Raw genomic sequence first — 62,712 nt, 5'->3', positions numbered from 1 at the left:
AAGCTGGAAAGTACACTGAACAAAAATATAAACGCAACATGTAAAGTGTTGGTCCCATGTTTCGTGAGCTGAAATAAAAAATCACCAAAATGCACCAAAAGCTTATTTCTCAAACTTTTTTGCAGAAATGTGTTTATATCCCTGTTAGTGATCATTTCTTGTTTACCAAGATAATGCATCCACCTGACAGGTGTGGCATATCACGAAGCTGATTAAACAGCATGATCGTTACATGGAGGGGAACTCATTGAGGGGCCTGGCTCCCCAGTGGATGGGCCTTGCTGCCAAGTGGGTGGGCCTATGCCCTCCCAGGCCCATCCATGGCTGCACCCCTGCCCAGTTAGGTGAAATCCATAGATTAGGGCCTAATGAATTTATTTCAATTGACTGATTTCCTTTTATGAACTGTAACTCAGTAAAATCTTTGAAATTGTTGCATGTTGTGTTTATATTTTATTCCAGTATAGATATTTTGTGCCAATTGGGGTATTATGAAAAGCTATATACCAAAGCAGGACATGCAAACCCAATAATCTAAAAATAAACGAAATACTGAACAACAATTTGCTTTTCCACGCACGCAGAGTTGTATGACATGTATGGCCTATGCCAAGTTTATAAATCTCAATATTTTTGTACATGTGCAAACTTTTCAGAAATGGTGCATGCAGAAATGTTGTATGAGATTATAACTCCACCTGAAAAACGCCCATCATTCACCTTTTATGGTGACAATGAGGCCCTTATTTTCTGTTTTCTTTTAAAGTATTGGAATTAGGCCAATTCAGTAGGCCTATCTAAAGGACAAAGCAATGGCGTACTTGACCAAATGTTTTCAGAGATGTTGGCAGAATTTTTCATGGAAGATTCTTTGTCCATAAAATGAAGTGGGCCGAGAACAAACCACTCTTCATATTATTTAAGATAGAATTGAAATATTATTTAGAAATTATGTAGAAACAAAAATCAATATGCACCATAAAACATTTTGACAAATTGGTAGTATGTAATACCTTGTCTGTTAGGTTTAGGTACTTTTCTTTCTATCTTTTTGTTTTTGTATTTGTTTTTTTGTTCATAATAATACATTTTAAAAAGTCTAAATCATTTTGTCAGAATGTTTCCTTTTGCACTGACATTTGTTGTTGCATATCTGAAGTTCCTGAAAGACAAAAACAATTGCAAATTGTTGTGGACCTGTAAGCAGATAGTTTGAATTCAATAATGTTTTGCATTTACCTAAATATAGGCTACTACACTGCCTGAGAATTATGAAACAATGTCTACTCAGGGAAAAAATAAGAAAACTAGGCTACAGTAGGCCAATTTACAGTGGTAGCCTACACACTTCATTGCACTTCATCCATCTGTTAACCTGTTCAATTCTACTGTATGTTATAACAGTGTTCCTTTTTGGAAATAGATGCCCATTTTTATTTTATTTTAGAGTGTAAAGATAAAACAAATCAAATGTTTCACTCTTCTCACTAATGACAAATTATTACATCTTGTTATTATATTTAGCTACCTGTTTTGTTATGAATAAGAGTGTCATCATATTTTCCTGCATAAGGTTAGTCTACTTTTGCCTTCTTGCCATGCAAATGTTATTCTAGGTTGAAGATTGAAATGGGGCAATGATTTAAGTAGGTGGTCAATGTCATGGGATCTCCATCATGGATTCAGCCCATACAGGCCAAGGGTTGTGTAAATAGCTTTGAGTGCCAATGTACTTTTGCAATTTAATAAACTACATTTCGACCACATATCTCATTGTGCTCTATTAATTTCCCCATTCCAATACAACCACGAAAATCTTAACCCTAAGCCAACTTTACCCAGTGCAATGCAATGCATTTGATTCTATTCACAGCACATGTTCTTCTATCTGTGCACTAGGCCTATCTCTAATTCCTCCAACCACGGGCCTACCCCTGCTCCATCTAACTACTGTGCCACGTTCATCACCTCTAACTCCAACCAACTATAATTACTCCATCCAACTATATTTACTTCTACCAATTTACAGAATGATCTACATTCAACAAGTGAAATGTACTCCAGTTACTGCATCCAATGAGTGAAACACTAAGCTCTCTTGTTGACAGCTCACATTGGTGTGCATCTCTGCTCTTCTTCTGCCAGCAGCAGGAAGTTAGCTTGGCATGTCAACATCTTTGTCAGCTTAGTAGAGATGACCTCTGGATGTGTAAGCTTCCATATGTGGCAATGATAGGAAAACTGTTATATTATACCTTGCATGCACTTACAATAAATGCTCTCCAATAGAAAGCATTGCCAATAACGACCCAATTGAATAGTATGTTTACCATTATTCCTATGTAAGAGTAAACAGAAATATACTCGATTTTGTGAGTTAAATCAGTCCCTTTCTATCAATTTGGCACTCTCCCTCCTCTCTATCATCCTATCTCTCTCCCACTCTGGTGGTCCAGGCATACAGGCAGCTCTCATTGTAAGTGTGGGACTCTTGGCACAGGTTGTGCTGAATCATGTGGATATCGAACAATGACCGGCTGGATGAAATTGACAAGTAATGAAATAACTTTGAGGGGGAGTGAGAAGGGGGGCCAGGCAGAGCAGTGACCCCACAGTCCGGTCTGCTCAGCCTATTGCATGCTGATCTGGATGGTGGCTTGGACACAGAGGAGTGTTGGCAGAGTTTCCACCCCTGAGCGCGCCGTATATATTGAGCCCAGCATGCCATCCCAAACACACTGGCACAGACAGGTACTGGTAAGAGATTCACAACCGTCGCTCTCCACATTATTTGATTTTATTACTATTTTTATCCAACTTTGTCTACTTCTTTAAAATCAAACATCACTTTGAAGTTAATTTATTTAACATGTTGGGGTAATATACTTCTTTGTCATTCACCATACATTAAACTATTTAACTTACAACAAATAGATTAACATGAGGACCGCTGTCAATTTCACATTTTGCTCAAATATTTTTTAAGGAGGGAAAGAGGTGGGGACTTTTGTTTACATACATGAGAGAACCAGTTTTGTGCAGAATTTAACAGCAGATTTTCTGGCACTATTGTTTCATTACTTTTTCCAATATCCTATCAAACTGTAAACTACCCATTGGAATATAAAAATGTTCAATGAGTCTACTGGACCCTAAAAATATATGTTATGTGCTCCATAATTTCTCCTTTATCCCTGTACAGCTTCATCATCCTGTTCACTATGGCCACAGACCACCAGAACCCTGCATCCAAGCAGCAGCAGCCAGGCACCAGTGCTTTCAAGGTGAGGGGGAGAGGGGTGGGGGGGGGGGGGGTTAGAGGGCGAGGGGGCAAGAGGATGGAAGGGCAGGCTAGAGGACGGGCAGGGTAGAGGAGGGCAGGCTAGAGGAAGGGCAGGGCAGAGGACGGGCAGGGCAGAGGAAGGGCAGGGCAGAGGAAGGGCAGGGTAGAGGAGGGCAGGCTAGAGGACGGGCAGGGCAGAGGAAGGGCAGGGCAGAGGAAGGGCAGGGTAGAGGAAGGGCAGGGTAGAGGAGGGCAGGCTAGAGGACGGGCAGGGCAGAGGAAGGGCAGGGCAGAGGAAGGGCAGGGTAGAGGAAGGGCAGGGTAGAGGAGGGCAGGGCAGAGGAGGGCAGGGTAGAGGAAGGGCAGGGTAGAGGAGGGCAGGGTAGAGGAAGGGCAGGGCAGAGGAAGGGCAGGGTAGAGGAGGGCAGGGTAGAGGAGGGCAGGGTAGAGGAAGGGCAGGGTAGAGGAGGGCAGGGCAGAGGAGGGCAGGGTAGAGGAAGGGCAGGGTAGAGGAGGGCAGGCTAGAGGACGGGCAGGGCAGAGGAAGGGCAGGGCAGAGGAGGGCAGGGCAGAGGAGGGCAGGGTAGAGGAAGGGCAGGGTAGAGGAGGGCAGGCTAGAGGACGGGCAGGGCAGAGGAAGGGCAGGGCAGAGGAAGGGCAGGGTAGAGGAAGGGCAGGGTAGAGGAGGGCAGGGCAGAGGAGGGCAGGGCAGATGAGGGCAGGGTAGAGGAAGGGCAGGGTAGAGGAGGGCAGGGTAGAGGAAGGGCAGGGTAGAGGAGGGCAGGCTAGAGGACGGGCAGGGCAGAGGAAGGGCAGGGCAGAGGAAGGGCAGGGTAGAGGAAGGGCAGGGTAGAGGAGGGCAGGGCAGAGGAGGGCAGGGCAGATGAGGGCAGGGTAGAGGAAGGGCAGGGCAGAGGAAGGGCAGGGTAGAGGAAGGGCAGGGTAGAGGAGGGCAGGCTAGAGGAAGGGCAGGGCAGAGGAAGGGCAGGGCAGAGGAAGGGCAGGGTAGAGGAGGGCAGGGTAGAGGAGGGCAGGGCAGGGCAGAGGAGGGCAGGGCAGAGGAAGGGCAGGGTAGAGGAGGGCAGGGTAGAGGAGGGCAGGCTAGAGGAAGGGCAGGCAGAGGAAGGGCAGGGCAGAGGAGGGCAGGGTAGAGGAGGGCAGGGCAGAGGAGGGCAGGGCAGATGAGGGCAGGGCAGAGGAGGGCAGGGTAGAGGAGGGCAGGGCAGATGAGGGCAGGGCAGAGGAGGGCAGGGCAGATGAGGGCAGGGCAGAGGAGGGCAGGGCAGATGAGGGCAGGGCAGATGAGGGCAGGGTAGAGGAGGGCAGGGCAGATGAGGGCAGGGCAGAGGAATGGCAGGGCAGAGCAGAGGAATGGCAGGGCAGAGCAGAGGAATGGCAGGGCAGAGGAAGGGCAGGGCAGAGGAAGGGCAGGGTAGAGGAGGGCAGGGCAGAGGAGGGGCAGGGTAGAGTAATGGCAGGGCAGAGCAGAGGAAGGGCAGGGCAGAGGAGGGCAGGGCAGGGTAGAGGAGGGAAAGCAAGAGGAATAGATAATGGTGGAGAACGGCGGATCAAAGACAATGAGACACTGTGGGATTGTTCGAGGCAAAAGTTACACAGTATTCTACATAATTTCCCTGTATAACTTAAGATGCCATCAGGCCGAGCATAGCAAGGAGACCTAAACATCCATGTTGTCTCTCCTTGTCTTCCACAGTTGAGCATCTATGAACAGGAGAACTTCCAGGGGCGTTGCCATGAGCTGACTGGTCCCTGTAACGACCTCCAGGAAGCAGGCGTGGAGAAAGTGGGCTCCATACTGGTGCTGTGTGGACCGTGAGTGTGGCTCAGAGATAGTAGGATAGAGAGAGGGAAAGAGAGGGAGTACGCGTGAGACAGAGGGTGAGAGTTAAACAAAAGAGAAAGATAGAGACAAAAACAATAGCAGTTAGATAGTGGTGTGTGTAACACAAATATAGTCACTGCATTGTGCACAAGGCACAGTATGTTCATACACTTTCCATCTGTTTTTTGTCATCCTTCACTTCCCCCCTCAACCACCTTGTGCCCTCCTTACCTTGATTCGTCTGTGCTTCCTCAGATGGGTGGGTTACGAGCAGGCTAACTGTAAAGGGGAACAGTATGTGTTTGAGAAGGGGGAGTATCCTCGCTGGGATTCCTGGACCAACAGCAGACGTAGCGACAACATCTTTGCATTCCGCCCCATTAAAGTGGTAACGCAGCACACCTTCTCTACTACAACACAAATGAGCCATTTTGTTCATCCTTTTTGAAGATTCTCTGTGACTGTTTCTTATGGTGTGTTTTCTATTCTCCTCACAGGACAGCCAGGAGCACAAGATTGTCCTTTATGAAAACCCCAGTTTCGCAGGGAAGAAGATCGAGATCATAGATGATGATGTCCCCAGCTTCCACTCACATGGATACCAAGAGAAGGTCACCTCTGTCAGAGTTCAGAGTGGCACGTGAGTCTGTCCGCCAACAGAATCAATTCTGTTACAGCAATATCTGCCCCAACATTACCATATCATATTGCCATTTTCTCCTAATCACGTGTTGATCTTATCTCCATTGCTTTCTTCTCTAAATACTTTTCTCATTTGTTTCTCTCCCATTCCCTGACTCTCACACCTTTACTGGTTGTGTACCAAGTTGGGTGGGGTACCAGTATCCTGGCTACAGAGGCTATCAGTACCTGTTTGAGAAGGGGGAATACAAGGACTGTGCTGAGTTTGGTGCCCAGTTCCCTCAGATCCAGTCTGTCAGGCGCATCCGAGACATGCAGTGGCACCAGAGGGGAGCTTTTCACCCTGTCGCTGGCGCCAACTAAGTTTATATGACTCTTTCCTGCACCAAGCCCTGACCCCTACAATCCTGCTTCTTCCCATACCCCTCTCTCCATCACCTACTCAAAATTGCATTTTGATGCCTATTGCCATTGTTTCAGTAGCACAATCCTTTAAAGTAAAATAATAAATCCTTGTTGCTTATCTTTCAAGTGGTCATGTGACTCAACTGTGTTTTCACCAATACACATTTCCTCCTGTATTGTTTATCTGAACAGACAGTTGCCCTTTCAATTACTGAGCAACAACAGCATCGAACATGTTTCAGACCTAAATATGTAGATGGAAGCGTGATTGGATGAAGAGTAATTTTAATGGTATTAAATACACTACCGGTCAAACATTTTGGAACACCTACTCATTCAAGGGTTTTTCTTTATTTTTACTATTTTCTACAATGTAGAATAATAGTGAATACATAAACTATGAAATAACATATATGGAATCCTGTAGTAACCAAAAAAGTGTTAAATAAATCAAAATATATTTTATTTTTGAGACTCTTTAAATAGCCACCCTTTGCCTTGATGATAGCATTGCATACTGTTTCTTGCTTTGCTATTAGGAAAAGGGCATCATTGAAAGGAGTGATTTCTGGGGTAGTATGGAGATGGAGCAATTGAAGTTGAAAATTCCTGGTGTTTGTGATGACCACCGTTTGGTGCGACGCAATCCTGGTGGTGAGTGTGGTGAAACAGAGGAGTCACTGTCAGTTCTTTTGAGTTTTGAGTCAGAGTTTTTACCCGGCAAAGTCATGTTACGATATAGCTTATTAGAGCTTTTGTGCCGAATCCACTGGGCTGTTTCAGGTGCAATGTTCATGGTCATGTCGCAGCAGTTTGTAGAATGGAGATTTCAAGATGTGGGAAGTCTGCAGGGCGGCATGGGATAGATTGTGTAGATTCGGTGGATAAAGTTGTGTGTCAACTGTAGGGGTGCCCATGTTGCTGGGGATCGGAAGTGTCCAGTGCGAGAGAGGCAGGCTGAGGTGGTTAGAGTCAGAGTAGTGCAGAGGCAGTGAATAAAGTAGAGGAGGATGGGTTAAGGGTGCGGGATCCAGTAGTAAATCTGTGTCAACATGGAGGGATATGCCAACAAGTGATATATGCTCCAGTAAGGTTGTCTTGTTGGCGTTCATAGCAACGGTTATCAACAGTACAGCAGAAATGGAACGTAAATCCCAGAAAAGACTGTTGGTAGCTTCAGAGAAGTATTTGGGGATACGAGATTTGACTTCAGAAGTGTTACAGAGTGTATTGAGTGGTGTTGTCCCATCCTCCCTGGCCGTTGGCATGGTGCAGGAATAGTGGGTTTTTAATGAGTGTTGGGTGTAGTGCACAGGAGGTTGGTGGCACCTTAATTGAGGATAGGATGGGCTCGTGGTAATGGCTGGAGCGGAATCAGTGGAATGGTATCAAATACATCAAACAGCCATTATTATTAGCCGTCCTCCCCTCAACAGCCTCCAGAAGTGTAGGGTTCGTTTTCATTTTGTATCACAAAGTATACAGGATTTATATTATATGACTATATAGATTACTCCACCTATAATTTAGCCCAAACAACTACCTCTTTCCCTACTGTATTTATTTAGCTCCTTTGCACCCCATTATTTTTATTTATACTTTGCACATTCTTCCACTGCAAATCTACCATTCCAGTGTTTTACTTGCTATATTGTATTTACTTTGCCACCATGGTGGCTTTTTTGTTGTTGTTGCCTTTACCTCCCTTATCTCACCTCATTTGCTCACATCGTATATAGACTTGTTTATACTGTATTATTGACTGTATGTTTGTTTTACTCCATGTGTAACTCTGTGTCGTTGTATGTGTCGAACTGCTTTCCTTTATCTTGGCCAGGTCGCAATTGTAAATGAGAACTTGTTCTCAACTTGCCTACCTGGTTAAATAAAGGTGAATTTAAAAAAAATATTATAGTCCAGTTGGGGGCGGTAACGCAACATATTGGATGCCAGCCGCCGTTAAACTCTGAAGAAGAAAAAGAAGAAGAAGACTACGAAGATCACGTTGCATTGGTAAGATATTATGTCGCTTTCAAAAAAAACTGGGAACGAGGTCAACTCATGACTTAAGTGACCGTTCAAATAGTTTTTTCAGTTCCCAGTTGTTTTGAACCCACAGAAGTCAGAAGTCGAAGATTTCCGAGTTCCCAGTAGTTTTTAACGCGGCATTTAAAAAAACAAGTTTAGACATGGCATAAAAACACGAGCTCAAGGATCGAGCAGGGATAGAGGCGAGACTTTCAATTTGAGTTTTCAGCAGCGGTTAAGTAAGTGCAAGCTAGCATCTTTAGCTAACTAGCTGTCAAGCCGCTCATCAAAGTATATATTTTCTAGCTAGCTAGATAACCTAAACTGACATTGTTGTTAGCTAGATGTTATTTGCATAGGTTGTCCAGTATTCTTCAGAACCTTCAGTCTATATGCAGAACCCTTAGCTGGCTAGTAGTAGTCTGTTTGACATCCTATACTTAACTCTTTTAACCCAGGTGAATATTTCAACCCTGTAAGAGGATAATCATTTATGCTATTGCCTTCATATAGCAAACTCTCCTGTCCTCCACAGTCAAGATGCCAGTCATTTGTAGCAGCTGTGCTGAGAAGAGTGCAGTGCTGAAACGTCCAAAGCCGGCCCATTCCTTGTGCAAAGAGTCCCTCTTCTGGGCCTTTGAGGAGGAGGTGCATCAGACAATAATATCAGCGCAGCTCTTCAAAGATGGAGAGACTGTGGGCATTGTTGCCTCTGGCGGGAAGGATTCCACTGTGCTGGCCACCTCAGTAAACAATGCACCTGATCGGACAGCTCAGAGCTTCTGCTCTTTTCTGTCCATAAAAAACAAATGGATTGGTGGAAGAGGCACACCTCATGAAGGTCCTAAATGAGCGCTATAACTATAGCCTGAAACTAATGCTGCTCTCAGTGGACGAGGGCATGACAGGTAACCGTGATGACTCCTTGGAGACTGAAGAGAACCAGCAGTAGTATGAACTACCTCTGAAGATTGTGTCCTATGAGGAGCTGTATGGCTGGACCATGGATGCCATAGTGAAGCAGATCGGACTGAAGAACAATGGCTCTTTCTGTGGAGTGTTCCCGAAGACAGGCTCTGGACAGGGGAGCCATGATGCTGAAGGTTGATAAGATATGTGCAGGTAATATATAAGACAAATGTATTTGTTATTGAGCAGGCTTATTTTATCTATCTTATTTCAGATGTGTAGCCTAGTTTAAACGGTCCTTAAACAGTCCTGTGGCTACATCTACAGCCAGGCGCTGTGTAAGTCCTGTGTTCTGCTGGAGGGCCTGAACCGTGACCTGCCTAGACTAGGAATCGGCAAGCACCACCGCCTCCACAGGAAGATCCTCTCACAGCAGCCTCTGACCCAGGCACAGGAAACTCAAGGCTGTGGACTTCTGAGAGGCGTATAGGCAGAACGTCTCAGGATCACCTCCACTGTCTGTGAAGTTACACCTTGAAATGAGTAACCGAAGATGCCTCAACCAGATGTGGAGTTGTTTTTAAGTTTTAGCTTGGAATTGAAGTAGAGACATTACGTTGCCTCTAACAAAAGAGTAGCCAGCATTTCCCCTTTTCAGCCACTGAACAATGGGGAAGTGGTAATGATTAAAAAGGTCCTCCTTGCAGTTGCTGGAATCTAAATTCAATTCACATTTGGCTATATGGTCAGTTAATTATGAAACCTCTGACAGCTGATGATTGAAATACAAGTATTTTGTGTGGTATCTGTATAATAAAGCTATTCTACATTTGCATGGCCTCTTCTGATTTTAGTATGAACAATTCCTCAAGAGAATTCTTACAGGTACTTACACATTAGGATTACTGATAGGTGAGAATTGTCTGTTAATTGAATGATTAGAATATTCTGCCCTGAAACATATGATTGTATGGAATTGATTAGCATGTATAAAATCATAATCAAGAAATGTGTTGTCCTGGTCAGAATTAGGGTAAAACAATATGTCTTTATGGTATTTTAAACACAGACTGTCTGAGCTTGGTGCCGACCTGACTAGAGATTTGGGAGAGAACGGGTAGGACAAGGTCACTATCTCTGTCGGCTGGGTAGTGAGACAGACAGTGTGTGCGTCTTTGTGTGTATGTGTGTGCGTATGGCTGTGTGAATGTGTGGGCTTGAGAAGTCAGTATTAAATGAATTGTTTTGTATTCTTGACTTTAGAACGTTGCCGTGAATATTTTTTTTTGACTATTTAGCTGGGCCTCCGTCTGTTTCATTCGACCAGGATCTTACACATTCTGGTTTGCAGACTGAGAGTAATATAATTAAATTGGGTGATGTACCTGGAGAACATAATTCTCTTATCAATTACAAAAATGCCCAAGCTGAAACATTTTTTTTAGGTATGAAAATCATTTTCGTAATTGAGGTGGAATTGATCTACGCTGGCTTGTAACTAATAAAACAAATAGGTAGCTGTAGCTGCTGTAAATTGTGTAAAAATGTTTCTTCATCAATCGCGGTTACACTGTTTTCATATAACAATGTTTATTTTCGGCAGCCTGTCCACTGAGGTTTAAGTACGAGCCTGTCTGATATACAGTAGTATTGTACTTTGTATAAATTTAGTTCACTCGCTAGAGGCCGCCCTTTATCAAAGTTATTTAAACAACCCGGGATCTCTTCATGTCGGCGTATATAGATGCGCGTGCTCGTCGCTGTGCGGTCATGTATTGTACTTCCCAACCAACTTCAGCACAGTGAGTAAACTAATTGAGATTTTGAGAGGATCGAAAAAAAAAAATAACTGGTGAAGCCAATTCTGGAAGTATGGACGATTTAGGTAAGTTCAAACCATGTCCTTTTCTAATCTCAGCCTTTTTCTATTTAGTATAGCGGTAAGTATGGGTGGAGAGAAAACAATGTATTTCGAAGCGCCGGAGATTTCAAGGTCTTGGGATAATCGACGGCCTGGGATTTTTGTAAATATCTGAAGCCAACGGAGAGTTGGTTTAAAGTTTAAACTACGTACAAAAGCTTCGAATTAAACATTGTTTATCTTTTCATGTCGGATTTCACGCATTCGAACTGAATAATAACAAGTAATCTCGTCAGTTTACTTTTTATTTAATTTTTTACAAAGAATTTATGCAAACATTTTAGCAAAAGTTCGTCTGATGGTGTCAACATTGTTTGTATAAAAACGAGATTCCACCCATATTGATTGACTTTACCATCGTAGGCGTAAGAGTTATGGGCGTATTTTTATTTTTTTACTACAACTCTGTCTCATTGCAGTTGGTACAAATGCTTGAAGTTGGCCAAAGTAACACGGAGCAAGTTTGTAACGTTATAGCCTTTTATGTTCAGTGTTATCCAAACGTTCCAAATGGCGACACAATCTCAATATAAGAAAAACATGTGAAATGTCATAAATAGTCTCTTATTTAAGTGCCCATTGTCACTTATTGTATGGCAAATATGGTTGTGCCTTCTCCACAGGCACCCTGCTCAAATTAGATTTACTAACTTTTAATGGCAACATTCATGGCATATGAGTGAAACTAAATATTTACTTATTATATAGTGGTTGGATCCCTACTTGTATTTGGTTGTCTCTAACTTTATTTGTAGTGGTAGTTCTGTGCTGATAGCAGGCCGAGTGTCTTCTGTTTTATATATGGGTCTCATGTCCAAGGCTGAAACTGTCCAAGGCTGGGTCTCATGTCCAACCCCTGTCCAAGGCTACCCAGCTAACCATTCTAGGGAGATCATTTTTGTAAGGTTCCTCTGTGTCAAATTTTCCGTTAATTAAATTAATTTGATTTATGTTAGCAAAAACCTTCTGAGCACCTTCTTCAGCATATTTTGTTGTTAGGTGAAAATTCCCTTAATGTCAAACAGAACTTCAATAGAATGTGGTTACAATGTTCTCATTGATGTAGTTTCCTGAGGGTTAGGGGAATATTACACCAAACATACATGGCCATGTTCTCAGAATACAAGATAATAATGTACTAGACACGTTTGATAGGAATGTTGCAAGAAGGGATGGGTTAAAACTGGATAGGTTTTTCTCTTCAATCTGGATTTTCTTTTGGTGGTGTCTGGGTAGAAAAGTCTAGCTAGCTCAGCCAGCCATTGGCTAGGCCTTCAGAAGCTGGACAGAAGGCCTATGCAGTTCAGCTATTAGTGCAGAATTTTGGAGTGACAGTGGAATGAACCAATCACATTTTGACTTGCAATGGGCGGCCATAAAAAAAAATTGAAAGGAAAAAAAGTGAGGTGTCTATGCCAGAGTTTCTAAACCCAGAGGTGCAACATAGCCAGACTTCCGGGAACGTTTGCGAAACAGACCAAGCAGACTACGCCAGGGGTTTGAGAAGTGAAATTCTTCTTTAGTTTTCTCTAAATCTAAAGGCACAACCTAGATTTGAGCCAATATCGGGTTTGCAATTGACATACGATGCCTCCTGCTGGCCATGTTGGAAGACTTGAATTATTCCGACAACAGCCGAGTTGCATCCCCAAACTGCATGATAACAGTGCCTAAAACTAATAGATTCATCACCCTGGTGATTTTTTTGTGGATTGTTTAGCTGCTCTAACAAGGAAGGAAAGACAACGGGGAAAAAAACATGTTTACAATCATGAATCATGAAACACCATTGATGGCAGCAATGAGATGACTCAAGAACTGTCAGAAAATAAAAATAAACGTTTTGCCCATCAAGACCTGAACCCAATATTTGCTAGCTAGATAGCTTGTAGTCGAGCTATTGGCATGTGTCGAGTGAGTCAAGTTTTGCGGAAGCATATTTTTCGCCATAAAAAGGCACATTTTATAACAAATAACTACATGCCTCTATTATTAGCATTTAGAGACTAACATAAGACTAGTATTCCTAATGTTTAGAGTAGATTGGATAGTGATAATTTAGACTATTAATACGTGCATAGTGGCACAGGCTTATAGGCTATATCAGACGTTTCTTTACTTGTATTGGGGAAAATGCTGACGAGTAGGTAAACGACCACTACCCTCCGTATTATTGGCCAACGTGCAGTCATTGGAAAACAAACTGGACGATCTACAATTTAAGACTATCCTACCAACTGGACATTAAAAACTGTAATATCTTATGTTTCACCTAGACATGGCTGAATGACGACACAGATTATATAGAGCTGGCTTCTCCATGAATCGGCAGGACAGGGCAGCTACGTCTGATAATACGAGGGGTGTGGGTGTGTGTCTATTTGTCAACTGCTGGTGCGCAATGTCTAATATTAAAGTCTTGAGGTATTGCTCGCCTGAGGTAGAATACCTCATGATATGCTGTAGACCACACCATTTACTAAGATGGTTCCCATTTATATTATTCGTAGCTGTCTAAACACCACCACAAATCGATGATGGCACTAAGACTGCACTCAACGAGCTGTATAAAGCCATATGCAAACCAGAAAATGCTTATTTCTAGTTCCTTGGTGTCCAGATCACCAACGAACTATGATGGTCCAAACACACCAAGACCGGTGTGAAGAGGGCATGACAACACCTTTTCCCCCTCGGGAGACTAAAAATATTTGGCATGGGTCCCCAGATCCTCAAATTTCTACAGCTGCACCATCGAGAGCATCCTGACTGGTTGCATCACGGCCTGGTATGCCAATTGCTTGACATCAGACCGTAAGGCACTACAGAGGGTAGTGCATACGGACCAGTACAGCACTAGGGCCAAGCTTCCTGACATCCAGGACCTATATAATAGGTGGTGTCAGAGGAAGGCCCCAAAATTTGTCCGACTCCAATCACCCAAGTCATAGACAGTTCTCTCTGCTACTGCACGGCAAGCAGTACTGGAGCGCCAAGTCTAGGACCAAAAAGGCTCCTTAACAGCTTCTACCCCCAGGACTGCTGAACAATTGATCAAATAAAATAAAAATAACTTGTGTATTTAGTAAATATTTTCTAAACTTTATTTATTGAACTGCATTGTTTACACCTGTTGTATTCGGGCATGTAACAATTTGATTTGATGATTTGTTGAACTTTATTCATAAGAGGAGATAAAATGTATGGACATTACAGCATAGGACAAAGGTCTGAATGGGAGAGGACGCTGTGTTGATTATTGGTTGTTCCAGCCCAATATATTTAGTCTTTGTGACTTAAACACCAAAATGAGTTAAACAAAACAATTAAGGTTGGTTTAGGTGACCTAAAGAAGTGCTATTCTAACATCAGGTATGCTTTTCATTTGTTTATGTACTACAGTAGGTTCACCAGCTGATCTCTGTCAAGACACCCATGTCGACTGGATTCCCACTGTGAAGATGATCTGGAAAAGGACAAAGTAAAAACTGCAGCAGCAGTCCTTTTCCATCTTGTCCTTTTCCAGATATGAAAGGAGGCATCCTTCAGTAATACAAGATACAGTGCATTCGGAAAGTATTCAGACCACTTGACTTTTTACACATTTTGTTACGTTAAACTTTATTCGAAAATGTATTAAATTGTCCCCCCCCCCCCCCATCAATCTACACACAATACCCCATAATGACAAAGCAAAAACAGGTTTAGACATTTTTGCACATTTATTTAAAAAATGAAATTTTAGTACTTTGTTGAAGCAGCAATTACAGCCTCATCTCTTTCATTTGACCTTTATTTAACTAGGCAAGTCAGTTAAGAACAAATTCTTATGTTCTATGACGGCCTAGGAACAGTGGGTTAACTGCCTTGTTCAGGGGCAGAATGACAGATTTTTACCTTGTCAGCTCGGGATTTAATCTTACAACCTTTTGGTTACTAGTCCAACGGTCTAACCACTAGGCTACCTGCTGCCCCAATCTTCTTGGGTATGACACTTCAAGCTTGACACACCTGTATTTGGAGTTTTTCCCCATTCTTCTCTGAAGATCCTCTCAAGCTCTGTCATGTTGGATGGGGAGTGCCGCTGCACAGCTATTTCCGGGTCTCTCCAGAGATGTTCGATCGGGTTCAAGTCCGGGCTCTGGCTGGGCCACTCAAGGACATTTAGAGACTTGACCCGAAGCCACTCCTGCGTTGTGTTTGCTCTTTGCTTAGGGTCATTATCCTGTTGGAAGGTGAACCTTCACCCCAGTCTGAGGTCCTGAGCACTCTGGAGCAGGTTTTCATCAAGGATCTCTCTGTACTTTGCTCCATTCATCTTTCCCTGGATGCTAACTTGTCTTCCAGTCCCTGCCGCTGAAAAACTTCCTCACAGCATAATGCTGCCACCACCATGCTTCATCATAGGGATAGTGCCAGGTTTCTTCCAGTTGTGACGCTTGGCATTCAGGCCAAAGAGTTCAATCTTGGTTTCATCAGACCAGAGAGTCTTGTTTCTCATGGTCTGCCAAAAGGCCCCCAAAGGAGTCTCAAACTTGTAGCGGGCTGTCGTGTGCCTTTTACTGAGGAGTGGCCATCAGTTTCTTGATCACCTCCCTGACCAAGGCCCTTCTACCCTGATTGCTCAGTTTGGTTGTGTGGCCAGCTATAGGAAGAGTATTGGTGGTTCCAAACTTATTCCATTTAAGATTGAATAAGGCCACTGTGTTCTTGGGGACTTTAATGCGGCAGAGGTTTTTTGGTACCCTTCCCCACATCTGTGCCTCGACACAATCCTGTCTCGGAGCGCTACAGACCATTATTCGACCTCATGGCTTGGTTTTTTGCTCTGACATGCACTGTCAACTGTGGGACCTAATATAAACAGGTGTGTGCCTTTCCAAAACATGTCCAATCAATTGAATTTACCACAAATGGACTCTAAGTATCAATGGATAACAGGATGTACCTGAGCTCAATTCCGAGTCTCATAGCAAAGGTTTTGAATACTTATGTAAATGTATTTAAGTTCTAACTGGTTTTGTTTTGTCATTATGGGGTATTGTGTGTAGATTGAGGATTTAAAAAAAAATGTAATCGATTTTAGAATAAGGCTGTAACGTAACAATGTAGAGAAGGTCTGAATACTTAGTGAATGCACTGTATGCTGTGGACCATCTGTATGATTCTGTTGTGCCATTTGAGTAAAGAGCACCTTCACCTTGTCGTCGTGTCAAAGGTGCCCCCTTAAGCAACAGTACCAGTCAAAAGTTTGGACATGCCTACTCATTCAAGGGTTTTTCTTTTTTTTTTAACTATTTTCTACATTGTAGAATAATAGTGAATACATTAAACTATGAAATAACACATGGAATCATGTAGTAACCAAAAAAGTGTTATATTTTGATTTGTTTATTTGAGATTCTTCAAAGTAGCCACCCTTTGCCTTTGACAGCTTTGCACGCTTTTGGCATTCTTTCCACCAGCTTCATGAGGTAGCCACCTGGAGTGCATTTCAATTAACAGGTGTGCCTTGTTAATTTGTGGAATTTCTTTCCTTTATGCGTTTGAGCCAATCAGTTGTGTTGTGACAAGGTAGGGATGGTATACAGAAGACGGCCCTGTTTGGTAAAAGACCAAGTCCATATTATGGCAAGAACAGCTCAAATAAGCAAAGCGAAACAACTGTCCATTACTTTAAGACATGAAGATCAGTCAATCCAGAACATTTCAAGACCTTTGAACGTTTCTTTAAGTGCCGTCACAGTCACCAAGTGTTATGATGAAACTGGCTCTCATGAGGACGGCCACAGGAAAGGAAGACCCAGCGTTACCTCTGCTGCAGAGGATAAGTTCATTAATTACCAGCCTCAAATTGCAGCCCCGAAAAAATGCTTCAGAGTTCAACAGACGTCTCAACATAAACTGTTCAGAGGAGACTGCGTGAATCAGACCTTCATTGTCAAATTGCTGCAAAGAAACGACTAGTAAATAACACCTATAGGAAGAAGAGACTTGCTTGGTCCAAGAAACACGAGCAATGGACATTAGACCGGTGGAAATCTGTCCTTTGGTCTGATGACTCCAAATTGTGAGATGTTTGGTCCCAACTACCATGTCTTTATGAGATGCGGAGTAGGTGAATGGATGATCTCTGCATGTGTGGTTCCCGCCAAGAAGTATGGAGGTGTGGCGGTGCTTTGCTTGTGACACTGTCAGTGTTTTTATATAGAATTCAAGGCATACTTAACTAGCATGGCTACCACAGCATTCTGCAGCGATACACCAACCCAATCTGGTTTGTGCTTTGTGGGACTATCATTTGTTTTTCAACAGGACAATGACCCAACACACCTCCAGGTGTAGGGCTATTTGACTGTTCCTAGGCCTTCATTGAAAATAAGACTTAACTGACTTGCCTATGTAAATAAATGTCAAATAAAATGTGTGGGTGTACTGATTTGTACATGTATGATACTAGTTCGTCTTGAATAATAGTTAACAAGTTTCAACACTTAACTTCAAAGAAGTTACTCCATAGTGTGTGATCACACAGTTGTATGATCAGATTGGGTTGGCATTGCTGCCACCCCCGTGCTTCATGGTAGGGATGGTGTTCTTCGGCTTGCAAGCCTTTTCCCTCTAAACATAACGATGGTCATTATGGCCAAACAGATCTATATTTGTTTTATCAGACCAGAGGACATTTCTCAAAAGTACGATCTTTGTCCCCATGTGTAGTTGCAAACTGTAGTCTGGCTTTTTTATGGAGGTTTTGGAGCAGTGTCTTCTTTGCTGAGCAGCCTTTCAGGTTATGTCGACAGGACTCGTTTTACTGTGGATATAGATACTTTTGTACCTGTTTCCTCCAGGTCCTTTGCTGCTGTTCTGGGATTAATTTGCACTTTTCGCACAAGTACGTTCATCTCTAGGAGACAGAAAGCGTCTCCTTCCTGAGCGGTATGATGGCTGCGTGGTTCCATGGTGTTTATACTTGCGTACTATTGTTTGTACAGATGAACATGGTACCTTCAGGCGTTTTCGAAATTGCTCCCAAGGATGAGCCAGACTTGTGGAGGTCTACAAATTTATTTCTGAGGTCTTGGCTGATTTCTTTAGATTTTCCGATGATGTCAAGCAATGAGTTTGAAGGTAGGCCTTGAAATACATCCACAGGTACACCTCCAATTGACTCAAATGATGTCAATTATCCTATCAGAAGCTTCTAAAGCCATGACATCATTTTCTGGCATTTTCCAAGCTGTTTGAAGGCACGGTCAACTTAGTGTATGTAAACTTCTGACCCACTGGAATTGTGATACAGTGAAACAATCTGTCTGTAAACAATTGTTGGAAAAATTACTTGTCATGCACAAAGTAGATGTCCTAAACAACTTGCCAAAACTATAGTTTGTTAACCAGACATTTTTGGAGTGGTTGAAAAACGAGTTTTAAATGACTCCAACCTAAGTGTATGTAAACTTCCGACTTCAACTGTATGTACATACTACCTCAAATGCTCCTGCACATTGGCTAGCCGGGCTATCTGCATTGTGTCCAGCCACCCGCCAACCCCTCTTTACGCTACTGCTACTCTCTGTTCATCATATATGCATAGTGTCTTTAACCATATCTACATGTACATACTACCTCAATCAGCCTGACTAACCATGTCTGTATGTAGCCTCGCTACTTTTATAGCCTCGCTACTGTATATAGCCTGTCTTTTTACTGTTTTATTTCTTTACTGACCCATTGTTCACCTAATTCCTTTTTTGCACTATTAGTTTGAGCCTGTAAGTAAGCATTTCACTGTAAGGTCTGTTGTATTCAGCACAAGTGACAAACTTTTTGATTTTATCTACTTGGTGAGCAGACTTCTGTTCCAGCTAGCAATAGCGCACTTGATTATTAACCAATTATGTTCAATACAGTGAATCAGGTGTGTTAGTGTTGGGCTGGAACATAAACCTGCACACCCAGCAGGGTTGGCCTGCTCCAGTTGTAATAGGTTCATTTTGTGACTTTTTTAAACTTTATTTTAGTTAACATTTTGCTAACCTTGTTACACATCCAATCCATGGTATACGAGGATGTATTCTATTGGGACCTCTTCATCTGCACACCGGGTATCACAGCTCTCTGTATCTGAGGACAGAAAATAATTGTTGTCTGTGTGCTGGCCTTGTGTGCTGCAGCCCGAAGCACAGCTGCTTTTTGATTTTCATCAAAAAGCATTGCGTCTCCTGCACTAGAGTCTGCAATGGTTCGACTACACAATATAATGTCGGGTGCATTAAGTGATGCTCTGTTTCTGTTCTTTTTCTAAATTTGATCTGATGTATTGTCATTTGTTTCCACAACTAAAGCCTAGGTCAGATAATCACGGTTTGCCACTGCAGTTATCAGTTAATCTGACTTTTCTCTCATTGATTTGATTCCCTTATTTCAGCAATTTTAGGGCTTTTTGTATAGTTGTCTAATGTTTGTGGGCCATATAACCCTGTTTTTAATATTACTCCTGTTTACACCTATCTAGTTGTTTCACAAGTGCCTACAGAGAAAGAGTTAGTGTTTGCTTCTGGACAGGTCCTAACTATACTGGCCTTTTAAGCAAGCACATGTCCCAAGAATATCCCAGTGGTTATGGTGTTCATCATAAGTGCTGGTGGCCTGGGTTTGAGATCCACAAGGGGAGTCACACTACCTTCACATTCTTAGCAAATATGTTCATGTCAAATAATGACCACACCCCTATCTTACACTTTATATACAAACGTGTGTTGACACCCCTTTAAAATTTGTGGATTTGGCTATTTCAGCCACACCCGTTGCTAACAGGTGTATACAATCAAGCACACTGCCATGCAATCTCCATAGACCAACATTGGCAGTAGAATGGCCTTAATGACTCAGTGACTTCTTCAACGTGGCACGGTCATAGGTGGCCACCTTTCTAACAAGTCAGTTTGTAAAATTTCTGCCCTGCTAGAGTTGCCCTGGTCAACTAAGTGCTGTATTGTGAAGTGGAAGTGTCTAGGAGTAACAATGGCTCAGCTGCGAAGTGGTAGGGCACACAAGCTTGGTGGAAGAGGAATAATGGTTTGGGGCTGTTTTCATGGTTTGGGCTAGGCCCTTTAGTGCCAGTGAAGGGAAATCCTTAACACATTGACCTTCTAGACGATTCTGTGCTTCCAACATTGTGGCAACAGTTTGGGGAAGGCCCTTTCCTGTTTCAACATGACAATGCCCTGGTGCACAAAGTGAGGTCCATACAGAAATTATTTGACTAGATTGGCGTAGAAGAACTTGACTGGCCTGCACAGAGCCCTGACCTCAACCCCATCAAAATCCTTTGGGATGAATTAGAACGCCGACTGCGAGCCAGGCCTAATCGCCCAACATTGGTGCCCGACCTCACTAACGCTCTTGTGGCTGAATGGAAGCAAGTCCCCAGAACAATGTTCCAACGTCTAGTGTAAAGCCTTCCCAGAAGAGTGGAGGCTGTTAAAAGCAGCAAAGGGGGACCACTCCATATTAATGCCCATGATTTTGTAATGAGATGTTTGACAAGCAGGTGTCTACGTACACTACATGACAAAGTATCTAATTAAAATCAGTTTCTTGTTGAAAGCTGGGAATCTGTAGGATTATACCTTGAGCTCAAATTGACCACCTTTCCACTACCTCATAAATTATCAGTATTTATTCATTTTATTTCCCTGCGCAACTTTCCATCTTCTTGACATTTTAATGTGGAAAAATGACAAAATAGTTTATCATACTGATTCAGGAGTAAGATTAAAACGGGGTCAAATGCCCCAACAACATTAGACCCCTAAACCGAAAGCTCTTAAATTGCTGAAATAATTTAAATCAAATCAATGATGAGAGAAGAGTCATATCAGCTGATACCTGACACAGACATGGTGTAGCAGGAAGATTACCATATCGTAAACCAAGAGGTTGTGAGTTCAACTCCCGAGTGAGGATATGCTGAATAATACTTAATGTATAAATGAACATGCACAATTAAATCATGTGCGGCAAATATGGAAGCTGAGGACACTATGTTAAAAGCACTGTGTGTGTGTCCCTAATCTTGCCAACCGACAGAGCTCTGTGAGTGGATCAGTGGTTCACCAATCAGGGCCTTGATTGGCTGGGCAACAGTAACAAGATGAGTAATGACACATTTGACACAAATGTTCTTGCCATGTTTCCACTTAAACTATTAAGATTCTAGACAAGTTATTTTTTGATAACATGGCAACTATGTTCTGTGTATGTTGGGTGGGACGTTGATGGAATATTCTCCTAACAATCAGAACTGGAGACATTAGTATTAACATCTTAAGTTCTGAGAACAAGGTAACGACGTTCTATTTAACATTTAAGGTGATGGTCTCTTGGAAACATTCCTAGGACATCACGGGAACATTCCTATGATAACGTTAGTTAATGACCTATTGAGACTTAAGGGAACCTCTAAAGTTCTGGGAATGTTTGTTAGCTGGTTAGTCATGTTTAGAGTACATACTCAGACATTAGAGTATCCTACAGACCTGCAGCAATATGGGTCTTCAAACGACTAGAGGACTTTCTCAGATACAGATATGTACTAGAGATATTTACACAAACGCCTGGAACCCGGCATACCTCTAATAGCAGAGCCTACTGTATGCGAACCTGCACCGTTCATACTTGTACACATAGATCATATTCCATGGTTACATGTGTCAGTGCATTTTAGGGACCAAGCATCTGGCTGATCATGCTGGCTGATGGGCACTGTTTTTTTAGGAGGAGACATGAGGAGACATCTTTTGTGCTTGGCCTGATCTGAGAATACCTCCATGGCTCATTAGATGGTAAAGCTGCTCTGAGCCAGTGAAAGGACTGATTGTTAACTGAGAGGGAGCCTGCTGTCTTAAGTCGGGGGAAGCCAGGCCTGAGGGAGGGGTAGAGGCTGCTGTGGAATGTCTTAACATCAAGGCCAAATACTTACTGGGTTACGGCTCACCAACTCCCACCACTGTTCCACACTGGCCCTGTAAAGAAAGGGCTCTTCACAAACCGGTACCCTCAGTCAGTCCTACTATTCCTGGTCTCTGCAGGGATTCCTCTGATGACGTAGAGCTGCGTAACCCAATCATCCTCTCCTCTTTCTACTTGGCCCAGTGTACGAGAGATGTCCCCATTTCCTACCCTCCCAAAAAGCAGGGGGGATTCTGTTGTACCGTGTGAGCAATCCTAGGTTAGACAAGGCATGTGAACGTTCCAGAGACTCGGACATGTCTCACGCAGCTCCGATCAGGTGGTCGCCAGGTCCAGAACAAGGCCCAGAACCATTACTGATGTGGCCGCAGTGCAGCTGAGCTTTCTCCCAGATGTGCGTCTTTACCCACATGTGACAGTCAGTCAGATGGCCTGTCTTACTGGCGTGTTAGTGTGGCGTGTCCCCACTCTCCTCTCTGTGAATTCCTCAGGAGCCTGTATGATTGACTCTCCATGCTTGGGAAACACACAGATTAGCTGTCCCTGTGGGCTGAAGCAGCCTTCGTTTATGTCATGACCAGTCATTAAGATAAGAGTGGTGCGTGGTGTGTCGGTGGGCAGCTGGTTGAGAGGACAGCATTATAGGAGAGGCAACGTTGCAGTCTGAACAGTAATCACTTTTTATTTTTTACATGCTTTGTGAACAACCGATGTGGACTAACAGTGAAATGCTTACTTACGGGCCCATAACAATGCAGAATGAAAGAAAGCGTCACGTTCTGACCTTGTTTCTTTTGTTATGTCTTTATTTTAGTATGGTCAGGGCGTGAGTTGGGTGGGTTGTCTATGTTAGTTTTTCTATGATTTGCTATTTGTGTGTTTGGCCTGGTATGGTTCTCAATCAGAGGTAGCTGTCAATCGTTGTCCCTGATTGAGAACCATATTTAGGGAGCCTTTTTTTCTATTGTTTCATGGGTGATTGTTTTCTGTTGTGTGTCTGCACCAGCCAGAACTGTTTTCAGTCGTTTCTCTTTGTTATTTTGTTATTTCCGTGTTCATTTTAATAAATATGGACACCTACCACGCTGCACCTTGGTCCTCACCTTCTTCCACCAACAACGGCCGTTACAGAAAGATAAATAATAGAAAAGTAAAACGCTTAATAATAGATGCACAATGAGTAACAATAACCTGGCTATATACAAGGGATACCAGTACTGAGTCGATGTGCAGGGGTATGAGGTGATTGAGGTAATTATGTACATATAACTAGGATTAAAGTGACAGGGGATAAAAAGTAGCATAAGCATATGTGATGAGTCATAGTTAGTCCAAAAAGGGTCCAGGCAGATAACCAAATGGCTACATAGACTAACGATTTAGCTTTTGGGTAGAAGCTGTTCAGGGTCCTGTATCCTCTTTTTGAGGAGATGTGGACTGTATTCATTGATTACCTTGTAGAAACATTGCCATATTCCCTTGTTCAAGAGAGGACTGGGTGCATGTTAAATGGTGTGGTCCTTAGGCTTGGGCGATACCTCTGTATACGGTTTAAAATGTTTATTTCGAAATAGTGTTTAAAATATATATTTTTATGAGGGCACTGCAGGGGTGCCAAATATATATTTTTTTGAGGGCGCTGCAGGGGTGCCAAGGGGGTGCTATGCCACTGCTTATAAGTTAAGTATAACTATAAGAAATCTAAGATGTCAAATTATATCTAGCTCAGGGCTCCAGCTATGCATTTGGTTTCCTAGCTAAGTGGCTAGATATCAAGCTTCTTGGTTACAACCGAGACATTCAATCCTCTCCTGGATCAACATCCCTAGTGCCTAAATTGTTTTGTGCATCCCCCAAAAAACATATTTATAGCGCCCCTTGTGTGCACATTTGGTAATACCATATACCTCGGTATGGTACAGAAATGGAATGAGAATCTGGATACCGCCCAACACTAGTGGTCCTAAATGTTTACGATATTTTCCAACCACACTCTGTAACTTAGACAACATAGCTGTCCTTACAACTTTGGCAGTTGGTGAGTTTCTGTATTTCAGTAAGTCAGCAGTGGGCCAGTGTTACCAGACTAGTCATCACCCCCAGGGACCTGTAGGGTTTCTCCCTGTATGCCTACCACTACTGTATGTTTGTGGGCCTGCCTTCTGAACTAATGTGAGGGTCCTGTCTGTAAATCAGTCCAGTCTAGCTCTTTCTGTGCTCCTTCCACACCCATCCTGTTCTGAGTCTGGGGGAGGGGGATCTGCATGACTGACCTCATTGCTTAGGCAATGAACCCTGCCTCACATCCTGAGGAAACATAAGAGAAAACAATGAGCAGAATCTGTGTTCAGGGCCAGGAAATTAATGCTCTGCCACTGCTGTTATGGACAATTTTGACCAATAAAAGTTAGTCAAGCCCTCTTTCCTACCACGTCTTTTGCCTTTATTTCCTCAACTGTTTCCCTCTCTGTCACTTTCCCATCTCTCTCTGGCCTTGTTTCTTGGCTCTGAGAACAGTGCTAATTATTTTCCTGATGGGTCAGTGTAATGGAGCAGGAATCTGAGTTCCTGCTGGATTCTTCCCACATTACTCAGGCTGGGACTCCCCAGGGCATGTTGTTCAAATAGCTCAGTGTGGAGGATTCCACAGGGCCACAGAGCATGGAAGATGGCTGGCTGTTTTTGGAGGTTGGTTGGTTTGATTCAGTGTTGTTGCACAAGCTGAACTTGGGGAAGAGAAACAAGACCGTCTATCCTTGAGGTTTTCACACCCCCTCCAACACACACAAACTCATGGTAGCCGCTGGCTCTCTCACTAATCTATTGGTGCGAGTTTGTTCTCAATGTCTAAGCATGACTGTGTGTCAAAATGGTCTTTTAGACTTTCCCCTGTCATCTGATTTACTGGCCTGTGGGGAAGTGCTTTTATTTTGGTCTTCAGGGGAGTGTCATCTTTCGGATATGGGGCTGCTTGGGCGGGTATTTTTGGTGGGGATTATTTTGAAGCCGTTGACCCCATCTTGCTTCAAGATCTTTCTGTCTTTCTCTGAGACACCACACCACTCCCTCTCTCTCACTGTGTCTGTACTCCCTTCAGTATGTCTTTACACTCCCTGTTCACCCTTGTCTCTCTGTGCTGTATACTCCCACTCCCCCTTCCCTATCTGCTATTCTCCTCTGTGGTATTTCTCTCCACCCCTCTCTGGCCCCTGTCTCTCCTGATTGATATAAATATAATGTTGGGTAGGCCAGATAGTGTTACTTTCTACGTGGGGCTGTGGCCAGTTCTGCCCCCAGCTATAAACAGGTGAGTCGTGGACCCTGGTGGCCCATCACTGTATCCAATGTGGGAAAGATTAGCTTGCCTGTCTGCCTGTTAACCTGGGAAGCATGGCACTCTGGGCCTGCCATGGGTAATACAAATTGACATCTCTCTTCTCCTGCAATTTAAAGTATGTGGTACTTTTCTGATCTGGCCCTGTTATCTAAATTATAGAGTAGTACATCGATTGTTTTTAAACTAAACGGCCAGGTTTTTCTCTTTTTCCCTCTCATCTGGAACCTAGTCATAGTGCAACTGATTGACTGGTGGTTTCTGTCTTGCCAATTATAGCCTGTATTACAAAACATTGTATTCTGTGTTTTTATCTTAATATTTGTTAATTTCATGTAGATGACATATTACTGATATTTAGAGTCCCTGGGTAAACCAAATCATCCCTCTCTTCCATTCTTGGCCTCCACCTCATGCCTCTCCTCTGCCGCCCTCCTCTGTTTCCCTGGCTGCTTTCTCTCTCGGAGCCGGACAGTGGAATGTGTGGAATACACCATGTACCTTCCCGCCTATCAGATAAAGACTGCAGGGCTTTGGTACAGTTAGGAGGAGGGGGGCTATGGACAGAGGCAAGAATCTACACGTACCCACCACCCGAAGAATGCACATACAGTATGCACACAACACAAGGCTGTTGGCCTATGTTTGAACATTGACTTTATGTTAAGATGCTTTCAATGAAAAGGCAAGGCAGGACAGGAATGTATTGCAAATCTATTTAGGTCATAGAAGCTGCAATAAACAAAGTCAGATGAACTGATCTCTCTGGCATTTAGCCCTGCTTAGAATCCAGAATAAATGTTTCCCATAGAACAGTTGTATAATACTCTTTTTTTTTCCAAAAGTAGTCAGGATTTCCTCTGAAAAATGATTGGATTTTACCCATCTCATAACCTTTACCCCCACCCCTTAATGCCACTAACTCCCCCCAGACCAACTCAGGCCACAGACCATTTTACAGTTCATCGGTGTCAGACTCATTGCTGCCTCCCACAGGAGGGACAATCAACACAAATTTATTCGTGGCATTTCCACTTTCACACTCCAGTAAAGCCGAATGTCAGTGTAGCCCTGGCCTAAAGCACTACAGGCAAGTGTATTGCGGCTGACCTCTAGCTATGATTTAAATATCCTCTACTCATTGTTCTTTAGTTTGTTAACAAACAATTCCTTTACAATGAAGGTGGGTAGTGGGTACCAGCTTTCGCTGTATGTCATCGAGTTAGCTATACCCTTGACAGTAGTCTATACGTTGCTTGAAACACTTAATCAGATGTGGACTAAGATCTCTGACTGATCAGTACCACAGGGGTTGACCAGTGTCACAGATGTAGTAGCAACGGGGGGTAGTCTAGTGGTACTAGGCAGAGAATAGAGATCCCAGTCTGGCAACATACTGAGGAACTTTTCCTCGCTGCCAGGAGTAAGGTCATGAAGTTCTTCTACGTACTCTATATCATACCTGGTTAGCCATGTGTGATTTTTATTGTTTTAGTATTCCCTTTTATTGGGAAACCACACCATAATGTGTAAGATATCAATTCCCAAGTGAATGACCGGATAGGGAGATGGCCAGTGATTTACAAAATATATATTTAAAAAAAAAAGGCTTTATTGTAAGGGTGATGACGTCAACTTTAGTAAGTCCTTGTTCAGCATGTCGGCACCAGGTGCAGCTTATTTTGAGCAGACTTACTTGCTGAACTTACAGCTTTAAATAGATTTAACTATATGAAGTAAACACCTAGCTACTGGTTGGGGTCTCTGTGGTTTAACTATATGACGTAAACACCTAGCTACTGGTTGGGGTCTCTGTGGTTTAACTATATGAAGTAAACACCTAGCTACTGGTTGGGGTCTCTGTGGTTTAACTATATGAAGTAAACACCTAGCTACTGGTTGGGGTCTCTGTGGTTTAACTATATGAAGTAAACACCTAGCTACTGGTTGGGGTCTCTGTGGTTTAACTATATGAAGTAAACACCTAGCTACTGGTTGGGGTCTCTGTGGTTTAACTATATGAAGTAAACACCTAGCTACTGGTTGGGGTCTCTGTGGTTTAACTATATGAAGTAAACACCTAGCTACTGGTTGGGGTCTCTGTGGTTTAACTATATGAAGTAAACACCTAGCTACTGGTTGGGGTCTCTGTGGTTTAACTATATGAAGTAAACACCTAGCTACTGGTTGGGGTCTCTGTGGTTTAACTATATGAAGTAAACACCTAGCTACTGGTTGGGGTCTCTGTGGTTTAACTATATGAAGTAAACACCTAGCTACTGGTTGGGGTCTCTGTGGTTTAACTATATGACGTAAACACCTAGCTACTGGTTGGGGTCTCTGTGGTTTGAATGAACAGTGGGGGAAGTACTGTGGTAGTGAATAGGTTCAACTGAAAGCTCTGTGGTAGTGAATTGGTTAAACTGAAAGCTCTGTTCCCACAGAACAATTGTAACAGTCCTATTCAAATAAAGTTGTTAAGGATGAACAATAGAGATGTCGTTGACGTCTAGTTGATGGCAATTTAAAAAATCTTTCTGGGAATTATTTTAGAAAATAGAGCACAATATTTGACTGTTTACAGAAGTAGACACAGCCTTTATTATGAGTGTGACATGTATCCCTGGGGTGAGTTGGAGGGTGTGGGAGGGAGGGAGGGCGGCGCACAATTGGGCCAGCGTCGTCCGGCCTACCCGGGTTTGCCCGGGTAGGCCGTCATTGTAAATAAGAATTTGTTCTTAAACTGACTTGCCAAGTTAAATAAATAAACAAAATATTGTTGGTTAATATCCAGTGTGTCTCTGTCCCCCTGCCTCCAAACCACACCCTCAACAGACAGGACACTAGCTAGTCCTCTCTGTCTAGCTCTGTTCCTCTCTGTCTAGCTCTGTTCCTCTCTGTCTAGCTCTGTTCCTCTCTGTCTAGCTCTGTTCCTCTCTGTCTAGCTCTGTCCCTCTCTGTCTAGCTCTGTCCCTCTCTGTCTAGCTCTGTCCCTCTCTGTCTAGCTCTGTCCCTCTCTGTCTAGCTCTGTCCCTCTCTGTCTAGCTCTGTCCCTCTCTGTCTAGCTCTGTCCCTCTCTGTCTAGCTCTGTCCCTCTCTGTCTAGCTCTGTCCCTCTCTGTCTAGCTCTGTCCCTCTCTGGCTGCATAAGCCGTTGCACACACTTCTGGGTACTGGATCTGTCAGGTGGCATATCAGGAGGATAGTAAGGGGGCATTTTACCCAGAAAAGCTTGAATATTCTGACCTTTATTTCATCTTCATTTCTTGTCTGGTTTTTTTGCTTTTGTTTTTCTTCTTGCAAAGAGGATTTTGTGTGTGACTGAAATGGGACTTTTTGACTGTGGTCTGTAAAAAATGATTTGTCTATTTGTTGTTCACCTCAAAGTTGTAGTAATGTTGGCATCTTACGGACTGTCCATTTATCATATAATTTAGTTTAGCCTATTTTAATGTTCTCTTGGTTTGAAGCTGATTTATGTAAATTGGCTCATATGATTCAGAGAAACTAGTCTTATGGGGTGGCTTTTGAATTGTTATATGGAGTTGACAACAAGGATTCCCTTTGACACCATCCAGTATGAACAGGAACATTTGAACAGGCTATGCTTGACTGACTGAGGATGGATGGAGTGTGTGATGTAAGGGTCTATTTTGTTCTGGTGTTCCAGGGGACACTAATGCTGTACACAGGATAGCCCTGGAGATGTATATGATGTCTGTCTGATGTCCACACTCACACAAAGCCTTTTGAAAAGGGCAACAGGTTAAGAAAGGCGTTTTTCTGTTAGGAAGACAATCAGACGGAAGGAACGATGGACAAGCAAAGACTGATAGCCAGGTACTTACTGAAAGCAGCAATATATTAGAGCCTGATGGAAAGATTGATGGAGCGAGGAAGGTGGGGGTTTCAGGGGAGATGTTAACCAGACTGTAGTGGGTTTAGAAATGACACTGGGGCTTTGTGTCTGTCGAGCTGTGATGATGACAGGGCCTAAACTTGGCTCCTGGTGGAGGGGGCCTTGGGAGCAGGCTTTTTTTGGAGTGAGAGGCTGACCGGTACACATGGGCATTGTTAGTTTACAGACACCCGCCGCTCAGTAGACTCCAGCTGGAGAGGCCCAGATGCTGGGCGCTTTGAATTATTTTCATTCTAATTGAGGCAAAATAACTAAATCTGTCACATTCACATTGATGCTAAGCATAGAAGTCGTGTTGGTCTTCAATGAATGATTTGCTCCAGAAAGAGGGGAAACAAATGTCCACCCTCAATCTTTAAACAAACACATTTTGTATTGATGTAATGATACAGAGGCAGCCTTGGTTTGTGTATTTTTGCCTGTAATGTTTGACTGAGTGTTTGCTGTGTAACAATGGAGGTATCTCTCTCCTTCTCAGACGCTTTGTTGGCGGACCTGGAATCCACCACGTCCCACATCTCCAAGCATCCTGTGTTCCTGTCTGAGGAGACCCCCTACTCCTTTCCCACTGGAGGGAACTCCTACCAGGATGTGTCAGTCCCTCCCCCGGTGCCACCCCCTCCCTCGGCTGAGGCTCTGAATGGCTCTGTGATAGACTCCCTGGACTCCCACCACTCCTCCCAACAGGTCCGTCATACTGTACCTCAGAACCACGACTCAGACTCACACATCTCATTCATTAAATGGCTTTTCACGACTAAACTTAGTGAATGTCCTCCTCTGCAGTCCTTGGGTTCAGCTCCGAAGAGCTTATGGTCCAGGGACAGTAGCAGCCCGCCCGTGTCCCACATTGAAGAGGACCACGTGTACAGGTAGGCAGGAGGGCCATAGGAACAGATCTTTAGGAAGGCACCCCGACTGGGAGGCTACTATACCGTCTGTCACTGTTTTATACTCAAACACAATTGACAAAGCATTGTCTCTCTGCCTCTGTCAGTTTCCCCAACAAACAGAAGTCTGCTGACCAGTCTGCGGCTGCTATGAGCTCAGCTCTGGGCAGTAACCTGTCAGAGCTGGACAGGCTGCTCCTGGAGCTCAACGCTGTCCAGCAGAACTCTCCCTCCTTCCCCACCACAGGTACACAGACAGCTAAACACATCCTACATAATTTTTCACTAGGTTTTGGTGTTTATGCTACCTAAGCGGAACTTCTCTCTTGTCTTTGCAGTATGTGTTTACTGCATAATACTGTGATGATATCATGTCCCACTGTCCTTTCTACCCACAGAGGAAACAGCCCCACCCCTGCCGTCCTGCAGCATAACCCACTATGTGCAGGAGAACGGGGGTCCCCCTGACGTCATGGTGAGCCCTCCGTCTCAGGAGAAGACCAAATGGAACGGGAGGCAGGTGGTGGAGGACGGCCGGCCCACTGTGGAGAGTCTGCTGGATGAGCTGGAGGGCTCTGTACCCACTCCCAGGTAAGCAGATTGGCAGTTACTCCTAATCAAGAATCACAGAAGGACACGGAGTTTGTCATCACCTTGAATTATAGGATACAAGCTAGCTAGCAATGAGATAATGTTAATAATCAACTGTAGCCTGTGTTTGGGTGCTCCATCTGATCACATATTAGGATGAAATGAAAAATGAGGAGGTCAATGTTTGATTGTGTGTGATCATGTTTTGCTTGTGTATTCTGCAGCCCCTCTGTCCTTCACAATGAGTTGGACTCTTCCTCTCAGCAGCAGGCCAGAATGTCAGCTTCCTGTGCCACACGCGAACTTGATGAGCTTATGGCCTCCCTTTCCGACTTCAAGGTGTGTGTGTGTGTGTGTGTGTCTTACGCTTGTCCTCTTATTACCTCATGAAAAATCCTTTAGTAGATACCTTTTTAATTCTAGATCTATTTTCTAATCTGATTATTTCTCTTTAATATCTTCCTCTTCTTGTGGTGTCCCTTTCCTCTCTCCTGCCTGTCCTGTCCTAGCCTGTCCTCGGCTCCTTGGGGTCTATGAACTCTGACCTTCAGCTTGATCAGGCAGGAACCTCCCCCAGCATCATTCTGGAGGTCCATCCTCCTCCACGTACAAGCTCCTCCCTTGCTGCAGCTGCCCCCTCCTCCCTCTCACCCTCTCAACCTGCCTGTGACTCTCCTCTTTTCTCTCTACCTGCATGGGAGCTGCACATAGAGGAGGAAAGTGGGGACTCAGGGGGGGCAGTGTCCCCTCCACATCCCTCATTATCAAGCCCTCCCCCAACTACTGTAACCTCCCAGAGCCCTCTGTCATTTGCAGAGAGTGACCCAGAACCAAAAGTTGTCATTGACGTCTCTGCGACCATCCTGTCGTCTCGTCAGAAGTCTCTGGTAGCCCTCAACCACTCCAACCCTTCACTTAGCACATACCCAAGTCCTCCTAATGCTGCTAAACCATCACTGAACTCAGCCAGTGTCACCCTGGACAATAACCCCTTAAAATCCCATAGTTCATTTCTAGAACCTTGTACAACTCCCCCTACTGTTACCAAGAGCACCAGTCCCCTGACTGACATGGATCTATGTTTCTCTACTCCAACCACTACCAAGAGTCTTAGTCCTGTTCCTGTCTCTACCTCCAAGACTCCTTCACCTCTCCATGCTTCTGTCACCAAGACTCCTTCACCTCTCCATGCTTCTGTCACCAAGAGTCCTCCTCTCACTGCTGCTAAAGCCCCCTCACCATCTCTGGTCGCTTCTTCTAAGTCTCCCTCTCCCCCAGCTCTCACCAGCCCCAAGATCTCCAGGAGAGTTCTAGAGCCAGTCCCTGCAGCTGAGCCCTCTCTGGATGAAGCCCTGGATAAGCTGCTGGCAATGAGTTTCACCAAGATGGAGAACGATAGAGTCCCTACTGACACACTGCAGCTGAAGGGGGAGGCACCTCAGCTGAAGAGGGAAGTGGTGCAGGAGGTACATGAGGAGGTCATCATGCCCTTAGACAGAAGGGAGGTTCAGCCAGACACTACCGGGTGTACCCGGGATGGGGCAAATACCCGTGAGGGGACAATTACCCGGGATGGGTCAGTAATGAGTGGACACATAGATGGGCACAGGGAGCTCATGGACTGGGCTGATGTGGAGCTGAACATGTGTCTCCAAGATGGACTGGATGGTAGTATGACTCCTTATACAGAGAGACCTTATACAGATGGGAGCATGACCCCGATGACTGAGGCCAGCTGGATGGATGAGTCCCTGGATGGCTCCTCCTGCCCTGGAACTCCTGATGCTGCCATGGACCTACCTCTGCTGCAGCCTGCCACCATGGACAGGGTCTCTGCATCTGGACATGTATGGGGCAGCTCTCACCACCACACTGTGCTGTTCTGCACAAACACACATAGAAACAACGGAGTTAAATGTCATTCATACAAAACTATCTTTCTGAGATGGCAGAAATGGCTTGGTGTGATACCAAAACATCTGTTTGACAAATTGTGTGTGTGTGTGTGTGTAGATGCTGTCCTTACAATGTGCACATCTGGATGTTTACTGCTACTGCAGTCTCTTATTGTTGACTGCCTGGTAGTGATGAGCAATTAACCGAAATGTTGGTTATTTTTTTGTTTGGTCAATTAGTTGTTAAAAACAATGTCTTAAGTTTGAATACAGTTTTTATTTTCAATTTTTTGTGAGCTTGAGGCCCAGTTTCTATTGAGAAATCAGATTAAGCCTGAACTTTGCGATGTAGTAGGGAGTTGTAGTTTCCAACGGGCCAATATTCTACATAGTTCAGCACAGAATACCTGGTAATTAACTACAATGACAATCTATTGCACCCCCGCCTACTTGTCCGTTAATAATCAAAACCGTGATTATTTTTCAATGATCGAACAGACTTGAAAAAGCACTGAATGCTCAGCAGTACTGCCTGGCTGTGACCTTTGTTGGCATGTCTTGTTAAAACCAAACAATTTGAGTTGTGACTGCATCCTATGACTACCTCACTTGTTGCGTCAGCATGATGCCCGCATCTTGCCCAACTATGTTCTGCTTAACGGTCAGAGAACAAATGGGACTGTGTGATGGGTGGGGGTGAGATGGGGACTGAGCATGTAATACAGCATGGAGTGTGACTCTGAGCTCACTGACACATTCCTTTGGACATGCCTTTACCCACTGCTGATAGATACCCTTGAGGAGATGGCTGCCTTTGGCTTTGAGTGAACTGGAATGGTGCTTCCTCTGAACTGAACCACTCACCTGGTCTGTGGTATTGTAACTGGATCACTATGGAGTCCTGATGCTCATTCTCCTTCTAGCTTAAGTCCGTGATAAGGCGCACCAAGGAGACCCCCAATGTGCACCCCATGTACCGAGAGGGTCACCCCCGGAGGGGGCGGATGGGCCCCATCATCGTCAACAAGAGCAGCTCACAGGACCGCCTCATAGAGGAACTGCAGGGGAAGCTGGGGATTGGCCGATTGGCTGACCGCCGTATCAAGCAGCCGGACGATTGGCTCACTGAGGGCGTCATCGTCATGTCCAAGCCACAGCGTTTCCGTGGCGATGGGGCTGCGAATGAGGTGGACAAGGTTGGCCTGGATACGATCACAACAGGATCACACCATTCCAGATATTATTTTTTTACCTTCAAGTTTCCGTTCTTTACCTTTAATTTTCTCTCTCCCTCTGTCATCGTCTGTCTCTTCTCAGATCATTATTCCCTCGGAGTCACCTATACCTCAGAGGGTCATTTCCCCACCCCAGTCTCCCCCAGCCCCTCGTCACCCTCCTATTATAGAAGAACCCAGGAGACCCCCAGCTGTTAAGCAGACCCCTGCTCCCCTACCTCCTCCCCCTCCCCCCTGCCCCCCTCAACTTCCTGCACCCCATGAACCCATCCCTCCCCCACCTCCTCTGGTACAACCCCCACCGGTCCCAGTACAGCAGCCCCCTGCCCCCAAGCCAGAGCCCCCTCCACCTGCTGCTCCAGCCCCAGTGCCCCCTCCACCAGTGCAGCCTGCACCACCACCACCTCCCCCCAAGGTCCTGGTGTCCATTGGCTGTCAAACAGAATACGACCCAATTTTTCCTCCAATGCAGGCATGGATCTCTCTACCTTTCTATTTCTGATATGGTGGAAATCCTTCTATTTCTCACTGGCTTCAGTTTCCTTTAGTTCACCCACAGTTGAGTTATTTGTTCAGATGTATTTTTATGAGAGAATGCATTGTGCTCTGGTGTCTGTCCTCTCACTCTCCATCTTTTGACAGATCATGGCCCAGGGGAAAGGTGGCCCTGGAGGCCCCCCAACACAGGTCAACAAGCTGGACAACATGCTCGGCAGTCTGCAGTCTGACCTCCATAAACTGGGTGTGCAGACTGTGGCCAAGGGAGTGTGTGGGGCATGTTGTAAACCCATCGTGGGACAGGTGAGGGGCTTGGGTGGGCTATAGATCAGGCTCTGGTGGCCTTTCTAAGATCATGGTCTCGCTCTAACTTCAAGTTACTTTCAATTGAATTGCAGAGCTTTGTTGACATGGTAAATGTAAATATACTGTCTGTTTGTCCAGGTGGTTACTGCCATGGGGCGCACATGGCACCCAGAGCACTTTGTGTGTACCCACTGTCAGGAGGAGATAGGTTCCAGAAACTTCTTTGAGCGTGACGGAGCGCCCTACTGTGAGATGGACTACCACAACCTGTTCTCCCCACGCTGCCACTACTGTAACGGCCCTATACTGGATGTAAGTAAACACCTATACTACAACAGTAACGACACTATATCAAAATATGAACGCAACATGTAAAGTGTTGGTCCCATGTTTTCATGAGCTGAAATCAAAGATCCCAGACATTTTCCATATGCACAAAAAGCTATCAGCCAATCTCCGACCTTCCATTCTTAAGCAAAATTCTGGAGAAATTGGTTTTCAAACCGGTATTTTTTTTTTAAGTACCAACTCTATTTTTGAAAAATTCCAATCTGTTTTTTGAGCCCACCACAGCATAGAGACAGCCTTAGTTAAAGTGGTACATTATCTTCGAGCCAACACGGATGCCAAACAGCTCTCTATCCTTGTACTCTTAGATTTAAGTGCTGCATTCGACACTGTTGACCATGATGTCCTTCTGGACAGACTGGGGAGGTGGGTTGGCCTCTCCGGTCCAGTTCTAAATTGGTTTAGGACCTATTTAACGGGTCAAGAGTTAACATTTATTTTAGTTTGTCACCCTTGGTGAACATATCTCCGATTATACATATCACCTGTGGTGTTCCACAAGGTTTGATTTTTGGATCCGGTACTGCTCAGTTTATATATGTTACCCCCTGGCAGAGTTCTCAGAAAGCACAGCATTGATTTTCACTGCTACGCAGACTATACACAACTTTTCCTTTCTGTGTCACCATAGGGTTTCAGCTCCACGGATAAATGATTAGACGGTATTAGTAATTTAAATACTTGGATGGCTCACAACTTCCTCCAGCTAAATCAAGACCGAGGTGCTTATTGTTAGAGCCAAAGCACAGAGAGAATCTAGCCCCACATTTTAATTCACGGGCAATAAAGGTAAAAAACCAAGGTGTTATTTTAGATTCTGAACTCAATTTTGAATCGCACAATATGAATGTGACCAAAATAGTTTTTACCGCCTGAGGAACGTTGCCACGGTGTGGCTCTTTCTCTCTCTGACTGATACAGAGAAACTCATCCATGCTTTCATTACGTTAATTTTCCTGTAAAGCACATTGCGTTGCATTCCATGCTTGATTTGATTTGTTCAGTGTATATTATTTCAACTTAGGCAGTCCAAAGATCCAGTGTAGCAATGGCAGCTAGCATAGAGTAACTGTTCCTATGTTTACAGAAAGTTGTGACTGCGTTGGACAAGACATGGCATCCTGAACACTTCTTCTGTGCTCAGTGTGGATCATTCTTTGGCCCAGAAGGTGAGTTTTACCCGTTCTTGGAGCTCACTTGAAATGACCATTTCTAGAGTCAGGTGCAGAACTCATGATCTGTATGTGTCTCCTGAAGGCTTCCATGAGAAGGATGGGAAGGCGTACTGTAGGAAGGACTACTTTGACATGTTTGCACCGAAATGTGGTGGCTGTGCCCGAGCCATTCTGGAGAACTACATCTCTGCGCTAAACTCCCTTTGGCATCCAGAGTGCTTTGTCTGCAGGGTCTGTAATCAGCCTATTTCCCTTTATATAAAGGCATTCATGTTGAAGTGTCCTGACTTGTACTTACTCATTACTCTCCTCTCTCTCTCTGGGTATGCAGGAGTGCTTCACCCCATTTGTGAATGGGAGTTTCTTTGAGCATGATGGGCAGCCCTACTGTGAGGTGCACTACCACGAGCAGCGAGGCTCCCTCTGCTCGGGTTGTCAGAAGCCCATCACCGGCCGCTGCATCACAGCCATGGGCAGGAAGTTCCACCCGGAGCACTTTGTTTGTGCCTTCTGCCTCAAGCAGCTCAACAAGGGCACCTTCAAGGATCAGAATGACAAGCCCTACTGCCAGGGCTGCTTTGTGAAGCTCTTCAGTTAGGGAGTGTGTGTGGCTCACAAGCTTGTATCAGAAAGTGTCTGTGTAGCTCTGGTAGTGTGTGCAAATCAGATTGTGTGTGTTTGAATTGTTTTAGAGGGATGTCTGTATACTCATGGTGTGTATGGTGAAAGTGTGTGTGTGTGTTTCAGGTAGTATGTGTGAGATTCCAGCATTTTCTTTTTGGCCCTTGAAGTGTAATGGACAATCAGATCAGGTCTCTTGCCTGTGCGCTTTCTGTGATGCTCAGAGTAGTGTGATTTCAAACCCAAATAGTTTTGCTTTGCTTTTGTAGTCCGGGTAAATGCTTACTGAACACTGTAAGAACACATGGGATACGTATATGGAAGTGTTTTGAGGTTGCTGCTCACTGGTTGAGTGTCTCTTGAAAACCATTTGAAATGTGACATGTTACTCGATCAGGGAGATGTTGACCTGTCATTTTTTAAATTTTATCAGCTGAGGCCTTTTTTCAACTGCTAAAGCAAAGGCCTCTGAGATTTCTTTAATTTGCTGTCTGAGTAACAGAGAACAGATGCATATAATGATGTCATTGTAGCTTTGACTGGAAATAGGCTGTGGGTCAGTCATTATTTTAGTACTTGTGAAGCACATGGTCGTGTCATCAGACCCTTGTGGACTCATTTTCACACACACGGCCTTGTGACACACAATCATTAACACCTCCACACAAGCATTTGGTGTTTGACAAACATATGAATGCTGACATGTTACAATTTAGATTTAATGTATATTGGAATGTTTCTATAAAATGTATGTGAAAAATATTAATTTACAACAAATAATATTTGACTCCCTCCTGTTTGGGAAATCGGAGTCACATATAACGCCAAATGGGGAGATGGATAATGTTACTTTATCACCTTCTCCACTGCCCACTCAGTCCTTTTAGAGCTTAACCCTTAGTTGGACTGGTTTGTACTTTCCTTTATGTTCAGAAAGTGCTGATGCAGTATAAAAGAGTATGCCACTATAAACAATTGAATTGATTCTGCATACAGGAAACGGTTGCATTTTACTGTGAGAATACTGTATACAAAGCCCTGGTCAGTTAATAGTTTGAATAACCACTCATTAAGAGAAATCCTCTTAGAAATTTCAAAGCAGAGATGCTTTTTTATTTTTCAAGATCTGTGAAGTTACTGTGCATTGAGTTTGACTTTTTGTAAAATAAATAGAATACTGCACAAGGCCCCTTATGTATGTACACACAGATTCTATGCAAAAAATACTGTGTGCAGCTGCAAACATTTAACTCAACAACCCTCTTGACTCTATCCAAGTGATGCTTTCAAGGAATATGCCTATCTATTTTCTGTGCCAATATATCAATGCAATGTCTTTTACACTGGGGAGACCAGCAAGGAATCCTACTGTTTATAGACTGGGAGTCCTGGACTATCTCTTCAGATTTCTGTCAGTGTGAGTCCACTGGATAATGTGTGTTGATATTGGTCTGAGATTGTGCACTGTGCAGGATCTACTGTACACCAGTTGTGTTTGTGGGCTTGTATTCTTATCCATCACAATTGTATTGGGTCTGTATCTTGTTCAGGGATTTACACCCAGAGCTTGTAAATCTCTGTTCATTGTTTTATTTAAATCATTGAACTATTTGACTACTCAATCATTGTAGTTGGCAGTTATTTAACCAAAGTGACTTTTTTATTGAAATTGTGTCCCTTGTCACCTTTTCATTTGATATGTCATAGTGCTGAATACTGAGCCAACTCATTTCATGGGTCGATTTTTGTTGTTTTATAGCCTAAGTGTATAGTATTTGTGATAACGTTTTCCTTTGGCGAAACAAAGGCAATTTTGCCTATTTATCTAGGAATGGATTCTGCACACTCTAGAGATGATTGCCACCGTGGTGAAATCTAGAGTAGACTGTGATGGCATTATGTTTGTAAGAATGGTGGGGTAAAACATTTTTGCCAGTGATATTGTTGAGGAAAGCATGACGTACAGACGAAGTATGCCCAAGAAGCAGCTTGTTTATCCTCAATCAATTTCTCCCTGGCCTTGACATGAGAAACACTCTATTCACACCACTTCGATACAGCTATGACCAGAAGTGACTTTTCGTAGCAGGTTAGGAAAAGGGTTAGGGTTAGCGAAAATGCTCTCCTAACCTGCTATGAAAGCCACTTCTGGTTGTTGCTGTATCGAAGTGGCATGGAAAGAGTGTCTGGTGGAGTGAAATCATACAGGTGGTGGATCTTTTGATGGCCCTTGCTATCATTAATCTTTGGGACGTCCCAACTCTGACGTTAACCATTTTACATTTTAACTTCAATGGGGTAAGGCTTGGGTATGGATGTTGCAGGGATCCCGGTTTGCAATAACATATTTTGAAACTCATCTTTGCAGCAAATTCACAACCCAGTTAACTCGGCACATACTGTTGTAGAGGGTAAATCTCAATTGATTGTTTTTTTACTGTCATCCTTCCTTTTTTTTCTCTAAACGTTCCACACACCAATGGCAAAAGAGTAGGCTAGGGTTATGTCAAAACGGGCCACACTCGTTTGATGCCACTTCAATACGGCTTCGATACAGCTACGACCGGAAGTGATTTCCGTAGTAGGTTGGGAGTGCTTTTTCGCTAGGGACCCTAGAGAGTAAGAGGCGAAGCGATAGGTTTTACTCCGCCCAAAATCTGTCCACGAAAATAAGACCATGAAGTGATAAGTTGTTGCCAATTTGATAGAAACCTTTCATTCAAATATTCTAAAACCCGCATTAAAATAATATGCGCATTTCGAGATGTTTCCATCAAATAAAGTTGTTGCAGAATAAAAGGCTGTGCGTGATGACGTAGTGCACTTTACAAAAAAGCTTTAATTGATTTCGATAGCATTTTCAACTCTACGGGTGGTTTTGCCAAAACAACATGAGTTATAGCGAATGTGCCCACTCTCGTCTTGGCATGTGTGCTCTAACCAACAGCTCGCAGTGCGGGTAGGCTACTTACATGATGAGGTTATTGTGAATAAGAGCGAGATCATTTTTATTTGTCAAACGGCAGCCAAGCATCGGTCATCATGTCACCAGAATAAGACCCTCGATATTTATTGGAAAGCAGCATCAAGCTCATCACCGTGCACTTTCACCACCCTGTGCAATTCTTCAAAATGTATTTAATCTATAGCCTAATAAACTGCATGGTTTCCCGGGTCATAGTGGGAGGACAACACAACCTATCATCGCGCCACTCCAAAATTACTTCGAAATGTTGGTTATTATATAAATATTTGGGCATAATGGCGTTTCCACATAAATTTCTCGCATAATTTATTTTACTGACACAAAAAGATCCCACCTTGTCTAGCGTATATTGTTTTGTCAACATTGGGAAAGTTTACCGACAAATTAGATGTTTCCATCAACAACCTGGCCTGTCATGACTTTTTTTTTATCCGACATGTACTTTACAAGCATAAAAAGGTTGGCTGGAAACCTGGTTAATGAAAGTGGTGACTTTGGTCAACAAGAAGAAAATATACTACTTTAAAATGGAGATACAAAAACGAGTTCTCTCTCTCCATGGTCTGTTGTTCACAAGCGCGTATCTGCCCTCATTGTCTAGAATGGTTACACATCTCGCCTCCTCCAGCCTGCCTTCCATCTTTGAGCACATTTTTTATTTAAAAAATAATTACACTTATTTAATTAGGCAATTCAGTTAACAACAAATGATGGCATGTTAGAGTGGATCACTTTTGTCAAGTCCAATACCATTGCTGATCACCTCCTTTAAAAGAGTGTTGTATTCTGGCGATAAAAATTGTCCGACTTGTCGACTGCATGAACTTTACAAATATCATGTCATCAAAGGCCAAAGTTTCTGCAGTTGCTCTTCACCAACTTCATCCTGCAGGATCACCTGCATTGTGGGATATTCTATTGTCAACCAATCATTAGGGTGTTTTTGTTTGACCAACGCAAACGTGATCAAAGACATGACTGAAACTAGTTTCAAGATTTAATGTCATGTGCCCAAGTACAGTGAAATGCCTTTCTTGCAAGCGCCAAACACAACAATGCAGTAATCAATATCAATGTAGCACTGAAAACAACAAGGAAGAACAAAAACACACAAGAAATAAAAATAAGAAAACGAGAAAGTAAGAAGCTATATTCAGGGTCAGTTAGTAAACCATATTTACAATGTTCAGGGATACTGGAGTGATAGAGGTAGATATGTATAGGGCTAAGGTGACTAGGCATCAGGATACTGTATGGTAAACAGAGTAGCAGCAGCACAAATGATGATTGTATGTTGTTTTTATTTAACTTTTCTGCTCTTTTGCCCACCAGTATTTCAACTTGCACATCACTATCTGCTCATCTATCACTCCAGTGTTCATTTGCTAAATTGTAATTACTTCGCTACTATGGCCTATTTATTGCCTTACTTCCTCATGCCATTTGCACACACTGTATATAGACTTTCTTTTTTTCTATTGTGTTATTGACTGTACGCTTGTTTATTCCATGTATAACTCTGTGTTGTTGTTTGTATCGCACTGCTTTGCTTTATCTTGGCCCGGTTGCAGTTGTAAATGAGAACTTATTCTCAACTAGCTTACCTGGTTAAATAAAGGGGAAATAAAAAATAAGAAAAATTGTGAGTATGTGTGTATAAGTGTGTGTGTGCATGTTATGTGTGTGTTGGAGTGTCATTGTGAGTGAGTCTGTAGAGTCCTGTGAGTGTGATTTTTTTTAAACACAAGGGTCAACTCAGTCCATGTAGCCATTATGTTAGCTATTTAGTTGTCTATGGCTTGTGGATAGAAGTTGTTACTGCTTGCCATATGGAACCAGAGAGCACAGTCTATGGCTTGGGTGGCTGGAGGCATGTTTGCAAATGTTTTAAAAATAAAAAACTGAAATACCTTATTAACATAACTATTCAGACCCTTTGCTATGAGACTCCAAATTAAGCTCAGGAGCATCCTGTTTCCATTGATCAACATTGAGATGTTTACACAACTTGATTCAATTGATTGGACAGGATTTGGAAAGGCACACACCTGTTCATATAAGGTCCCACAGTTGACAGTGCATGTCAGAGCAAAAACCCAGCCATGAGGTCGAAGGAATTGTCCGTAGAGCTCCGAGAATGGATTGTGTCAAACCTGTTTCTACTTTGTCATTGTGGGGTATTGTGTGTAGATTGATGACGGAAAAAAACAATTTAATCCATTTTAGAATAAAGCTGTAACGTAACAAAATGTTGAAAAAGTCAAAGGGTCTGAATACTTTCCGAAATGCACCGTATATACCAATATGATATTTGAGGCGCTCTCACTAATTGATTGAACAATGTGTACACACAATATTATGTTATGATTTCAGTTTGTGAGTGTGTGATTATGGGGTTAGATACATAATACATTATTAAGAGAAGCTTTTATAAACAATGGCAACACTGCCATGTTGATCTGAGCCTCGCTGTCAGAAAACCACATTAGTGTTCGACTTTCGGCAGTCACAGATGCATCTTCACCGACTTCTCTCCTTACAACTCAAACGCACCCAATGAGAGAAGTTAAAAATTCTTCCTTAGGCACCACCTAGATTAGAGACAATATCTTAAGTAGTTGAACATGTTATTTCTCAAACCTTGTGAAAGTGACAAACTGACATGTTTTCATTGTAATTTTTGTCAAAAACAACTTGAAATAAAAGGAGTGTGTAATATAACACACTGAGGCAGGGATGTGGGTAAAATAACGTTTATCAGATGTCATGGGTTAAGTGCAAGTACAGATGACATGAAATTGGGGAGAGAAATAATAATAATAATAAAGATCACATGTAGTAATTAGTAACAGCGTCACCCTCAGGCACTCAAGGTAAGTACATGTACATACAAGACATCCTTTCTTTAGATAATAAAGAACAAACAAATGTTCTTTCAACTTAGTATTTCACTGAAAAAATACATGTTTTACAACATAACATACACATCACATTGTTATTATTAAATTGTGAAAGACTCCAGTCACCCAAGTCATAGACTATTCTCTCTGCTACCGCACAGCAAGCGGTACCGGAGTGTATAGGTATAGGCCCAAAAAGATCCCTAACAAACTATAAGAACAATTAATGAAATGGCCCCCCGGACTATTTACATTGAAACTTTGGCAAATGGTAAAGTCTGCAAAACGTAGTGCAATCTGTTTGTAAGAGATTCTTATTTTGGAAACAGAAAACTGTTTTGAGATTAAATGTTTAATCGATGAGAAAATGTGCAGAATGTCGGCCAAAATCCATCTCGCTCCATCTTCTCCCACTGCCGATAACTGAGCTTCCTCTCACCACCATATTTGGCAGTGAGTGGAAATACCAACCGGATGCATTACATTTATACGTATTGTCTTTAAAGTGGTAATAAAAATGTATGCTTTTTTTTCTCTTTTCCATACAAGAATGCCATTCATGCTCAGAGGATGTGCAATTGTTTTTAAACCAGTGGGGCAATGATCTATGGTTTTCAAATGGTACAAATTATTGTGCAGGGGTCACTGTTCCCAAACCAAGACTGATACAAGAAGTCACTGGGTCCTTTTAGTAATTACAATTTCTGTAGAGCACTTCTTACTTTGTCACGTTTCTGGTTATAGCTCAAGAAATGCAACTATTGATAACTATTGATAATTTTCCTTCTGCAGAGACTTTAATATGGTTCTACACAATACCATAGACATATATCCTCCTAGAGCACACGATGCAAGTAATAGATCATCTGTATTATGTAATTGTATGACCGTTATTGATATATGGAGGTATAGAAAACCTATGGTAAAAGATTTATCTTGGAGCAACAAAAACTTCACTCTACAGTCCAGAATAGATTTATTGCTGATATCCCAATGAATTCGAACCTAAAGTTGATCAGATTGAGATCTAACCTGCTATTTTAAAGTCATCAAACTAAAACGGAGTCTTTGTGATGACTCACAGAAACATTCAATTGTGAGTTATTGGAAATGTAATAACACTATTGCAATTTGAATATTTCACAGCAAATGTCAATTATCTTATTTAAGTATATTATTAATCCAGTAACTGTAAATGAGGAAACTGAATGTTCAAGAAGTATAACTATACATTTAATGAATTCTTTTTTAAATCCTCAGGCAATGATGGATTAACGGCAGAGTTTCACAAGGCCTTTATAGATAATATTATAACATTTCTTCTTGTAGTTTAGTTTTCTGGCAGTTGTTTATAAGTGTAACGGTTTTCGTCCTCCTCTTCTGAGGAGGAGTAGGAAGGATCGGACCAATGCGCAGCGTGGTAAGTGTCCATAATATAATTTTAATGAAATATAACTGAACACAAAACAAAATAATAAGAGAATAAATGGAAACCGACACAGTCCCATATGGCGCAAACACTGACATGGAAAATAATCACCCACCACCAACATGGGGAAAACAGGCTACCTAAGTATGATTCTCAATCAGAGACAACGATCGACAGCTGCCTCTGATTGAGAACCATACCAGGCCAAACACAGAAATACAACATAGAAGAAAGAACATAGACTACCCACCCCAACTCACGCCCTGACCAAACTAACACAAAGACATAATAAAGGAACTAAGGTCAGAACGTGACAATAAGGCCATTCTTCACAAACTTCTGTCTTATCTAACTTTGATATAGAAATATAGACACCTGAGTTGCCTAACCCATTTACAGGATTTGTTAACTCTTGAGGTTCCTAGGTTTTGCTTTTGATTAAATACATTTCATCTTGATGTTCTGGTGCCATTCGGGCAATTTAAAATATTGATTTGGGACTTATTTGTGAAGGAATGTAACTATTTTTCTGGGTGACTTGTGATGTTTTTTTGTGCTTGCCATGTATTTTGACGTGTATACAGCATACAGTGCGCTCCAAAAGTACTGGGACAGTGACACATTTGTTTTGGCTCTGTACTCCAGCACTTCGGACTTGAAATGATACAATGACTATGAGTTTAAAGTACAGACTGTCAGCTTTAATTTGAGGGTATAAGAATATAATATATTGCTCAACACTCATACATTATTGTGAATGCTACCATGATTACAGATAATCCTGAATGAATCTTGAATAATGATGAGTGAGAAAGTTACAGAGGCATAAATATCATACCCCCCAAAAATGCTAACCTCCATTGTTATTGTGATGGTGAGAGGTGAGCATGTCTTGGGGGTATGATATTTTTATGTCTGTAACTTTTTCATTCATCATATTTCATGATTCATTCTGGACTACCCATAACCATGGTAGAATCCACATTCATGTAAGAAGTGTTTAGAAACAAATTATACTCTTATTTACAATAAAAGGGATTCTAAAATGACACAATACATTATTTACCATTAATTTCTATTGGACACAAAATAATCTGAAACACAACCAAAACAAACAGCAAATGCATCCAACAAGTTTGTGGAGTCACAAGCTTAATGTATGCTAGAAATATGGTATAAAGGTCCTGGATGGCAGGAAGCTTGGCCCCAGTGATGTACTGGGCCGTACGCACTATCCTCTGTAGTGCCTTGCGGTCAGATGGCTGAGCATTTGCCATACCAGGTGGTGATGCAACCCGTCAGGATGCTCTCAATGGTGCAGCTATAAAACCTTTTGAGGATCTGAGGACCCATGCCAAATCTTTTCAGTCTCCTGAGGGGGTATAGATTTTGTCGTGCCCACGACTGTCTTGGTGTGCTTGGACCATGTTAGTTTGTTGGTGATGTGGACGCCAAGGAATTTGAAGCTCTCAACATGCTCCACTACAGCCCCGTCAATAAGAATGGGTCACACCTTCGTCCGCAACAGCTGATGCTCTCATGCATGTTTCAGTGGTACTTGCCTCGAAGCGAGCATATAAGTTATTTAGCTCATCTGGTAGGCTTGTGTCACTGGCAGCTCTCGGCTGTGCTTCCCTTTCTAGTCTGTAATAGTTTGCAAGTCCTTCCACATCCGATGAGCATTGGAGCCGGTGTAGTACGATTTGATCTTAGTCCTGTATTGACACTTTGCCTGTTTGATTGTTCGTTGGAGGGCATAGCGGGATTTCTTATAACCGTCCGGATTAGAGTCCCGCTTCTTGACAGCGGCAGCTCTCTTTAGCTCAGTGCGAATGTTGCCTGTAGTCCATGGCTTCTGGTTAATGTATGCACGTACAGTCACTGTGGGGACTACGTTATCGATGCACTTATTGATGAAGCCAGTGACTGATGTGGTGTACTTGTTGGGGATGAATCAGAATTAGTTGGGTAACATAGATAAATAAGATGTTTTATTTACTTTCATAATATGCTTATGTGAGATACTTCTCATTAGAATGTCTCCTTTTGGACTATACTGTTGGCAGTTGCACTTTTCCCTTCTCAGCTTGGGCTCAGTCACTTGGGGCCCAGAGAGGGGAGAGGTCAAGTTTGAACATTGTCTTCATATGTGAATGTATCTGTTAAACCATGTGAAGGGCTCCACAATGTCTGTACGCCAGTCACTCCCTCCTTTTCCCATTGCGGGGAGGAGTATGGCAGTGTCTGGAATCATTGTATTACCCCTCTGATATTGCACTTATCTTTCACAGTATATGACCTAGAGGCTCACTCCCCTCAGTGAGCTTGTCCATGAGTGGATATTACTTGAGATGGGAGTATCTAGAGTTGACAATTGATATATGCCATTGGATGAGGTAATGTTTTGGTACTATAAAGTACCAAAACGAGACTAGAACCTCGTCTTAGAGACCAAACTGAACGATAATTTATAGCTAATGCTATCTGGCTATGGGATACTCCTCTCTCTCAAGTAAAAGTATTTTTTTGTGAACTGTTCCTAAGATCTGTGGTTCGTCATGTAAGTTGAGAGGGGTGTATCTTGGCTATAAAAGATATTGGTATTCTCTTATAGGCACTCTCAGAATTCATTTATAGACACTGAATTGATCTGAGAGTCAAAGGGCTATGGTGAAGCTCATATAATTAAAGATGAAGTTTAAGTATAACTCTGATTGGTGTGTGGTTTGTAAACTCTCCTCATTTAGTAATACAGGAAATTACCAAGACGCACTCCTCAATGCCATCAGAAGAATCCCAGAACATATTCCAGTCTGTGATAGCAAAACAGTCCTGTAGTTTAGCATCTGCTTCAACTGACCACTTTTTTATAGACCAAGTCACTGGTGCTTCCCGCTTTAATTTTTGCTCGTAAGCAGGAATCAGGAGGATATAATTATGGTCAGATTTACCAAATGGTGGGCGAGGGAGAGCTTTGTACGCGTCTCTGTGTGTGGAGTAATGGTGGTCTTTAGAAAACCTTTAAAAACAAACTGTGGTCAGTTTGATCCATCACTTGTAAATTGAAAGATAGTAATTAACAGTGTCTCAATCATTGATTAAAAAATGCAATAATTCATTGATTAGAGAAGCTTTTCCTGACAGTGTTGTTGCAATAGAAAAAGGTATGTGGAACTTGATATGTGTTGTAAAAATTAGCCGAAGGAAATATGTGCTCACAAACAAAGTGAGGGAAACACTCATAGATGTTAGCCATCCAATGAAAGTATTTGTATGTTGAGGAGAAATGTACATTTCGTCAATCTGGGACAGAACCACTTTGTTTTTCAAATGTGTGTATGTCCCTATGTTCTGGATGGAACTTCGGCTGTGTAAAAGATTTGTTAGGGACATCCATCTGCAAGCTTGTGATGTTATTTTTGTTTTTGATAGTCCAAGATTCTCTACTAACGAAAAGAATGTGATGACTTTGATCATACTTTTTGTTAAATATTATATCTATAAAATGATTTTTTAGAAGAAACCATCCTATTCAATATTTTTTAAGGTAGATTTAAATAATTACCTTGCTATATTCAAATCAAATCAAATTTTATTGGTCAAGTACACATGGTTAGCAGATGTTATTGCGAGTGTAGCGAAATGCTTATGCTTCTTGATCAACAGTGCAGCAGTAACTAACAGGTAATATCTAACAATTCCACAACAAAACCTAATATCTAACAAATTCCACAACAAAACCAAAACCTAATTCTAGTAAAGGAATGGGATGTGAATATATAAGTATAAAATATATGGATGAGCAGTGACAGAGCGGCTAAGATGCAATAGATAGTAAAGAATAGATAGTGAATGATACAGTATATGCATACAGTGAGGGAAAAAAGTATTTGATCGACTGCTGATTTTGTACGTTTGCCCAATGACAAAGAAGTGATCCATCTATAATTTTAACGGTAGGTTTATTTGAACAGTGAGAGACAGAATAACAACAACAAAAATCCAGAAAAACTCATGTTAAAAATGTTATAAATTGTACATACACGGATAGGGCAGTGTGCAGTGTGATGGCGATTGCATCGTCTGTGTACCTATTTTGGCGGTAAGCAAATTGGAGTGGGTCTAGGGTAACAGGTAGGGTGGAGGTGATATGATCCATGCCTCTCAAAGCACTACATGATGACACATGAGTGCTACGGGGCGATAGTCGTTTAGTTCAGTTACCTTAGCTTTCTTGGGAGACTGGGATAGGGATTGATTGAATATGTCTGTAAACACACCAGCCAGCTGGTCTGCACATGCTCTGAGGACGTTGCTAGGGATGCCGTCTGGGCCGGCCATGGAGAAAGAGAGCCCACAGTCTTTGGTAGTGGTCAGTGTCGGTGGCACTGTATTGTCCTCAAAGCGCACAAAGAAGTTGTTTAATTTGTACCTTGTCAGCTCGGGGGTTTGACATTAAATACTATGCTCGGTAAGAATAAGAAGGTAATGAAATCAAGGGGCACAACTTTCACTTGGGGGGAATAATGTCCTCCCACTTCTAAAACCAATTTATACTCTTAAGCTTTTCAAATGTCTTTGAATGTAAAAGCCCTGTATGTGTTTTTGTATTTGTGCTTATCCTTTTGTTTATGATGTTTGTGTTACAAAAATCTATACATCCTTCTTAAAAATTGTAACACATTTTAATTTGTATCCTTCAAACTGTATGGAATTTCAAATATTTGTATTTATTTAAAAATGACATAATAATATAATAAATAATAATAAATAAAATAAAAAAACAGTACTTACTGTCCTTGAAGTGATGATCACTCGTATCATGAACCGGAAGTGACTACAAGTTCTCCCTAGTTTGAGACCGGCAAGATGGCAGCGGACACGCAGGTTTGTGTCGCTGATGTTTAAAATGGTGCTGATTCCTCCTCGAGAATTTGTCAACAACATACTGCTGATAAGGAAGACACGATATGAGGGATAATTCATTTTTTGTCGCTGCCTGTAGGGTTTCCCGTAAAATAAATGGTTTAAACATTGTCCAGCTGGCTAAGCTAGCTAGCTAACCGATACTTGGCTAGTACATATTGCTGACGTTAGCCATAGGTAGCTTAAATATAGTAGCCAGCTAACTAGCAATACGTGGCTAACTAGCTAGTCAGTGTTCTCGTGGTGACCAAATCCGTTGTTTGAGATTAATCGAAACACCAACTAGATGAGTAGGTTTTACCGAGCCTAGTTTCTAATTTATTTAACAGTTAGTTACAAATGAAGCATTTCATGAAGTTATTTGTTGGCAACAGCCAATTTTAGTTAGAACATATACTATACAGTACTTGTTTTCTAGCTAATGTTAGCCAGTTATGAGAAGCCAAACACGAATGTCTTCTGAATGGCATATTGTATTTGGTGACCACGCCTCAGTATCCAGAAATTTGCTAAATTAAATGTTTTAATTGTTATGGGTGGTCTGATCACTTTCAGCCTGATGATGCCATACAAATCTCAGAAGATATGTTTTCTATCTTGATAAATTGAAGACTAATTACAAAGTTGATCTTCAATCAGTGTGACATTTTTGAATATGCAGCACTATTGTTTCAAATGATTGACTTTATCCTAGATGCACACATTGCCAGGTGGCTTTCATTTGATTTTGGTTGTCTGTGTGTATTGCACCAGGTTTCGGACACACTGAAGAAATTCGCTGTGAAAGTGACCACAGCCAGTGTAAGCGAGCGTAAGGAGATTCTTGGCGAACTGAAACAGTGTATTAGCGGCAAAGGTGAGGAGACAGATGCCCATGTAGTTAGCATAATTTGTTTATTTTTTGTCTTGGATTGTCAAGATTAAAGCAAACTGTTGTGAGTGATTGACAATGTGTATGTCCTTATAGAGCTACCAGAGCCAGCCATCAAAGGTCTATGCAAGCTCTTCTGTCTCACTCCACACAGATACAGGTAGGTGTCCTTAGCCTACTGCTCTTCAGTATTCCCCAGTTATTGATCTGTTGGAAGTGTGTGTTGAGTGTTAAATGAAATGTCTACTCTAGGGATGCTGCATCTCGACGAGCCCTCCTCTCCGTCATTGGCCTTCTGGCCGAGTCTCAACCTGAAATCCTAGCAACCAGCCTCCTCCACTGCCTCCTCAACTGTGGTGTCATCAGCAAGAATGGAGCACCCAGGTAGGACATGGGGATCGGAATAGGGCTCAGTCTAAATGCTTTGTATACATTTTACAGTGAGTTCTGTGAAATATTGTACTAATTTCACCACATACTGAATACCTTATTTGTGTTCACTGTCCATCTTGTTGTGGTGTTGTCAGTAAGAGCACAGGTTCGGCTGCCTTCACCGGGCTGGCCTGGACCTGCCTGTTGGTTCGCTCTGTGTTCTTGGCTCCAGAGAAAAGAGTGGGCCCCATCTGGAAGAAACTGGTAAGTGAGCAAGGAATTAGACACTGCTTATAGAAGCCATGCCTTTCACCTCCCAGCAATCATTATTTACATATATACTGTGAAACGATTTCGGCATGAATTTAGACGTCGTCTAGTTTCACACAGGTGATGGCATGTTGGATTTGGTTGTTAAGGGACTTGTTAAGCCCTACTGCTGTTTCTGCATCCACCCATCCATGCTTCACTATCTTTCCTCTGACAGGTGGAGATACAGAGTTTACTGCTGGCTGAGGTGGTGGGAGGTGCTCAAGCAACAGCACTGAAGTCAACCCTGAAGAACCTGAGCCACCTATGGAAAAAGGTAAGGGAGGTGTGGGGTTGGTATTCAAGGAACGCCAGACAGTAATAAGGAATATTTGGACACTGTCATCATGGTCCCGTGTAAAATCAATATATTGGATTTGCTATGATTTAAAATGCTTGTCTCTGCTGTTTTTCTCCAGAACCCTGGCCTGGCAGATCAGTATATAAGCACCCTGTTGAGTCTAGAGCAGAACCCCAGCTCGCTGGCTCTGCTGGGTGTGTGTCTGGACTTCTGCACAACTCACAAAGACATGGCCACCGTAGAGAAACACAAGGTGAGTCTGTTATTTGAATTCAGTTAGATTAAAGATATTTCTATATAATAATTTTAAAAAATGATATCTGTAACCAAGCCTCTATTTTGTTTTTAGAGTGCCATATTGGACCTGTATATGAAGGCAGTACTCATGAGCAAGACTAGACCACACCAACACCTATTGGTGAGTGGCGCTGGACTGGCCCTGAAACTGCTTTTGTCACAACCTAAAGACCTCCCATAGCCACAATTGATGTGTATGGTAAAATATATTTTGGGTGTTGGTGCTAAAAATTATTCTCTGTAATGTGTTTTGTGTTTTTCTGCAGGACAAGAGTGGTTCCTTGCTGCGCCATGTCTCCCACTCTGAGTTCAAGGAGCTGCTGCTGCCTGCCCTGCAGAAGGCCATGCTCCGCAGCCCAGAGAACGCCATGCAGAGTCAGTACAGTAGCTAATATCTCAATCAAACACATTTTTGTGTATATTACCTACTATGCACTATAGTTTTGTCCTTTCAAGATATAATTTCCTCTCTCCTTCAGCCGTCTCCTGTCTACTGGCTTCAGTGACTCTTGACCTCAGTCAGTATGCCATGGATATTGGAAAAGGCATTGCAAGTAAGTCAGCCCTTTATATGTAGAAATGTAGCTTTTTGAGGATGTTTCTTTCTGTGTGTGTGTGTGTAACCAGGCTGTAATGTGTGTTTCAGGTCAGCTGAAGGCCAATAATCCCCAGCTGATGGAGCAGGCAGTGCAGGCCATGCAGAACCTGGCCAAGCAGTGTAGTGACCCTAGCGCTGTACAGGATGTCATAACACACCTCTTCAGCATCCTGGGAGGCAAGGACAACTCACTTTACCATGACCTAAGAAACATTTGAGCACACATGGCACAACACCCAAGTGTAAAGTATGTTTTTGCACTAACATAACTGTGTATTTTCAGGGTCAGAGGGGAAGCTCACAGCGTTCGGCCAGAAGATGAGTGTGCTGTCAGGTAGCGTGGTCACTAGTCTTCTGTCCTTCATAACCCACACTTAGTATGTAGTCTTGCAGACTGATGGGTGTTGTCTTTTAACCCTGGTTTTGACTTGTTCTGTCCAGGTATCGGCAGCTGCAGCCATCATGCTGTGTCGGGCACCTCTAGCCAAACTCTCAGCTCTGCAGTCGCTGTGCTGTTCATCCCTTATCTGCAACAAGAAGGTAAGAACTATCTCTAATTCCTTCCTCCTTCTTATTCCCTTCATCCATAGAGCGAGAGGTGCTCATGTTGTGTTTCTGTCTGTCAGTCCATGAGGGGACCTTGGTGCACGCAGTGGCTATGCTGTCTCAGTGGAGTGGGCGGCTGACGGTGGAGGTCCCCAAGGCTCTGCTGGACTGGTTCAAGAAGGCCTTCACCCTCAAGACCTCCACCTCTCCTGTCCGCCACGCATACCTGCAGGCCATGCTGGCGGCATTCAAAGGTTAGTTAGTCACAGGCACTGGGCAACTGTTGCCTGTGTGTCTGTGAGCTTGTCTGTGTGTATTGATCCAGTTCTATGGAATGCAGGAGGCACAGAATCACAGCCCTGCCCTCTCTCTCCTCTCCAGGTGACACTCTGGGACAGGTGTCTGACCTCTTGCCCCTCCTTCTCCAGACAGTGGAGAAGGCTGCGGCCCAGAACTCCCAGCATGCTCTGCTCTCAGAGGGCGTGGCTGCTGCTGTTCTCCTGAGTCGACTGTCTCTGCTGGAGACCCAGACAGGTGAGAGAATTTAGGATCATGACACCCCATAATTATTGAAGGTTGAGGTTCCCAGTAGGGGACAGTGCCTTTGTTCATCAGTTTAGAGACTGACATAGAATGGTGTGTTTTGTCTTTGCTGCAGAGGCCAAGTTGGCTGTCTTCTGGACCCTGATCCTGGATGAGAAGAAACCTTTATTCACCACAGAGAAGTTCCTCTCCCAGGCCAGTGAGGAAGGTGAGGCATAATAAACAAACAGTACACAAAACACTAATGCAACTGTCAGTAATCGCACAGGTGTCAACATATGGGACGATATTGATTATTAAATCTCTTTCACACCAGCGTTGTGCACAGTGATACAGCTGTGTGAGAGAATCTTCTTGGACCACTCCCACCGACTCACCAACGGCAAATCACCGTGAGTGATTGTTTTACTGTCTCAGTCGCTCTGAATTTGTATCAGCATTTTGCGTAACACATTTCCATGTTTAGTTCTCTATAAGTGTTGACTCTTTCTGCTCTCCTCACCTGTCAGGATGTACCACCGTGCCACTGTGGCGGTGCTGCTGTCTCGTAGTTGGCGTGTGCGGAAGCGGGCACAGCAGACCGTGAAGAAGCTGCTCTCCTCCCTGGGCGGCTCCGGGCTGGCCCACGGCCTTCTGGGAGAACTAAGAGTTGTCATCAACAAACACAAGGTACAAATAGTTGACTGTGAGGCACTAAGAATTTTTATAGATTTGTAGTTGCAGGTCTCACCTCAGTGGTACTATAAACTAGTAATGACTGATTTTAAATTCGGGTGTTAAGTACAAATATTTTAATTGGGGCGGCAGGGTAGCCTGGTGGTTAGAGCATTGGACTAGTAACCGGAAGGTTGCAAGTTCAAACCCCCGAGCTGACAAGGTACAAATCTGTCGTTCTGCCCCTGAACAGGCAGTTAACCCACTGTTCCTAGGCCGTCATTGAAAATAAGAATTTGTTCTTAACTGACTTGCCTAGTTAAATAAAGGTAAAATAAATAAATACATTAGTAGTGTAAAATGAATGTCTACATTATCCCTTTGTCATTGACTATATACTGTGTCTTTGTCTTTCCCCAGGTGTTGCCTCAGGAGGTGCTGCAGACAGAGTCAGGGGAGTTGTCTGAGGTGGGAAAGGCCTACAGTCCCCCTCGCGTCCTGCTGGAGGCGCTGTGTGTGGTGTGCTCTGTGGCCGGCCAGTGGAACGACACAGCCGAGGCAGACAAGATTGCCATGGAGATCCTGGTCGTCACCCACCATCCCTCCATAGGTCTGTTCGTTTACTTGTTACTGCGCTCCACAGCATCTTTCACACTGCAGTTTGTATGAACTAGGGATGGGCAAGGTTCATCAAATATCTGAACGGATGTTAGTATTCGATTATGTGAGTGTTAATTTAGCGAGATAAAATAAAAAACATTTTTTTTTTTATTATATTTTTTATATACCTATTTATTTTTAGGCTAATTTTATCGAAAAAGCTTTGTTTAAATTATTTTACATGGATAAACCATAACATTTGAAATTATTCATTTAATTAACAAACTAACTTTAGAATGTAGTTTTTATAACTGTGTTGAGCTACTGCTGCACATTTAACGTTTCCACAACACCTGACACAGATCAATGCAAAACACTTAATAACATTTAATGTTTTAGTTTTGTATTATCACTTGAAGTGTTTTAAAATGTTATGCAGAATCCTTTTGTAACAATCAATTCTATCATGTCGAAAATCTTCTCTTTCGTTGTTGCTGTTAGCTAAACTACTGGAGAAAAGCAGCATGTCTCCTGTTTACCTCTGCCATGTGCATTTGCGTCGTTCTGATTGGTCAAGATTCAATATCAAATAACTTTTATTTTTTTGAATTTCGATTATTTAGATTTCTGAACAATGATGATATTATTTCAAATGCCCATCCCTAGTATAAACCCACTACTAGTACTGACATCTTTCCCCCCGGGCTCTTCTCCGATGATGCAGTTGAAGCTCGACCCGGTTTCTGGCCGCATCTGCTGTCCAGCATGAACATCAAGGCCGACGAGTTCATAGACAAGAACCTGGATGACATTCTGCCACGGCTGTTGCAAGCCAACGCTGACAATCAGGTCGGAACATATTTTACATATTGACATCCTTATATCAGATGTACACATACAATACACATACATACTTACACTCACAGCCAATGGATGGTTGAGGCCTACATTTGCTCTCTGTGATTGGATGAGACAAGCCTATGATCCAACTTGTCATATACTCTTATTGGCTGACTGATGGTCGTCCTCTTGTTTCACCAGGCTATAAGGAATGCGGTCGGTGCCCTGTCCGGTCTCTCTCCCATCAAGCTGCTGCCACGGGTGATGGAGCATGTGACACAGTTGCTGTCCAATCCTGCGTTGCGGCAGGTCACCAGGGAGGAGTACGCCATCATGCTCACCCCTGAGGGAGAGCTGTATGACAAGAGCATCATCCAGAGGTAGGACACTAATACAGTGTAAGAGCTGTTCTGTCGGCAAGAATGCTTATAATTGTTTCAAAGACCTTGGCTTTGTTGATTTCTTAGTTAAACTCAAAGGCTTGTTTCAACATTTCATTCTCTTCCTGCCGTGTCCTGTGCAGTGCCCAGCAGGAGAGCACAAAGAAGGGCAACATGAAGAGGGAGAACAAGGCCTACTCGTATAAGGAACAGATCATAGAGCTAGAGCTGCAAGAGGTGAGACTATGGGGGGCAATGATTGAAAAACTAGATGGAGAGAGGCTTGTTAACTGTTGCGCTCCTACCTCTTACCTTATTACTGTACAGTGCCTTCAGAAAATATTCACACCCCTTGACTTTTTCCACATTTTGTTGTTACAGCCTGAATTTAAAATGGATTGAATTTAGATGTTTTTTTTCTCACTGGCCTACACACAATACTCCATAATGTCAAAGTGGAATTATATCCCTCAGTCGAGCAGTGATTTTCAAACACAGATTCAACCACGAAGGCCAGGGAGGTTTTTCAGTGCTTCGCAAAGAAGGGAACATATTGGTATAAATACAAAAGCAAACATTAAATATCCCTTTGAGCATGGTTAAGTTAATTACACTGTGGATGGTGTATCAATATACCCAGTCACTACAATTTTTTAAATGTTACTTTTATTTAACTAGGCAAGTCAGTTAAGAACACATTCTTATTTACAATGACGGCCTACCAAAAAGGCAAAAGGCCTCCTGCAGGGCCAGGAGCCTGGGATTAAAAAATAATAATGAATACAATATAAATATAGGACAAAACACACATCACACAGAGACAACACTACATAAAGAGAGACCTAAGACAACAACATAGCAAGGCAGCAGCACATGACAACACAGTATGGTATCAACATAACAACAACATGGTAGCAGCACAAAACATTATTGGGCACAGTCAACAGCACAAAGGTCAAGAAAGATACCAGCGTACTTCCTAACTCCGTAGCCAGAGAGGAATGAAACCGCTCAGGGATTTCACCACAATGCCAATGGTACATTTAAAACGGTTAGAGCAGTGGTGACCCGCCATTTCTGAGCCAAGATCACTTTCACAGTCAAAAAGCAAGCTGAGATCTACTGCTTAGATTTTTTTATTTTACATTAACCTCACACAGACAGTTTAATAGGAATGAGGTCTGGGCACTAGGCCTAATACATTATCACAGCATATTCGGTGTATGATTGGCCTGCCAATATTGTTAATCAGACCATATTATATTTCAAAACTCGAGCTTTGATAACAAAATGGATCAGTTGGTTTAGCACTAGTTGAGCATGAATTGAAAAAATGTGCTTTTTATTTTACTGGACTGATGGTACCTGCATCTGATGGTCAACGAGGTCAAATCACGACGTCAGTGATCTCCAGGTCAAAACGTCGGAGCTCTAGAAAGATGCCCAAGTTTCCTACTTGGAACTCAAAGTTGGATGTCAGTTCAAAACTATTTTTCCCAGCCGCCTCTCACAGTCCCTGCTCTCTCCTTCCTTTCCTCCAGTGAGACTGATCAGAGAGAGGTGACACCGTCTTCCACCTGATGGCGAAACTCGAGTCGCACCGCATCTGCCTCATGCACAAATTCATGTTGTTTCTATGATCAGAGAAAGTTAAATATTCCTTAATATTAACATGGGCACAGCGAGCTGCTAATAATAATAAAACGCAGGGCTGTCGATACTTGGCTACTCATTCATTGCAGCTGCATCCCAAGCGGAAATACGGAGAAGTGTGTTTTGTAATAGTGTTAATAGTAATAACTCACTCCTAAAAACAGCAGCTCTTTGCTGTATCCATTGACAGTCTCTCTGGTCATGGTTTTAAAAGTTTATTTAATCTTGCATAGGCTAGTAGCCTATTAAACTTGGCTGTGGCCAGGGTCATGGAAGCTCTGTAGCCACAGTGATTTGAGCTATCCGATTGGGCAGCACAGTAGGTGCTCTAGATTTAGTCACAGATTTGCCGGTCCGCCGGGTGTGCAGGACTTTAGAATCAAGTGCACCTACCGGCAACAGCTCAACACAATTTTTTTTAAAGAAAGCCTCTCTCGTTGGCTTTCTACAGAAATATTTGATGATCGACTAGGAATGCCTTGAAGATTGACCGGTTGACGACCACTGGGTTAGAGTTTAATGGCTGTGATAGGACTGAAGATAGATCAACAACATTGTAGTTACTCCACAATACTAACCTGATTGAGACAGTAAAAGTGAATCCTGTACAGAATACAAATATTCCAAAACGTCAGTGGTTGAAAAAACCCCAAAACAATTGTCATACTTCAGTTAAAGATGCCTTAATAGAAAATGAAAGTCACCCAATAAAATACTTATTGAGTAAAAGTTTTAAATATACTTAAGTATCAAAAGTAAATGTAATTGTAATAATATACTTAAATATTAAATGTGTGAATAATTTCAAATGGCTTATATTAAGCAAACCAGACGGCACCATTTTCTTGCTTTTGTTTATTTACGGATAGCCACAGGCACAAAGCAGCATACCACCCTGCATCTGACTGCTGGCTTGCTTCTGGAGCTAAGCAGGGTTGGTCCCTGGATGGGAGACCAGATGCTTTGGGAAGTGGTGTTGGGGGGCCAGTAGGGGACGCACTTTCCTTTGAATGGCGGTGGGAAACAGTGCCCCAGGGCAGTGATTGGGGACATTGCCCTGTGTACGGGGACGTTAAATGGGTGTCCTGACTCTGTGGTCATTGAAAGATCCCATGGCACTTATCGTAAGAGTAGGGATGTTAACCCTGGTGTCCTGGATAAATTCCCAATCTGGCCCTCACCATTACGGTCACGTAATCATCCCCAGCTTCCAATTGGCTCCAATTGGTAAATGAGAATGTGTTCTCAGTCAACTTACCTGGTAAAATAAGGGTTAAATTAAGTCTGCCAGATCGGAGGCAATAGGGATGACCAGGGATGTTGTCTTGCTAAGAGCATGGTTTTGACAATTTTCCCGTCCTGCTAGACATTCAAAATGTAATGTACTTTTGGGTGTCAGGGAAAATGTATGGAGTAAATATGTTATTTTCTTTAGGAATGTAGTCAAGTGAAAGTTGTCAAATATAAATAAAGTAAAATACAGATACTGAAAAAAATGACTTAAGGTGTACATTAAAGTATTTCTACTTAAGTACTTTAAACCACAGCAAAACATGCATCCTAAGGCACTAATGTAAAACTGCAAAAAATGTGGCAAAGCAATTCACTTTTTGTCCTGAATACAAAGTGTGATGTTTGGGGCAAATCCAATTCTACACATTGAGTACCACTCTCCATATTTTCAAGCATAGTGGTGGCTGCATCATGTTATGGATATGCTTGTAATTGTTAAGGATTGAGGAGTTTTTCAGGATAAAAAATAAATGGGATGGAGCTCAGCACAGGCAAAATCCTAGAGGAAACCCGGTTCAGTCTGCTTTCCACCAGACACTGGGAGATGAATTCACCTTTAAGCAGGACAGTAACCTAAAACTCAAGGCCAAATCTATACTGGAGTTGCTTACCAAGAAGACAATGAATTTTTGACTTGTTGCTCTGCGTGTGCTCACTGCTCAATGATTGTCTATATTGTAATTGTTTTTAATAACCTGCCCAGGGACTGCGGTTGAAAATGAGCTGACTGGCTAAAACGGGAACTTTTACTGAACCGTTGATTAATGTGCACCGTCCCTGTAAAAAATAAAATAAACTCCCTCACTCACTCAAGCTACTTGGAAAATCTATGGCAAGACCTGAACATGGTAGTCTAGCAATGACCAACAATCAATTTGACAGGGCATGAAACATTTTGACAAGAAAAATGGGCAAATTTTGCACAACCCACTTGTGGAAAGCTCTTAGACTTACCTAGAAACACTCACAGCTGTAATCTCCTCAGTGCTGTGAATACTTTCATTTTCAATACAGTTGCAAAAAATATCTAAAAACATGTTTCACTTTGTCATTGAGGTATTACGTGTAGATTTTTTTTTGTCCATTTTGAATTCCATCTAACACAACAAAGTGAAATAAGTGGAGGGGTATGAGTACTGTGCACTGTGTATGGGCTAATAGATGCAGGAGCATATGGGTACTGTTTGATGATCCTCTGTTATCAGAGAATGTAAACTGAACAAAAATATATACGCAACATGTTACAGTTTATATAAAGAAATCAGTCAATAGAAATAAATTCATTAGGCGGTTATCTATGGATTTGTCATGACTAGGAATACAGATATGCATCTGGTCATAGATACCTTTAAAAAAATGGTTGGGCGTGGATCAGAAAACCAGCCAGTATCTGGTGTGACCACCATTTGCGTCTTGCAGCGTGACACATCTCCTTCGCTTGTTGATCTGTCTGTTGATTGTGGAATGTTGTGCCACTCCTCTTCAGTGGTTGTGCGAAGTTGTTGGATATTGGCGGGAACTAGCACACATTGCTGTACATGTTTATACAGTGCATCCCAAACATGCTTAATGTGTGACATGTCTGGTGAGTATGCAGTTGTGTTCATTGTCCGTAGCTTATCCCTGCTCAAACCAAAACCCCACTGCCAAGAATGGTGCACTCTGTTCACAACGTTGACATTGGCAAACAGCTCGCCCACATGATGCAATACACGCTGTCTGCCATTGGCTCGGCACAGTTGAAAACGGGATTCATCCGTGAAGAGCACACTTTTCCAGCGTACCAGCGGTCATCGAAAGTGAGAATTTTCCCACTGAAATCGGTTATAACGCAGAACAGGTGAGGACAACGAGAATGCAGATGATCTTCCCAGAAATGGTTTCTGACAGTTTGTGCAGAAATTCTTGGGTTGTGCAAAGCCACAGTTTCATCAGCTGTCTGGGTGGCTGGTCTGACGATCCCGCAGGTGAAGAAGCCGGATGTGGAGGTCCTAGACGTGGTCTGTGGTTGTGAGGCCAGTTGGCTGTACTGCTAATTCTCTGGCAACAGCACTGGTGGACATTCCTGCGGACAGCATGTCAATTGCACAATCCCTCAACTTGAGACATCTGTGGCATTGTGTTTTGTGACACAACTGCACATTTTAGAGTGGCTGAGATATTGTCCCCAGCACAAGGTACACCTGTGTAATGATCATGCTGTTTAATCTGCTGCTTGATATGCTACACCTGTCAAGTGTATGGATTATCTTGGCAAAGATAGAAATGCTCACTAACAGGGATGTAAACAAAGTTGTGGACAAAATTCAAGAGAAATCAACTTTTGGTGCTTATGGAACATTTCTGGGATTATTTATTACAGCTCATGAAACATGGGACCAACACTTTACATGTTTTGTATTTTTGTTCAGTATAATAGGTCTAAGTTGAATTATGATTGAACCATCATTAATTGAAGAAAGTAGAGTTATCATGAAATGAACACGGTGATTTCTGTCTGTTTTAGGAGATCAAGAAGAAGAAAGGCATCAAAGACGAGTTGCAGCTGACCAGCAAACAGAAGGAGATGATGCAAGCCCAGCTGGAGAAAGAGTCCTCCATTCGCAAGAGACTACAAGGGGTACGGCCAGACACTTTGACATTTTTCACACTTATCCAGTTTCTCAAACATGAAACTCTCTAGACATTGACATAATGTTCCTGTTGTTTGATCGATCGACTGTTGTGGTTGTCAGTTGGACATGGAGCTGCAGTGTGCGGTGGGTCTGCTGGAGGCAATGTTGATCCAGAAGCCTCCCCAGATCTCCTGGCAGCTCCCAGGGGTCCTCCAGGTCCTACTTCCCCTCCTCCACTCCCCCCTGGCCGCCCCACGCCTGCAGCAGGTCTTCCTCGACATAGGAGCCTGCCTCATGCCCACTGAGCTGCACTACCTGGGTACATATAATATATGGTGTAATATATTCCATTTTGTAGACACTTTTATCCAAAGCATAAACGAATACACTCGGTAGAGCTTTCCTCTCACTTCCCTCATATGTCCTTGTTCACACACCTTCACAGATGACAGGACTAGATAGGAGAAAATAACATGGAAACTCCATCTAGCCTACATGAAAACTATGTGGAGTTATTGCTTGTACCTATCCAGTTGTCTCTGATCTTTAAATGGGAGTGAACAAAGATAAGGTGGAGGGAAAAACGTTCTACTTCCTGTGATGAAACTTCCTCTTACCTCCTGCATGTTCTACTCATGGTCTCCTCCACAGCTCTGCTGGTGGGCCGGGTGACACTGCGCCTGATGAAACCTGAGTGTGATCTGGATGAGGCCTGGGGACAGGAGGATCTAGAAACAGCCACCCAGCGCACTGTCGGGCTGCTGCACATGCACACTGTCCCACACAGAGAGGGCAAGGCTGGTGGTGAGCACCCCCCCCCCCACACACACACACACACACACACACACACACAGAGAGGGCAAGGCTGGTGGTGTGAAAACATACACACACACACATAGAGAGGGCAAGGCTGGTGGTGAACATACACACACATAGAGAGGGCAAGGCTGGTGGTGAGCACACAGAGGGAGGGCAAGGCTGGTGGTGAACATACACACACACATAGAGAGGGCAAGGCTGGTGGTGAACATACACACACAGAGAGAGGGCAAGGCTGGTGGTGAGCACACAGAGAGAGGGCAAGGCTGGTGGTGAGCACACAGAGAGGGCAAGGCTGGTGGTGAGCACGCAGAGAGAGGGCAAGGCTGGTGGTGAGCACGCAGAGAGAGGGCAAGGCTGGTGGTGAGCACGCAGAGAGAGGGCAAGGCTGGTGGTGAGCACGCAGAGAGAGGGCAAGGCTGGTGGTGAGCACGCAGAGAGAGGGCAAGGCTGGTGGTGAGCGCGCAGAGCGAGGGCAAGGCTGGTGGTGAGCGCGCAGAGAGAGGGCAAGGCTGGTGGTGAGCGCGCAGAGAGAGGGCAAGGCTGGTGGTGAGCGCACAGAGAGAGGGCAAGGCTGGTGGTGAGCGCACAGAGAGAGGGCAAGGCTGGTGGTGAGCGCACAGAGAGAGGGCAAGGCTGGTGGTGAGCGCACAGAGAGAGGGCAAGGCTGGTGTGAGCGCACAGAGAGAGGGCAAGGCTGGTGGTGAGCGCACAGAGAGAGGGCAAGGCTGGTGGTGAGCGCACAGAGAGAGGGCAAGGCTGGTGGTGAGCGCACAGAGAGAGGGCAAGGCTGGTGGTGAGCACACAGAGAGAGGGCAAGGCTGGTGGTGAGCACACAGAGAGAGGGCAAGGCTGGTGGTGAGCACACAGAGAGAGGGCAAGGCTGGTGGTGAGCACACAGAGAGAGGGCAAGGCTGGTGGTGAGCGCACAGAGGGCAAGGCTGGTGGTGAGCGCACAGAG

The 62,712-nt window shown here is 43.2% G+C and overlaps 3 protein-coding genes and 1 long non-coding RNA gene across 6 annotated transcripts in view; all 4 read left to right on the top strand.

The window, feature by feature from the left end:
• Positions 1-2,715: 2,715 nt before the first annotated feature.
• On the top strand, positions 2,716-6,299 carry LOC109871750 (beta-crystallin B2-like). The gene is made up of 6 exons (XM_020462736.2): positions 2,716-2,757; positions 3,203-3,284; positions 4,998-5,116; positions 5,382-5,514; positions 5,624-5,766; positions 5,954-6,299. The coding sequence occupies exons 2-6, from the start codon at positions 3,222-3,224 to the stop codon at positions 6,129-6,131; spliced, it is 636 nt and encodes a 211-aa protein (XP_020318325.1). The 5' UTR covers positions 2,716-2,757; positions 3,203-3,221; the 3' UTR covers positions 6,132-6,299.
• Positions 6,300-8,156: 1,857 nt separating this feature from the next.
• Positions 8,157-9,943, top strand: LOC109871744 (uncharacterized). Its single transcript, XR_002252348.2, has 2 exons — positions 8,157-8,440; positions 8,737-9,943. It is a non-coding gene; the product is annotated as an uncharacterized LOC109871744 (long non-coding RNA).
• An 899-nt stretch (positions 9,944-10,842) lies between these two features.
• On the top strand, positions 10,843-38,659 carry LOC109878363 (paxillin). 3 transcript variants are annotated; one of them, XM_031819256.1, is made up of 14 exons: positions 10,859-10,995; positions 29,739-29,947; positions 30,047-30,132; positions 30,258-30,397; positions 30,549-30,741; positions 30,966-31,080; positions 31,251-32,588; positions 33,560-33,832; positions 33,954-34,343; positions 34,514-34,672; positions 34,814-34,987; positions 36,111-36,192; positions 36,281-36,429; positions 36,530-38,659. In XM_031819256.1, exons 1-14 carry the CDS (start codon positions 10,983-10,985, stop codon positions 36,794-36,796), a joined length of 3,588 nt encoding a protein of 1,195 aa, XP_031675116.1. In that variant the 5' UTR covers positions 10,859-10,982; the 3' UTR covers positions 36,797-38,659. The 3 variants fall into 3 exon arrangements, with proteins under 3 accessions (XP_020326215.1, XP_031675116.1, XP_031675117.1); XM_020470626.2 differs by lacking the exons at positions 31,251-32,588; positions 33,560-33,832; positions 33,954-34,343 and having other exon boundaries at positions 10,843-10,995; XM_031819257.1 differs by lacking the exons at positions 34,514-34,672; positions 34,814-34,987; positions 36,111-36,192; positions 36,281-36,429; positions 36,530-38,659 and having other exon boundaries at positions 33,560-34,135.
• A 10,344-nt stretch (positions 38,660-49,003) lies between these two features.
• LOC109878353 (eIF-2-alpha kinase activator GCN1) overlaps positions 49,004-62,712 on the top strand; it is a 38,173-nt gene continuing 24,464 nt past the window's right edge. Inside the window, exons 1-25 of the mRNA XM_020470614.2 lie at positions 49,004-49,021; positions 49,814-49,916; positions 50,028-50,091; positions 50,184-50,315; positions 50,459-50,567; positions 50,791-50,889; positions 51,032-51,166; positions 51,263-51,331; positions 51,477-51,585; positions 51,690-51,764; positions 51,857-51,985; positions 52,092-52,142; positions 52,250-52,348; positions 52,435-52,608; positions 52,736-52,888; positions 53,013-53,105; positions 53,214-53,289; positions 53,407-53,566; positions 53,972-54,161; positions 54,876-55,000; positions 55,193-55,371; positions 55,515-55,608; positions 60,824-60,937; positions 61,053-61,251; positions 61,584-61,736. Of these exons, the coding sequence (XP_020326203.1) occupies positions 49,004-49,021; positions 49,814-49,916; positions 50,028-50,091; positions 50,184-50,315; positions 50,459-50,567; positions 50,791-50,889; positions 51,032-51,166; positions 51,263-51,331; positions 51,477-51,585; positions 51,690-51,764; positions 51,857-51,985; positions 52,092-52,142; positions 52,250-52,348; positions 52,435-52,608; positions 52,736-52,888; positions 53,013-53,105; positions 53,214-53,289; positions 53,407-53,566; positions 53,972-54,161; positions 54,876-55,000; positions 55,193-55,371; positions 55,515-55,608; positions 60,824-60,937; positions 61,053-61,251; positions 61,584-61,736 (2,902 nt within the window). The remainder of the gene's footprint in view (positions 49,022-49,813; positions 49,917-50,027; positions 50,092-50,183; positions 50,316-50,458; positions 50,568-50,790; positions 50,890-51,031; positions 51,167-51,262; positions 51,332-51,476; positions 51,586-51,689; positions 51,765-51,856; positions 51,986-52,091; positions 52,143-52,249; positions 52,349-52,434; positions 52,609-52,735; positions 52,889-53,012; positions 53,106-53,213; positions 53,290-53,406; positions 53,567-53,971; positions 54,162-54,875; positions 55,001-55,192; positions 55,372-55,514; positions 55,609-60,823; positions 60,938-61,052; positions 61,252-61,583; positions 61,737-62,712) is intronic.

This window comes from Oncorhynchus kisutch, linkage group LG3, assembly GCF_002021735.2.
Source record: "Oncorhynchus kisutch isolate 150728-3 linkage group LG3, Okis_V2, whole genome shotgun sequence".
Taxonomy (NCBI): domain Eukaryota; kingdom Metazoa; phylum Chordata; class Actinopteri; order Salmoniformes; family Salmonidae; genus Oncorhynchus; species Oncorhynchus kisutch.
The sequence above is the reverse complement of the archived record's forward strand: the minus strand, read 5'-3'. Positions and strand labels throughout refer to the sequence as shown.

Coding starts and splice junctions, on each gene's coding strand:
- LOC109871750 (XM_020462736.2), top strand. CDS start 3,222: ATGGCCACAGACCACCAGAACCCTGCATCCAAGCAGCAGCAGCCAGGC. Junction 3,285..4,997: donor CAGGCACCAGTGCTTTCAAG/GTGAGGGGGAGA, acceptor TGTCTTCCACAG/TTGAGCATCTATGAACAGGA. Junction 5,767..5,953: donor GTCAGAGTTCAGAGTGGCAC/GTGAGTCTGTCC, acceptor TTGTGTACCAAG/TTGGGTGGGGTACCAGTATC.
- LOC109878363 (XM_031819256.1), top strand. Junction 34,344..34,513: donor CAATTTTTCCTCCAATGCAG/GCATGGATCTCT, acceptor ATCTTTTGACAG/ATCATGGCCCAGGGGAAAGG. Junction 36,430..36,529: donor CAGAGTGCTTTGTCTGCAGG/GTCTGTAATCAG, acceptor CTGGGTATGCAG/GAGTGCTTCACCCCATTTGT.